The 67,293-nt window shown below is 33.4% G+C and overlaps 3 protein-coding genes and 1 pseudogene across 3 annotated transcripts; 2 read left to right on the plus strand and 2 right to left on the minus strand.

The window, feature by feature from the left end:
- Positions 1 to 20,103: 20,103 nt before the first annotated feature.
- LOC120256358 lies at positions 20,104 to 21,822 on the plus strand (annotated as a pseudogene).
- A 2,307-nt stretch (positions 21,823 to 24,129) lies between these two features.
- On the minus strand, positions 24,130 to 25,718 carry LOC120256355 (GDP-fucose transporter 1-like). The gene is given in 4 exon segments (XM_039264057.1): positions 24,130 to 24,828; positions 24,831 to 25,019; positions 25,021 to 25,277; positions 25,396 to 25,718. Coding segments are annotated over 3 exon segments (1,101 nt in total). The 5' UTR covers positions 25,234 to 25,277; positions 25,396 to 25,718.
- Positions 25,719 to 28,102: 2,384 nt separating this feature from the next.
- LOC120256356 lies at positions 28,103 to 29,029 on the minus strand. Its single transcript, XM_039264059.1, has one exon. It carries the CDS (start codon positions 29,027 to 29,029, stop codon positions 28,103 to 28,105), a length of 927 nt encoding a protein of 308 aa, XP_039119993.1.
- Positions 29,030 to 41,780: 12,751 nt separating this feature from the next.
- On the plus strand, positions 41,781 to 44,784 carry LOC120256357 (the record flags this gene model as incomplete). The annotated part of the gene is made up of 8 exons (XM_039264060.1): positions 41,781 to 42,197; positions 42,693 to 42,830; positions 42,928 to 42,996; positions 43,101 to 43,172; positions 43,645 to 43,727; positions 43,813 to 43,944; positions 44,138 to 44,351; positions 44,549 to 44,784. Coding segments are annotated over 8 exons (1,170 nt in total), but the record flags the coding sequence as incomplete, so codon positions are not given.
- Between the last annotated feature and the right edge of the window lie 22,509 nt (positions 44,785 to 67,293).

Raw genomic sequence — 67,293 nt, forward strand, 5'->3', positions numbered from 1 at the left:
AATACAAGAAACCTATCAAGATAAAAGCCATCAAAAAAAGTAGAGAACGCTAAAACAAACCTTTTGGAGTGATTAGAGGCGATCCCGCAAAGAAGGAGAAGGTCATGTCTGCGGTCCTATGAAGGAGAAGAAGGCCAGTAGCGAGAGGAGAAGGAGAAGGTGCTGGTTCGTTCGCTGTCCTTTTTCTGTTTTGCTTTTTCTTAAAAGTTAAAACAATTGGTATTATTTTTATATAAAAAATATATTATATTATATTATATCTTAAAATAATGGGTATTGGGTGATTAGAGATTTAATTAATGCTTATATATTTACATTATGAACCACCAAATGTCTTTATATATTTTTTTTTATTTTGTACAATTATTTAAATTTTAAAAAAAAAATAACTTTGTTGGCTAGTAGAAGTTCTATAATTTTTTTAATGGTGATTGATGATCATCTTTTATTATTTTTAAAAAATATTCTAAAAAAGTTTATTTTATTCGTGCAAGAAAGTTTGTTTTGATTTTGTTTTGATTTCATATTTTTGATTTGGTTGGATTGAAGATGATTATCAATCATCATTAAAATAATTATTTATATATGTTTTAAAAAAAATATTTTTAAATAATTTGTAGATAATGAATAAAAAATTATAGTTCATTTATATTAATTATTAGTGTTAAACTAATATTTAAATTATACATATTTTTAATATTTTTAATATTTTTAATATTTTAAATATTTTTAATATTTTTTATTAACATCTTTGATACATTATTAAAATATATATTTTATAATTAATTCTTATTTTAGGATAATCTCATCCATTGATAATGATTTGATGATTGTTAAAAACCCTAGCCTCCACCCATCCATTGGTAACGATTTGATGATTTTTAACATCTGTGTACACACCGTTTGTTTTTCTCATCCCATCCGTCATCGACTCATCACCAACTCAAAGCCGCCACCACCAAAACTCACCACCACTGGCATCTGCCTTCCTCCAGCCTCTGTAACCTCTCCGGTCTCCGCATCCTCTCTGATCGGCCTCCGCATCCTCCCCTTAGCCACTTTCTTTTTTTGTTTTTTCATGGGCGTACACCTCTTCCGCCTCATGGCAGAGCACCTCACTCTATTGAGGCATAAACTCCACCACCAGCCATGGGGACATACACCTCGAGGCAAACGGTCACCGCCTCGTCTTAAGGCGCGCCTCTAAGCTTACGCCTCGTTCGCCTTTTTAAACATTGGCAAGAACAATTGGGTGTTCAAGTTCCTTTAAAGGAGTAACATATGTAGAAATGCACATTTCATCTTCTTGATAAATGTCATCAACTAAATCAGCTGCACTTTCTTCATTAGTTTTGCTTGTAGAAACATGAAATATACTCCTTGCCTTTATTTTGAAAACTGCCCACCAATCACGGTGATCTCTCTTACTAGAGGAATAAGAAGTATAACCTTGTTTCCAACACCAAAAATATTCTAATTGGATAATATCCTCCAAGACACCATAAAAAAATCTCTATCATGATCATTATAATAACTCCCTTTCACGTAAACTCCACTATTTTTGTATTACGATTATTCCCATAGTCGGGGATGGAAACCCAGGAACTTCGATGATAGGAGGGGCTGAAACCTAAAGACAAAATATAAAAAAAATAAAAAAAATAATCCAACAAAATAATTATTTCAAATGAAGAATAATATGCTAACATAAAAATAATTAAACACATATTAAAATAACATAAAGTATAATTTAAAATTGTGTTATCTATAGCAAATATAAGAGATTTTCAATAATTCAATTAATAAGAATACATATCAAGTTTGTATTTTTTTAAAAAATATGGTAGAATCTATCCTTCTCACTACAAATATATATATATATATATATATATATATATATAATTTTTTAAACTTTTTTTAAATTACTAAAATTTTTATATAAATTTTATTTAAAAATTTTAGTTAAAATTTGAAACCATAATATTTTTAAAATAAAAAAATGGGATGTTAGTTTATATACGATTTTTTAAACTTTTTATTTAAATTACTAAAAATTTATATAAAAATTTGAAATCATAATATTTTTTAAAATAAAAAATGTACAAAATAATATATATAAGATTTTTAAAATAAAAAAATGGGATGTAAAACTAACGCATGCATCAAAGAGGATTTGAACCCTGGTGGATCAAAATCACAAATCTTATAAAGAAGCCCAGTAACCACTCAAGCACAAATCTATTCCTTGCTTTTAGGTGCCCAAATAATTTATTTTATATTAATTTAAGTATAAAAAAATCGAAAACAATAAACCTTATGTGGCATGAAAGATAGTCTCCCCGGCGCCGAGGGGGGGCTTCAGCCCCTGCTAGCCCCCCTTGGTTCCGCCCCTGCCCATAGTCTTGTGTGTGAAACTTAAAACATTTATAAAATAACCTTTGTAACATTGAGCAATTAATCCAGGACCATATGACATTTTGACAACATAAGTATCAAGTTCATCTTTATGTGTTGCCACCTAAAAAAGTGTAAGACATAGATCAATATTTTGTGTCACAAATATACGCATTTACTAGTAATACAACCATATTTTTATACATAACATAAAAATTGTCTAAACCATTGTGGAAATCTTGTATCTCGTAATTTCTATAATTCCTTGTCAAAGATATTCACACATTCTTTCTTCTCCAATTCATCGAACATCCTATATTTAAAAAAATAAAGTTCGTGATATTGATTAAGTTTAAATTTGTATTTTGTGCTATAAATACTAGTTACAAAATAATACTTACTCCACATGTGGATATATCTCTTTGCAATTCATAAGTACATATAGTTCTGCAGCATAATGTTCTTCGTCCTCAAGGAATCTAGCATTATTCATTAGCCCAAAAGGTTAATTAGGACGAGAGAAAATTGAAAGCCGTCCTAGAGATTCAACATCTCCACCATCATCATTGCGAGGTAGATGATTTAATCTTGTTTCCATAGTAGATTTAAAATACGTCGAACAAAATAATGAGATTTCTTCTATGATATATTCCTCACATATAGATCCTTCCACACATGCTTGATTTTTCACTTTTTTCTTTAAATGATGCAAAAATCTAAGCATCATAAAAGGAACTATAAGGTTTAAGTTATAATGTAAAATATTAGAATAGTCTTTTATTTGTAATTGGCTAAAGTGTATAGAAAATGAAAAGGAATGCTACCTTTCAAACAGGATACATCTAACGATATTGCCAAATGTTCCATTGAGTCAAAAAATCCGCACCGTATCACACATGACAATTGCCAATAAACGCTGCATGAAAAACCATCTAGAAGTTTTAATCGCTTCAACCATGTGCAAAACACATTTCTTATCTTCTTTACTCAAAATGTACGAGGCTTGTAGGGATGTAAACACGACCATTAGTTTCTACCAATTACAATTCTTTGCAGTGCAATACACTACCAGATCCTTACTAGCTTTTATGTTGTCTTTTGTTTTACCCTTTATATCCATCATCCTATTGAATACATTCTTAAAGGCATATCTTTCAATATGCATTGCATCTAAATTATGGTGCATAAGATTTGTGTGCCAGTAAGGTAACTCCCTAAATATACTTTTCTTCACCCAACTATGGTTTTCTCCAAACCCCATAAGCTTCTCTTCATTGCATTTAGTGCCACATGTAATATCTTGAAAGTAATTCAACTGTGTCAATATTTCTTCACCTGATAATCGAGGAATTGGATAGCCATGCTCAAGTCTTTTTGAAAAGTTATATTTTTACCTCCTGAAAGGATTATCTCTTCATAAAAATTGGTCGTGACAATAAAAAAAACATGGTTTCCTAACATGAACCAACCTGAAGGACATAATATGCCCCATGCAATAAGGGCATGATAAATTTTCGTGAGTACTCCAACTAGACAACATGCCATAAGCCAAAAAATCATTAACTGTCCAACTGTCCATAACAATGATGCTCTCATTGTGAAATTTTGTTTCTTAAAAGCATCATATGTTAGGATACCATTATCCCATAGTTGTTTCAACTCATCTATCAAAGGCCATGAAGAACACGTCAATTTTTTTGGCTCGGACTTTTTCCTTGGAATAACCATATTAAGAAATATGTATGGTTGCTTCATGTACATCCCAAGAGGCAAATTGTACACAACAATCATTACTAGCCAAAACATAATATGATTTTCTTTCGTGAGGTCCAAAAAGGATTAAAACCATCCACACATATGGTTCTTGAGTAAAAGATGGGTATGTTTCATTGAAGTGTTGACATGCTTCCCCATCAGCAGGGATGTCTAAGTACTCCATCAATGCTTTGATTAGTTGCATTCCATGTCATGTTTTCAGTAGTCTTTGCTAACATATAAAGCCTTTGAAGTCTCGGTATAAGTGGTAAATAACATAAAATTTTGGATGGAATCTCCTTTTGCTTCCCCTTTTTTTATTTCTCCATTTGTCTCATCTCATACCAAGGATGCCCACAAAGCAGAACAGTGGTTAAGTTCATCGGCTTCTTTATAAAACAACATGCAATTGTTTTGACAAACATGAATCTTCTCATAACCCATACCAAGATTTTTCATCTTCTGTTTTGTTCTATAAAGGTTGTCATGTAGGCATGCATCTTCTGGAAGCATATTTTTAATCATCACCACAAGACTATCAAAACATGCTTCGCTCATGTTAAACTCAAACTTTAAATTTATCAATTGTGATAAAGCTGATAACTTTATGTACTTGACACAACCTTGATATAATGGTTCATCCGCATCATGCAATAAAGAATAGAATGCAGTTGCCTTGGGATTTGGTTCTTCTTCCACAAAACTTGAGCTACTACTGTGATAAGGAGGAATATTAAAAGTTAGACCACCATTAAATCCATAATCATCTGAGTATATGGATTTTAGGATTCTAGTTGAGACATTGTGTCAACATGTTCATCTCCATATCTAGAAGATTGTCTAATTTCATATTCTCCATGAGAAGTCCAAGTTGTATAACCAAGCATAAATCCATTATAGTAAAGGTGTCTATGAACTGTATCAACAATCTAAAACATGCTATTTTCACACCAACAACAAGGACATATTATAGAATCCCCACTGACAATACCATTTTAAGAATATGCAAAGGCAATAAATTCCTCTACTCCCTTTATAAATTCATCATTGATGAATGATGCCTAATCCCTAGGGCAATACATCCAAGCCGATCTCTAACCATGTTTCAAGTCTAACAAGGAAAAAAAAACACAACATTGTATTAAAATTATTTGTACAATTAAAAAATATTTAAATAATCAAGTATTTGTACAATTAAATTAAGGTAGCTTTATTTCTCTTTATTAGTAAACTGGTATGGTCATACAAATATGAGTGAAATGTCGACATGCAATTGCATCAATAAACCATGCTTAAAAAGAACAAACTAGTATCAAAATTGAAATCATTTGATAATATTAGAATGGGATAAAATTAATATTTTTTACTTCAACATAACTCCAAATTGCAATTTATGACAAATTAAGAAGAGATTAAAAAAATGCATACCGTTAACAAGAGCGCAAAATTCAATTTGGGAAGCCTGTGAAGCCCAAAAACTACCAATCACCAAAGAATTTGAAATTTATGGTCCACCCGAATCTGCAATCACAAAATAATTGACTAAATATTAGTTATAAATTCTAAGCACATATAAATTTTACTATCTAATTTATATAATAAGGTTTTCATCAAAATTATAAACATAGTTTAAAATCCAAAATATATTTAATAAAATAAAATAAATCTGAAATAAATTTAAATTAATTTAAATAATATAATTGGATGAAATACCAAGTTTTCTTTTTTAATTAGAGGTGTGTTCTCCGTGTCATAGATTGATTTGCATAGCTTACAAAAATGAATTATAGAAGTTGTGGTTGAGAAGTCTAGAGAATGAGAAGTAATAATTTTTCATTAGATATCATTGAAGTAAGAAGGCCAAGATATTAGGAAGATTATTGTCTAGAATAATAACAAACGTAAGAGAACATCATCTTCATTTTAATGGCAAATTCTTGTATCAACTTTATTGATAAATGAAAATCAACTATACAGAAGAAATCAAGTTATCGTGAGTGTGGTGGTTACTCAGTTGATTTAGATGATGCACATTCCAAATATAATGTGTTTGCTGTCAAGATAATTTCATTCTCAACTCTAATTTTTTGTCCAAACATTTCATCATCTCAGCCTTAATAACATAAAGCACATGGATCTCAAAATCAACAGCTTCAAATATATTAATTACGAATAGTCAACTTATGATAACCTTTTAAGATTAAAAATATTAAATATATTATAAAAGGTTTATTGTTTATTATTTGGTATACAAAGAAAATTAAAAACAAGCTTCTTACTAAGCACTTAACTTTGATTTTATTAAGGTTTATCACAGAACCAGTAAAATGGTAAGAAGACAGCAAGACGTTGAAACAATAGCTAACAAAAGCTAGAAAACTCACACTAAAAACGTATGACATTACATAACAAGCAAAATAGTAAACAATTTTTAATAGATTGAGACTAGCAACAGTGTTGGGGCGTGTTAAAAAAGATCTAGTAGCAAGTCTCAAAGACCAAAAACAGTATGCAATACATCATCAAATTCTCATTTTAAAGAAGGGCAAACCAAAGAGAATCTCATCATAACATTTACTCCAATCAAGAACTCAACCCATCCCTATGGACTCATCATCGAATACTGGCAGTACAAGAAGTCCCATTTTCTTTTAAATTTAAAAAACAATAAACCAAAATGATGCCATTAGTGCTACAAGATTCTATAGAAAAACCCATATTTCTATTTTTGTAATCAAAATCCCTATTTTTTTCTCCAAGAAATAAATCTCAAAAACCTAATATCTATAAACCAAAAACAAAGCAATAAAGAAAGCAACCAAGTAAGAAAGTGCAAAAAAAGAATCCAAGAAACAAAGAAAGATAAAAGAAAAGGTTTCAATCTTAAAAAAGAAAAACACAAACAACAACCCATGCAGCATCTTCAAAACCACAACCCAAACAACAACCTCACACATTGCCTTGCTCCGCAAAGCAAAGCAAAGATACACAAAAACAAAGCAAAAGAAAAGCAAGACAAAAGAGAAAGGCTACAAAGCTACCAAGAACAAGAAGACATCTCACCATCAGTTGAGTTAATCAAGATACATGAAGGGGAAAAATATGTTCTGCTCGTACAAAGTCTTTGTAGATTCACACACCTTATTCACCTCGAAGCTAGTTGCTTTTCTAATTTCTTTTGCCTTTTGACTGTAGTGAATCACTAGTTGATTCAATGCACAATAAACTATGAGCCTTTGATAAATATATGCATGTCGGCCTTAAAAGAGAAGATAAAGCATATTAAAAAAAGTCTGAGTGATAAAGTACACTCAATAAACAATTAAAACAATGATTATGTGGGACCTGCAAAAGGCCTCTACCAAGATGCAATGTCCAACAACAATGTTCAACTGCTCTCGAAAATATATCCTGAGTAAATTATCACAAGAGATTGATTTCCAAATATCAAATAGCATGTAGAAATCTAGAAACAACACCAAAACTGGTCGAATTCAAGAACAAACTTACTTCCGATAGTGAGAATATCAATTTGATGCAAACAAACAGAATAACAAGCAGAATCCAAGCAATTGGCAAGGAATGAAACTATAATTGAAGTATCCTTTGCTCCTTTGCTCCTTTGCTCCGTTCCCTCTCGCGTATGTAGGGTTGGTTTTTGGACCTAATAGCCAAAATAAAACCATAGATCAAAGAAGAAATACAACAAGATTTGAATATTTGGCAAAAAAAAATTAAGAGCTCACCGGAATCGTAGAAAAACCTCTGGAAATCTAGGGTATGAAAGAGCAATGAAGAGAGCGACTTTGTTTATCTTTGGAAACCCTCATGCAATTGAGGATAAAGCCGTGTCGGATGCACTTACCAAGATGATTCAGGTATAAGTTATAGTGGCACCTTAAAATTAACGCATCAATAGTGATGATAATATAATTTCTAATACATACTAAATTTTTTGTTTTCCTTTTAATTTTCAGGATAAAAATATAATTTTTTATCTTTTTATAAAAAAAAATTTAAAATTGCTCCCTCTCAATCCAATAATATGGGGAATTTATAGCTTTGAGATGGGTTTGGGTTTCGTTGGTCTTCAAACACTTTGCTTTTGTTCAAGTTTTTGTTTTCTTGTGAAGATTTGAACTTTTCCTATGAATGATTTATTTGTAAATGGAGACTTAAGTTTAATTTTCTTTTTTTTTTAAATTTTATATACCCTTTTTTTTATATTATTCAAAAAAAAAATCTATACCTTTTTTTTCCTATACCCCAACTTGTCCTAAAAATCTCTATATATCATTCTATAACTTTTTTTAAATTTTATTTGAAAAAATATAGAAACAAAGAATTAAAACCTATTCTAGTTTTTATTATTACGTAGAAAAATTAACTCAATTTAAGACTTAAGTTTGTTTTTAATCTTTTAATTTATATATATATATATATATATATATTTTTAAAAATTGGAAAATCAAATATTTTTAAAAAGTGAAAATGTATAAGTGAAAAATATATAAATTATAAATATTAATAAATAATATTTTATTTATTTTTTAACGTTTGCCATAGCAATGGACTTATTCCGTTGCTAAGTTTCCGTTGCTATTCATCTAAATTCTGTTGCTATATTTTACAATTATATAGGTAATGTAATAAAAACAAGTTGAACTTATGAAATTTTATTCTGTCAATAATCGAGTAAAAATTTGGATACATCACCGTACTTTGCATGTTTCTCACTTTGGTGATTGACTTTCAATTTGTTTCTTTTTCAGTCACCAAAAACTAATTTTTACGGGAGGTACCCGTTCATTTACGTCGTTTTAAGATGAGCGTAGTCACCGGAGATATACGTGGTCGGCGACAAGGCTATGACTTATCCTCGTTGGACGTGACACGTCAGCCACATGCCAACTGGACACCCTCTCCGTGCCATGTCAAAAGGCCAACTCAGCCCTTTATCCACGTCTTCCCTAAGCCATTACTTTCCCTTATGTTGCTCTCTCGCCCGAGCGGTGGCTTCGAGAGGCGGGAGGGAAGAACCACCACGCAGCCCATGCTCGTCCCCTCCATCCGAGAGGTGCGGGGAGACAAGACTCGCGCCCTCCATCCCAGAGATGTAGGGAGACCAAGACTACAAAGTGCAGGACATTCCACGTGCGGAGAGCAGACAAGCATAGATTTCTCCATGGCATGCTGGAAGATCTGGGAGAGGGTAGAATGGCAGGTTGATAATTGGCTAGGTTTTTACAAAGTCCATTGATGTATTTGTTTGTTTGTTTTTTTTCCCTTTTATGAAATCCATTCCTCCAATGAAAATCCAGTTTAGTATGTAATGCTTAAAATGTGAGAAATTGTTGAAGTTAATGGAAATTCATCAAATTGAGTGGAAATTTGTGAATTTGTTGAAGTTTAAAAATCTTTAGTTGTTGTTGTTTTTCTGTCTATTTAGTCAGTCAGTCACTAATTTTAATTAGTAATGAACATGTTTAAAAATCTTTATATTTAATACATTGAACTATTTATAAGTTAGTCAATAATTATAATCAATAATGAACATGTTAATCAGTTATAAACACTAGTTGCTAGTTGTAACAACTGGGGAAAAAATAATTACAGGTAATGTAAACATTGTATATAGTCTGGTATACACATTTTAGAAAATATATTTTCATTACTAAGAACATAAATCATATCATGTTTGCAAATGATAACAAAGAAACTCCATAAGCAGACATCTGCAGATCAAATGTACATATTGAACTCGTTTGCATGACATGTACATTGAACTCTTTTGCAAAAATTAACAGTCCATACAAAGACAACAAGAATTAAATCCACAAAAATTGCAACAAATTGGGAATTTTTGCATCTCTAATTTGATGTACACATTCATGGCCTCCAAAAACTTTCTTCTTTTCTCGCAGCCTTTGCTCCTATCCTGGGTAATTTTCTCTATGGGATGTCTCACTGGGAAGTGCTTAATTTCTTGGCTTTTTAAAATTCCTATAGGGTTCTCTTGCATCCTAGAGGAACTTTCCATTGCAATCCTCTGCACATCCCCTTGATTTCTAGTACTTTCAATTGGTACATCAATGACCTGCAGCTGGCAAAGGTGTGTAAATCCTTAATTCATACAAACATTGAGTGCATGTTGATATAATACCTGGGATAGTTGTTCATGCTCTACAATTGGATTAGTAGCTGGCTCATTGGCACCTGCATCTTGGACATTGGCACATGCACCTTGGCCATTGATATCAGCTTCCCTCCTTAGTTGGTCAGCCTACTCATGGACAAAGTTACAAGTGTAAATTAAGAGACATGTGATATTTTTATTAAGTTGTAAGGGAAAAATACCTCCATAAAGTGCTCCTGTAGCACCTGATGGTCCACGGTATCCATAAGGTCTTGAACATTGGCATCATCCTACAAAAAAACACCATCAATTATTTAAATGGAGACAATTATGTTGTCAAACAATTTTAATTAGTAGCAGGGCATACGCCAATAGCATTAGCATTTTGCACTCCAGTTGGGTTGTTTTTCCCCTGTGAGTGATAAATCAAAAGTCGATACAACATAAAATTATCAATTAATTGACGAGCAACTAGTGTACAAGCCATTACCTACGAGTCCATGGAACCGCTTGTTGTATCCTCGCAGTCCCCACAAATGCTACATTTGATGGTGATGCCCTTCCTGCTAACTTTTCCCTTTGTGAAGCCAATAGTGGGCATCTCACCAGCCTCCTTCCTCCTAAGCATTGCCTTCTTTCCCCTGCTTTTTTGTTCGTAGGTCGTGGAGGTATCATTGGGGGTTGCTCACTCCTAGGCCAACAGTTGCTGTGTTGTGTTGGGTGCAAGATGTGGTCGTATATGGCCAGATATGTGCTTCTCTTATAACAGCTATCAAGGAAATCCTTAGGCTTATGCTTGTTGTAGTAGAGTGTAGAGATTGCATGGCAACAGGGGATGCCAGTCAGCTGCCATATCCTGCAGGTACAAGTTATGTCCTTCTGGTCAACTATAAGTGGCCCTCCTTATCTGCAACCTGGTATTGATCACCTCCAGACCAGGTTATTTTGCATCCCCAACTGATTTTTTTTGCCTTTTCTAATTTCTTAAGTATTTTTGGGCAGTACTCATAAATACACTCTCTCATAGAATCTCTTCTCCATTGGATCCTAATCATAAGCTGAGTCCTAATCATTTCATTTAGACCTATTATGCCCTTGGTCCTGGCTTGAAGAATCTGGCTATTAAAACACTCACACAAGTTGTTTAATAACATATCACATTTGAATTGGGGTTTGAAGTGTGATCTGGACCAGTGTTCAGGGCTAATATTAATCAAAAAAATCATGAGCTTCTGATGACATATCTTTCAACACATCCATTTGTAAGTTGAAGGCAGGGATGTAGCTAGATCTAGCACAGTTCCAAAGCTAATATTTAAGGGACTTACCTCTATGTTTTTTCTTAAAGTTTGTGTGTATGTGACGTACACAAAACCTATGTTCACTATATGGGAACAATTCTTGGACAGCCTTTTGAAGGCCCGATGAAATATGCATACCTTCTGTCTGTCACTCATGAAGGCCCAATGATGACTGTTGTTGATCTGCAGGTCTTCAGCAAGGAGCTCCAAAAACCACATCCAGTTCTCACAATTTTCTTTGTTCACAACAGCCCAAGCAATTGGATAGATGCCGTCATTTGCATCTATCCCAACTGCTGTTAGGAGCTGACCTCCATAAAGACCCTTGAGGAAGCACCCATCCACAGACACGAGGGGCCTGCACCCTGCTATAAAGGCTTGCCTAAGTGGGGACAAGCATACATACATGCTTTTCAAACACATCCCGATTGCATCTAAATTTGATTGTAGATCCAGTGGTGTGTTCTAAGCGATTCAAGTCTATAGTCATACACTTTTTGTCATTTGTGTATGCTCATCCCCATCAAGCATCCTTTAGTATGAAATCATTTTAAAAAAAAAAAAAGATACAAACAAGGAAATAGTCAGCTCATGTAACAATTAAATCTATAACATATATGCATGAAAGCAATACTATACTCATCTACCTGAGTGCAATGTTCTTTGCTCTCCAAGCTTTCAACCTACTGATCTCAACTTCCTGGTTGGTTTTAACTTCTTGGATGATGCCAGCAAGCTTCCAGGATGGATCTGATCTGAATTGTTCCAGGTAATTCTGTGCTATCCACTGGGCATTGACATGCCTAATGTTGTGATCCCTACAGCAGTCATGCTCCAAGTTCCCAGCCTTTATTTGGATTGTGTTCCTATCTTTGATCATTGGGGGGCCCATAGATAAAAAGGGCAACCTCTTCTACAATAGGCTTTATACCTCTTCTTACTGTTTGGCTTGAAATTCATAACATATCTTTTTTTCATACCATAACTTTTCACAGCATCTTTGAATTGCTTAAAGCTTCTTAATTTCATGCCAATTTTAAATATGGGGTCCTTCATGCCAATTTCTTCTGTGAATTCAGCATAATGAGGCTTGGCAGGATCCAAGTCATCCTCATCTGTCGATGAGCATGACTGCAGCTCATCAGACCCAGCATAATCAGATCTAATCTCCTCAGCATCATCAGCTCCATGGTCTATAGGTGCATCTTGTACATCTAGTTCAGGTTCTGGTATAATATTGGCATCCAATCCAACCCCATCAGCCTCAGTTTCACTATTCAAAACTATACTCAGAGTCATGCAATTCACTTCCTTCTTCAACTTCTTCTTGATCCACATTCTCTTCAACATGTTCTACAAAACCAGGATTCTCTTGTCCTACTCCCTCAACCTCATAGCTAGCATTCCTTATATAACTACGCATTCCATCAGCCAGTACATTGGTGACCTTTACATATAAAGTTTTTCACCCTACTGTCATCCACATCTAGGGCCATTGCTACGGCATCCAAATCATTTTTAATTTCTGACATCCCTTCCTTATCACCCTTTGTATCTTTAAAGCCACAAAGAACAACCATCTACTACCAGTTTGAGCTCCCTAGCCATTTCAAGAAGTTCTACCCTTGACATATAGTCAACTTCACAAAAATCTACAAATCCTGCAAATCTAAAGGCATGCCAACATTCTATATCACCAACCCCATAGTACACTTGTAATGTGAAATAATCAGCATTGGCCACTGTAAACAGAAATACAGATCCAAATACATATAAAATCAGTGCAAGTTATCCTAATTTTAACACTACTATGGTATGAAGAATCAATCACACTCACAAATACAGATATATAAAAACTAAGCACTCACAAATATAGTTAATTAACAAAACAGATCATTAAATTAGCAAAGCAAACAGTTAATAAACAAAGAAAATAGTTAATCAACAAAACAGATCATTAAATTAACAAAGCTTGTGAACTAAAGGAGGGGGACCTTGTGAACTTCTAACCCTTTTTAATATCATCTATGCCAGTCTGTGGGGAATCTTATTGGGACCACTACAACATCATCCAAATAACTAAACCTACATAAGACAAAGACACTTCACTCAATCTATATTAAACACATACAAAACCAGACCATACTCACTTCCGACAACAACAAACATCATTATTGAAGATGTTGTACTATTTCAAACTTCCTTTACATCCTTTTCAATATATACAATCTTTCTACCACTCAATTGGAGGTTTAAACCCTCACCAAACCCTAGCTTTATACCCTAGCTATATACAATCCTTTAATAATTACAATGCTTTCCAACCACACATGCAACAAAAGACAAGATACTATAAAATAAACTTACAGAAATTGGGGGTTTCATCATCGAACGACCGGATCCTCCAGCATGCCATGGGGAAATTTGTGCTTGTCTGCTCTCCGCAAGTGGACAATCGTGCACTCAGAGTCTTGGTCTACCTGCACCTCTCGAATGGAGGGATAGACGGACTGCCGTGGTGGTTCTCTCCTTCCTGATTCTCGAGAAGCCACTGTTGGGCGAGAGAGAAACATAAGGGAAAGTAATGGCTTAGGGCTGACGTAAATAAAGAGCTGAGTTGGCCTTTTGACATGGCGCAGAGAGGGTGTCCAGTTGGCATGTGCCTGACGTGTCACGTCCAACGCGGATAAGTCATAGCCTTGTCAGCAGCCACGTAATATCTCCGGTGACCACGCTCATCTTAAAAATGAACGGGTACCTCGGTAAAAACTTAGTTTTTTTGATGAGCGAAAAAGAAACAAATTGAAAGTCGATCACCAAAGTGAGAAACAGGGAAAAAGTACGGTGATGTATCCAAATTTTTTTACTCGTCAATAATCCGACGTTGAGTCCGTCACCAATGTTTACAAATAGCGATGAAACTTATCCGTAGCACTTTTATTAGCAACGAAATTCACGGGAAAAATTAAAGGCGCGTAAGCTCTAGTAACAGAATAGAAACGGACTTATTTAGTTGCTATTAATCAACATTTTGTTGCTATATTATACAATTCCATTGGTATGCAATAAAAACAAGTTGAACTTCGAAGTTTCATTCCGCTCGGTAATCCGATGCTAATTCCGTTACTAATGTGTACAAATAGCAACGGAACGAATCCAGTAGAGTATTTTCATTGCCTTTTTTCTATATTCCTTGTTGTGTGAGACAACTACAGAGTTGCTAACTTCCATATTCTGTCTTGATTCAAGAGACTCATTTTCTAGATTCCATCATTGTAGGCTACTGCCTTGCGAAATTTATTATGATGATTTTTTTCTATACAAGATCTTCAAGTCCTAAAAGCACAACTTCACACATACGCTCATGATGTTAGAAGAAGTTCGATTTAATTGAGTGTGATTATCTTGCAAGTCTTGCTGTGAAACTTGTTGAAAATAGGAAGCATTTGGTATTTCCATTGGTTCGCCTTATTGAATTAGCTTTGATCTTACGGATGGCAACAACATTAGTTGAAAGATCCTTCTCGGCCATGAATATCATCAAAACGGATTTACACAATAAGATAGGAGATAATGGTTGAATGATTTGATGATATGCTATATCGAATGACAAGTTTTTTAAACAATCGATGATGAAGGGATTTTGGTTCGATTTCAAAATAAGTAAAGTCGAAGGATTCAACTCCAACCTTAAAGTGGTAGTTGTTAGTGGTATGTGTATTTTTGAATTTTTTTAAAAAATTTAATTATTATAATCTTAAGTTTGGATTAATATATTTATTTTTTATATTTATTTTTTAGGTCAAACCTAGCATGGTAGCACCCCCTTGGTTTTGTTTCTAGTTCCGCCACTGGAATACACATTATTGAACAAGTTCTAGCTAATCAACAAGTACCTTATCGTGGGGGGGAAAATAGAAACAACACAGGAAATTATGTATACATGTTCATTCGATATGTAATTCACTTATGTGATGGAGGGATGGGAAGGTACAGCTAATGATTCTCGAGTTTTTCTTGAATGCATATCTAATCTAGAAAATCATTTTCATATACTTCCAATGGAAAACTTACATATGATCTTCTTAATATTTCAAACATTTAATTAATTTTCAATTTTTCATGCTGTAGGAAGATAAATGTTGACTCTGGATACACAAATATGCATGGCTTGTTATCTCCTTACCTTGGAGAGAGGTACCATATGGAGAGAGGTAGAGGATAACAATCAACTGGTCTAGAAGAGATTTTTAACAATAGACACTTATCTCTACGTGACTATATCGAGAGGTGTTTTGGATGTTTAAAAGCTCGATTCCCTATTTTAAAAGCTATACCACTATATAGCTTGTACATGCATAGTTATATTATCATTACTTACTGCACTATGAATAACTTTATTAAGATACATAAAATAAGAGATTTAATATCCGAAGGATTTGTAAAAGATGATTTTATAACTAATAATGAGAATGAAACCTTTGAAACATCAACATTGCAAAATCACATGGAAGTTAATGTTACACCAAATCCGCTACAACAAATAACTTGTGTTAGAAATGAAATTGCAATTCAGTTATGGGAAGATTATCAACATGTATAAATTTTCTAATTTCAAATGGTTCAATTTTTAAAATATTTTTTTTTACCTATACAGTACTAGTACCATGTTATTAATTTTTTTTAATAATATAACTAAGTAAACTATATGAAAATAAATTTTTATAAAAACATATAAAAATACAAATTTGAAAATAAAATTAAGAAAAGAGTCATAATAATTTTGTACTAAGTAAATGAATTTTGAGTTTTTAGTTTTTCATAATACACAACAATTAATGTATCCATATATATTTTTGTTTTAAACAAATTGATAACATAACAAAGCAAAATCAAAACAAAATGAAAAATAAAAACAATGCCAAACAAGCGGGCATGGTAATGTGCTAATCATGTACATCAATACATAAAGCATTTAGACATTATTAGCAAGTACCTACAACAATACATTAAGGGGCTGTTTAATTACCCGTAAGTAGGTGTGATGTAATTTGATTTACAGGTAAAATGCTAACATGGGTTGTTTGGCTTACTGTGAAAGCATATATGTGGTGATTTAATTTACACAAAAGGGTTATTTTCCTGCATTTGTTTTAAAATGTTTTTTTCTTAAAGTCACCCATCTTTCACAATCGGACATCCACAGCTTCTTCACTACTCCACAATCAGGCGTCCAGATCTACCTTTCTCCTTTACAGCCCCATTCTTCTCCTCTTTGGCTTCAATCACTGTTCTCTTCTTGGCTTCAATCACCACAGAGATGCCAACACTGTTGTTCTCCTTTTCGGCTTCAATCGCCGCAGAGACGCCATCGCCGTTCTTCTCCTCTTCGCCTTTAATCATCGCAGGTCATTGATTTCCCTTGATTTTGATCCTTTTCTTTCTTCGTCTGTTCTTGTTTGTAAAATTGATGATATGATGGATTTAATGTGGTTTATGGTTAAAAGCTTGTGATTTTGCCTCTGGATTGATAGGTTGTTAAGAGAACTAGCTTTTAATATGTGTTCTGATGATGTATCTGATTGTTTGCCATGAAAAATTATGATTTTAGGAATTGGTATTTCCTGCTACATTGATGTTCTGATGATAGTCATTTGATTACTTTTTCTACCACATCAGGAATTAAAGCTTCTCTTTTTTTGTTAGTTTCTAGCATCTTAAGGTTGCGTCTTCTTTGTGAAAGATGAATTTGTGATAGCTATATTGTCTCTCTGTTTGGTTGGTTGATAATTCACATTATGTGAAATTAATTGAATTTTCATTTGCTTTTTCCCCCTCTGCCGCAATTTATTAAATTATAAGTAAGAGTTTAGATTGAATATTTGCTTATCTTGTGTTAATTTAATATCCTCTTGCTCTGGCAACGATGCATGAAAGTGAGTAGCAAGGTTCTGATCCTCACATTAAAGACACATGGGTGGTCCAAGAGGATTCTTTTAGTTTCATTAACTACAGCAATGATATTTGGAATCAATTGACCTTTTTGTTATTAGACGTTAGCAAATATGCATCAAAGTGATTAACAATTATTTAATTATCATATAGAACAAGTCTTTAAATCTTGGTGGATGCTTTTTGTTTCTATTAACTTCAGTGATAATGTTTTAGGCCAATCAACATTTCATGTTATCATGCATCATCAATTATCAGGGATTCCTTGTATATAAGCCATTTGGTCCATGTGTCTATAATTTCTGATGACTGCAGATAGATCACACATAAATATATGCTTTCTTTGATTTCAATGATTATTAAGGACATATATTACAAATTAAGTTGAGTTGTATAAGGTCATGACTTTGATTGGCTACTACAATAAGTCTGGCCTTGATTTAGCATATGACCATTTGAATGCCCAAAATAATTTGGCAACTGCTTTTATAAACAAAGATCATGACCTTCGATGCTTTTGGATGGATGGTTTCCTTAGGCAGTTGGGGCGTGATGGTGGTGTCTGAGATCGTCTACTCTTATGATCTACTTATTTTGTGTGTTTTTAAGTTTATGGATATTTATTATTTTGCTTGTTGTTTTTGTTTGGAGTTGTTGAACTATGTTATGTTTTATGAACATGTTGACAATTTAATAGTATTGGTTGTTGAATTTAGTTTGTTAAGTCTCAAACTTGTTTGATGAACATGTTGAATTATTGAATATGATTTGCTAAGTTTATATCTTGTTTTATGAACATAAAGACTTATTGAATTTGAGTTTGTTGAATTTAGATGACTTTGGTGGAATACTTGAGGAAATTTATATTCAATTTCAAGTGAGTATGCTCAAGTGATAAGTACCAATTGATGGTTGTATTAGTAAGTTAAATTCAAGTATATTGAATAAGTAATTTAAAAAAATTAAATAAAATTTAAATAAATAAAATTCATTAACTTATATCTATTTAGATAAATAAAATACATTAACTTAAATAAATAAAACAGATTTCAAATAAAAATATTAAAAGAAATTATAAATTATAAAAAAATTTTGAAAAATAGGGGTAATCTCACCACTTACTTTTACATGGTAATTCTAACTTACAACTTACATCAAACCAAACACTTGAAAAAACACGAGATTTTCGATTACATGAGCAACCAAAACAACCATGATGTAAGTGAAAATACTGAAAATTTTTAATTACATGTAATTTGACTTACATCAGAATACAGTGTAACCAAACGACCCCTAAGCCTTTATATAAGTCTCGCAATGGCGACTATAACTATCAACTTCTGATGCTTACTTCATGGCTTGTTGCTTTCTCCACGGAACAATAGGTGCAAAACCTTCTCCAAAAGTCTTGTCTTACCTCCATTAAAAAAATACATTTAATATTCTACGTTAGGTTATATTTATGTTTAAAATACAAAATAAGAAAAATAACAACAAAATCTTCTCAATATCATATATATATATTCGAGATGAAGGGCTACACTACTAAAAAAAACATGAGCATGCACAATTTTTAACAGAGTAAAAGAAGGTAAAACCTGCACATATATAAACGCTAAGATCATCCGTATACAAGCACTACTCACACTCCTAAAAATATACTTTCACCTGCGGATCAAACGTTCGTCATTTGCGAAGTGTTTTTGAAAAGACTAGAATACCAATTGACCTCTCTCAATTTCAGGATATTCGTGAAGAAAAAGTAGATATTTGAGTTACTATGAGAAAAACGTAAAAGACCAAACATTGCAAAAGCTTTTTATATAATTATTATGTTACTAATGACCAAGTGGTATATTGAGTAGCTAGATCCTCATTACAACCCTTCAGAAATACTGACAGTTCGAATCACAAATGATAGCACATTTCTGTGAGTATAAATAATGATTATCTGTGAGTGATTCCAGCACCACATGCACAGACCCCGCCCCCACTTGCTTTGCCGAGATTTGTGCACACCTCTGTATTTTTTAAATGTCTAGAAACTCATCTTGAAAAAAAAAACAATTATTATGCCATCACCATTCAAGAAGACGACCTCCACTGTGTTCCACTCCAATGTCCTCATTTCATCAATCAATTATCAACCCCACATTCATCTTCCTCCTTGAAAAGTGCCATTCCATCAAGCAATTCAAACAGATCCACTCCCTAATCATCCTTTCTGGCCTCGCTCTCTCCCCCACCCACTGCCGCCACATGCTCTCGTTCTGCTGCTCTTTGCCAACCCCGACTTGGCCTACGCCCGTCTTCTGTTTGACGAAATGCCTGTACAAGATGTTTTCCTTTCCAACACCATGATTCGCGCTTACTCCGACCACAACGATCCATCGTCGGCGTTGGCACTCTACGTTGGAATGTTAGCTAAAAGGCTTGAGACCAAACAACCACACCTTCCTTTCTTGCTCAAAGCCTTTGATGGCGAGACCACCATTGCTCATGGGGGACGAGCTTCACGCGCATGTACTCAAGTTTGGTATTTGGTCCTAATATGTTCGTGCGGTGTCAACTGATTCATATGTACGCTCTTAGCGGCCAGTCTCGTACTGCCCGTCAGATATTTGAATTAAGTCCTGACCGAGATGTGGTTATCTGGAACTCTTTGATGTCAGGTTACAATAGAAGCAGACGATTCAAAGACTCTTGCAAGCTTTTTGAAGAGATGGAAGTGGAGAATGTGAAGCCTAACTCTGTCACTATTGTTTCGGTGTTATCAGCCTGTGCCAAGTTGAAAGATCTCAAGTTTGGGTCTCGGGTTCATCTCGTTGTCAAAGAAGATGAGCCGGTGCTTCGAACTCTCGCGGTGGATAATGCATTGGTTGATATGTATGCTGCCTGTGGGGATATGAGCACTGCCTGGAGTTTGTTTGAGAACATGAAGTCTAGAGATGTCATAACTTGGACTAGCATGGTGACTGGTTTCGCTAATTCTGGGAGGGCATTGATCGAGCTAGATTTCTCTTTGATCGAATGCCACAGAAGGATTTCGTCTCATGGACAGCAATGATTAATGGTTACATTCAGGCACGTAGTTTCAAGGAAGCTCTCGCAATATTCCATGAGATGCAAGACTCAAAGATCCACCCAGATGAGTACACCATGGTCAGCTTGCTGACTGCATGTGCTCAACTTGGAGCATTAGAAGTCGGTGAATGGATTAGACTATACATGGCACGCAACAAGATCAAGATTGACATTACTGTAGCCAATGCTTTCATAGATATGTACTCAAAGTGTGGGTGCATCGAGAGAGCGATCAAGATCTTCAAGATGATGACTAAAAGAGACAAGTTCACATGGACAGCTATGATCACAGGCCTGGCAGTGAATGGATCCGGAGAAGAAGCTTTTAGATATCTTCTACCAGATGCTGAAAAACATCTACAAGACCAGATGAGATAACCTACATTGGTGTCCTCTCTGCTTGCACACATGCAGGAATGGCAGAGAAGGGAAGAGAGCTCTTCTCACGTATGATCATTGATCATGGAATCATGCCCAATGTTGCGCATTATGGATGCCTAGTAGATCTTCTAGGTCGAACAGGGCATCTAACGGAGGCATTCCAGACGATAAAGAATATGCCGATGAGACCAAATGCAACAGTATGGGGAGCTCTATTAGGGGCCTGCCGAGTCTATAAGAATGTGGAAATGGCTGAACTTGCTGCCAAACAGCTTCTCGAGTTGCAGCCTGAGAACAGTGCTGTCTATGTCCTCTTGTCTAATATATATGCAAAGTGTAACAAATGGGACGAGGTGCACAAGATGAGGGAGTTGATAATGAATAAAGGAATCAAGAAAGTACCTGGTTGTAGCTTGATTGAGATAAAAGGAACAGTGCATGAGTTTGTAGCTGGAGATAAGTCTCACCCAATGACTGAAAAGATTTACACCAAGTTAGAAGACATGAGCAAGGAGCTTAAATGTGCTGGATATGTGCCAGATACTTCAGAGGCCTTCCTGAACATCAGTGAAGAGGCAAAGGAGAGTGCAGTTTTTCAGCATAGCGAGAAATTAGCTATTGCCTTTGGACTGCTAAATTCAGAGAATGGGGTTACCATCAGAATTGTGAAGAACTTGAGAATTTGTGTAGATTGTCACAATGCAATAAAGATTATTTCAAAAGTGTATGCAAGAGAAGTGGTTGTAAGGGATCGTACCCGTTTTCACCATTTTAGACATGGGTTTTGCTCTTGCAAGGACTATTGGTAAATAACAATTAAGCTTCCTCACAACATCTTGATGTGTTTAGGCCTTACAAGAAAATAGTGCTGGGGAGTAATCTAAAGGTAATCAAAGACTAAATTAAAAACATACAAATAATAACAACTTAATACATTTCAAAAGTTTCTTGCTGCTCCCCCACTGAAAAGAAGTTCAGAAATGTTACCAGTCATAAGATAACAGGCAATCAGCACTTGCTTCTTGTACTGTATTTCATTAAAGAAAGGGCACTTAGCTAGAAAGCTTAAAGTAAATACATCGGGTGGACACTGTCAATATATCACTTGATAGAATTAAAGTGGCATATGTCTAATGTAACAAAAGTTGGCGTAAGTGCTATGACATTCCAAAAAGTGTCATGAGGTTCAGCATAAGACCAATTCCCCAAACATCTTCATCAAAAAATCCACAAAACAAGTTAATCACAGATGTGCAAGTACCTGGAGTGCTTCAAGCAGGCATGGTTAAATGATAGAAGACGAGAAGAAATAAGTACTTGTAGCATGGAATGGAAGTCAGTAATGAAAGAGCATTTCTCCAAATTAAAAATCACTGATCATAACTCCAATTAGTTACAAAATTTAAGAATGTGACAGCCACAAAAAATAGATGGAAGTTGAAGAATACATGTAGTTAGTAATTCCTTCCACCATCCATCCTGACCTCGTCATACTATTTTAAGTTGTTCAAGCTTTTACTTTGAGCAAGCAGTCAGCCATCTGCAGAGAACTTGGGATTCTTATATAGACTAATTTATCCATTTAGAATTCTTAGGAAGTTTTATGCAATTAGTGAACCCTTTGAGTTGAATTTGCAACTAGTACACATTGCAAAATAGGAAGAAGACATTGGTTTTAAACCAAAGAATCTCAATATGTCAAACTCACCTTCTTGATCCAACAAAAATAACTAATTTATATTTTATTTTGCAGGAGTGAGACAAATAAATAAAAAAAAAAATGAACCACTGGTGGAATTTAGTTAGAACTAGACAGTTAATCACTAGAAGGGATTAACAATTAAGCACTTATTCTTAAGACAAAACATGACCATCTTGGCAGTGAGTCAAATCTTGATCATTGAGAAGTAGAAAAATAATAAAAATCCTATTCTGTAAAATGTGCTCTTGTGCAAAAATAATGGACCGGAGAAGCAACACCAGCAATTTTGGACATGTCAAGTCTTAAAATAAGTAGTTAATTATCCTACATCAACAATATTATTATTTGAGACTTTCAAGGATAATAAAAACCAACAATTGGCAACTGAGAGTGTTTGCACAAAAATCCTACCAACACACCTAAAATTCCAAAGTTTTCAAAGCTTCAACCATAATACCCATCGCAACACAAATTTCAAGTGCAACACAGTTCATACTTGCCAAATCAAATACATAAACCTAAACTTGCATCAGAATTAGTATAGAGAGAATCAAATATCATTGAAAGTATTTGTCATAGCAATAAAAGAGTTACACCAACAAACAGTTTACCCATTTTGATACATAAACAGATGTACACAAATACAAAAATAGATGTTGACTTGTTATGGCAAAAGAAGAGTGGTATGAGCAGCTGAGTGCACTAGTTTTCAGTTCTATGCAAATACCTTAAGCAGTCTACTTGGAATAGAATCCATCTCATCAATAAACCTTACAATTTTAATCTAATTAAAAGTTTTCTCATGGCTATGGGTGATTTTGTTAACTCAGATAAGCAAGCTAAAGCTATTTTCTTATCACTAAAGGAATTTTTAGGAGCCTGCCTCCAAGAGAGTAGGACTGCAATACGACTCTCCAATATCTTAAATTGTATTCACCAAAATAATCACCTTAAATTTAATTGGAGCATGAACTCATTTCTAGTCTGTAATTTTCTTCTTCCGAATAGAAGATGTTGGTTCTAATAGCTAATCAATTTGTTTAAAGATTGACTGAAACATAAACCCACTCATACAGGCATCACTTTTGTTTCCCAATAAAACTTTGCATTGAAGTAAATTAAATGTTATACTGAATGATTGAATATAACAGGCCATGTTTTATAGGTAATAACTATGAACTTCTAAACTTTATCGATATTAATTCTCATAAGAAATTTTGCAGTGGTGTCAAATGAAATGCGCAAACCCATCCATTACGATCAAAGCACTGATCAAATACAATGTCATGAGGAGTTCTCAAAGAGGAGAGATTCTCATTTAACCAAATCGCAAAAAGCTTGAATCAAGTCCATATAATTGTTAAATGAAAGGAAACTAACATAGACTAATAAGCACTGATGTAAAAGCTCAGCACCAAAAAAAATTAGGCTACAACATACTGCCACCTCCTATAGAAGAACAATGCCGTGAAGTTCAAACGCTGGAGTCCCTTGCCAGATATGCTCATACCTTGTTTATTGTCTTCAATATCACTGTTGTCCATATTGTTTCCCAGCTTAGAAGCTGCAGGATCATGCTGTGGAGGCGGCCCACCCATTACAGTGACCGATTGCTGATAAAGAACTCCACCCACAAGAGTAAAAAGTAAGCAAATCAAACCAAATGGGCTTGCATGCTTATCCCAGATCAGCACGTTGATAGCAACTGTAAGAAACTTGTTGACGACACCAGTTACTGTAAATGCCGTAGCTGAAATCGCCTTTCTTGCAGCAAATCCAAAGAAACTTATGGCAAGTCCAAAAATACAAGATAAACTAACCGCAACAAAAGTACCAAAGTCCAACCAATTCTCCGAACGGGATCCAAAAGCCATAAAAACATCAGCATACTCCCCTGTCAAAATCCAGAACACAGGTGCCATCATTAGCGACAAAAGATTGTTGTAGAACACAAAGCCCCACGTATTCAAACCCAGGTTTGTAACCATGTGCTTAATGTAAACCATCTCAGTGGTGATTGTAACCAAATAAGCCACAGCCCATGAATAGGCAGTGAGTGTGAAAGCCGAGTCAGTCATCACATACCCAACCGCGCCACCAAATATAACCACAAGTGCCAAAAAAATGTGAGCTTCGAAGGACAGGGCTGTTTTCTGAATGCAGTGTCAGAAATAGCAACCAATAACGGTGTCAACGATCGGAATACAATGAAGGTATCCACATTGGCATGGCGCAGTAGGTTAGTGTTTGTGAAAAATGGCAAGGTAAAAACGGTGGCTGCAGGCAAGAACTTCTTCGCAGTTTCGAATGTAAAAAGGATCATGTTTTAAAAATCCCAGTTTTCCAAGAACCCATACACCAAGGGCTGAGGTCAAGTACTGCAGAGCAGTTAAAAGTCCAGGGAAATTGAACTTCGTGATGGCAAATTTGTTGATGACAGCGAGCAAACTAGAACACATTGCGTATCCTAAGACAAGGCTACTGGTTGCATAGTATTGCTTGGAAGCATCAAGCTTAATCGAAGGCATGACTACCAGATCACCCGATTCTAAGTTCTCTATCTACCAATTTGCTGTAAATGAAAAAAAATCAATGGATTTGAAACCCTCTACACTTGAATAATGTCAAACAAACGAATCCAAACATCACAATAAACAAAAATTACAACAATAAAACAACGAAATCCATACCTTCGACAAAATGAGGCTTCTCCAGTGGGGAGAAATCTGTGAGGATTTGCTCCAAATACGAGAAAATCGATCTTAAAACCGATTCCAAGTGAGCAACCAAGAAATCGATTGTGGAGATTCAAGGATCTGGTTCTCCGATCAAAGAAACACTAAAAATCCCAAACGGGGACAACGAAAACCCTAATCGATGGATTCATGCAATCCTCGATGAGAATGACTCTTCCGCGCTGCGTCTTCAAAACCCGTTTTTAAATGCTCGCAGACTCGTTGGGGACGCCAAGAACTACTCGTACGCCGCATACGTGGCGGCTTCTAATTGGGCCACGTCTCGCTAGGTGATGATAAATCTGGCTTCAATGAAGAGATACCAACCATTGGATTCTCAGAGAATGGTAGAGATCACCCGATGATGGATGAACTCACGGCGTGAGATGCTCTTTAACGTGCAAGCGTCTCTTTGAGGAGTTATTATTCTCCCACATCCAGCGATCAGCTGCGCTTCTTCTTGTACAGACAAAGCTCCAGTCCTCATAACTGACAGACACGTGTTTTAGTAGTTTTTCTTTTTTTAGCCCCTGTGTTCAATGTTGATTGGAAGTTTGTGATGACGTTTTATAATGGAGGGCGCACGCAAAACCTTGTTAGTGTCGGTAGGTGATGAGCTCTGTAATTGACTGAGAGAAGTCGTGAGATGAATTGATAGCGGTTGGATCACTGGCGTATCTGAAAAGTAATACTGATTTGGTAGGGCTCATCTCCCATGTGTTGTTTTGATCAATGTTTTGAAAATCGGACCGGACCACGAACCGGTTTCATATTTGGGTCATGAGTTGATCGGTCCCGACCGGATGACCCATTCCGGTTGGATCGGATGCATATATATATATATATATATATATATATATATATATATATATATATTTAAAAATAATATAAATTATAAATATTTTTGTGTGACAATTAAATAACATAATCCTATATAAGTTAATTAGAGATCAAACAAAAAAAAAAATAATCCTACATAGTTTTTCAAATATATATATATGTATATATCCATACATAAATATAAAATCCAAAATAGCACAAAAATTTTTACAAGTTAACCCCAACATCCATACATAAATATAAAATCTACCAAATCAACACCTTAGCAAAAACTTAACAAGTTAACCACAAAATCCATACGTAAATATGAAAGTCTACAACACCATAGCAAAAACTTAACTAGTTAACCACAACATCCATACATAAATAATAAATATGAAAGTCTATCAAATCAACAACATAGCAAAAAACATTTTCATCTAATTTCTTAAAAGAGATGTAATCATGCAAGCCAATTTTCTTCATCAACTCATTGGTAGTCATTCCTTGGACACCAACTATTGTATTGTCATCATCCTCAATGACCACCATATCATCTTCATTGCCACCTAAAAATCATAAGAACATTAAACATCAACGACATTAACCATTGTAAAAGTAATAGTTCAAAAACTTAATAAGATTAACCTTTAGATAAGTTGGTTGATTCTTCATCCATTCTTGGTTGCTCTTCTAACATAGATTCCAATTCATCATAATCAAGTTCTCCTTCCGGTTCCTCTTCCACCACCCAAAATTCAGTCTTATCAATGCACTCATAATCAATTAGATCACAAGATTTATCTTTTGAAGCCAACCTATGAAAAAAAAATTAAATCAATGTCATATGAAGTATTTTATGAGAGTAAAAAAAAAACACAAATATTTGTACCTATGTTGCAAACATAGGTTATAATGAACATATACTAAGTCATTGAGTCTTTGGTGCTCCAATCTATTTCTTTTCTTGGTATGTATACGTTCAAATACACTCCAATTGCGTTTGCACCCAAAAGAAGAAACAGTTTGACTAAGAATCCTAATTGCCAACTTTTGCAAATTAGGAACATCACAACCAAAGAATTTCCACCATTCATCTACAAAAATATATAGCAATACTATGTTAATATATTGAACAATCATAAAAATTAAAAAAATCAATTATATGTCATGTAAGTTAAAATAAAGTGATTTCATTCTTACCAGGAGTAGTAGTCTTGCTAGTGTTTAAAGCAAGCGGGCGAGCAAAAGTCTTTTGCCTTTCCTTAAATATTTTCATCTCTTCCATGAGTTCAGTTGGTTTAAACATTGTTTGTTGCTCAATTACATCAAGTATGCCTCGTTGAACCTCCAATTTTTGGCACAAGTTATGCTCATCAAACTGAAATGCCGGATTCAACCAATATGCCAAAACATGAATTCCAGTGCGTAAAGTCCTATTCCACCGCTCCTTGATAATGGAAGTGTAAGGCTTGTACAAATGTTTCTTCTTTTTGAACAATTCTTTAATGCCTTTCCGAGCCCTATATATTCCATCATACACATATCCCATTGCCGGCTTTTCATCAGAATCACAAATCCGTAACAAACGAATCAATGGGCCCATTATCTTCACCACTATCAAGCAATTTCTCCAAAAATTTTCATCCAAAATAATTTGCTTTACTTCTCTCCCTTTTTGCATATTAAGAAATTTTTTGAAGTTTGAAGAAACAACCAAAGCTTGTAAGTAACTTTTATGGCCATGCAAACTCTTCAATGCAATAAAAGTAGTGGCAAAGCAAGTAACTCCTGGACGAATAATTTCTGTCCAATTTGGTTGGTTTCTCAACCAATTCAAAACTCATTTATGATTGTAGATGAAAACAATTATCTTTGAAGCAAGAATGGCCAAGCTATGAATAGTAGGCATTTTAGAAATATCTTTCATAATCAAATTTATAGAATGAGCGGCACATGGAGACCAATAAATATTAACATACTTCTCTGTAATCTTTCTTCCAGCAGCCTTGTAATTTGCTCCATTATCTGTCACCATATGAACTACATTTTTAGCACCAACTATTTCAATCATTTCAGAAAAGAGATTGCACAATGGCTCTGCACTTGTAATAAAGCCTGAAGCATCAACTGACTTAATAAATGATATCCCTTTAAGAGAATATACTAGAAAATTGATCAAAGGTCTTTGTCTAGAATCTGTCCATCCATCACCCATGATTGTGCATCCTATTTCAGCCCATGTTTTTTGAAAACTATCAATAGTCAACTTTACTTGTTGCTTGCAATCTATTAACAAGTTAACTCTTAATGCATGATAACTAGGACCAGTATAACCATGGCCCATACTTGCTATCTTGTTAATTGCAACTTGAAAAAAAGGAGAACTAATAGCATTTAGTGGAATGCATGCATGATAGAACCACATCGCAATTGACATATCAGTATCATGCCATTTCTCCTTACTTTGCAAAGAAGCTTTTATATTTGGTTGGGTAGGATCGGCAATTCCATGTGTAAAATATGATTCAATGCCAGAAGAAGCTTTTCTTTTACCTTTGGGATTTGCACTCACACAATTACTACTTTTGCCTACTTGACATGAAGTGTCTTCAACATCATTAACTTCAAGTTCATCAAAACATCCTTTCTTCTCTTTGGCCCTTTGAACATTTTCTTTCAATGATCCTTGTATCAAAAACCGAACATCTGAAGGTACTCGCTTGCATGAATCAACATTGCCTTTTGATCCAGCAAGATGTTGCTTCATTCTGTTAATCCCTCCTCCTGCATTTTGTTTATGACAAAAATTGCAAACCAACACTCTTTTTCCTTGATAATTTTGAGCCTCACTTATATATCTCCATGCAATGTCTTTTTTTTGTCGAATATTTACACTAGCAGATTGCACTTCATTCGATGGTGTCTATCCCGATTCATTAATATCCATTTTGTTCGAATCTATATAAGATTTTAAAAAAAAAAAACAAATATGTTATACAGGAACATGAATGGAATGATAAATTTAAAAAACATTATCTAGGTGCATGCATTTATAAGGCTTGATAATTATAATAGCATGCATGTATAATATATATATATATAATATATTAACATTATCATGGTATATATTTAATTATACATATACAATTATAATAGCATGCATGCATTATAATATATATTTAATTATATATATAATTAAATATATATTATATATATAAGGATGATAATCTCAATGTTAGTGAAAGCCAATCTCAAAGGCCATTGTTGTCTACAACTTCATGAACTTCATTGATGCTTGCTTGTTTATTTAATTTATTGTTAAGTTAATTTATGTGAGTTTGAGATTCACTTTCATGAATTAATTGAGATTCACTTTCAACAAAACACAAACAATTGGAGCTATCAGTGAACTTTGTTATCATGCCATGTTCATATTTTATCTATCGGACATAAGGAAATAAGGAAGATATTGAAAAGCTCTACTTGAATATTAAGAATTAGAAAATTAGTATACAGATTTTGATACTCTCAAACTATGGAGATATTCAAAAATAAATAAATTATTTTAAATGGCAATCGTTATCCAAGATAAGGGAGAATACAATTATGTAAATAAATTATTTTAAGTGGCAATGGTTATCCAGGATAAGGGAGAACACAATTATGTAAATAAATTATTTTAAATGGCAATGGTTATCCAAGATAAGCGAGAACACAATTATGTAAACGGAAGTTAGACTGAGAAAATCAGTCATCTCAAGCATCATAATAAAAGAAGTGCAGCATCAACCTCATCAAGAGTGTCGTAGATGTCAAACCATAAAAGAAAATTGGTGCATAATTGTTGATTAATCCAAGCACCGGAACTCGTAGAATGGTGATGGGGAACTGTGGGACTCGCCAATGTATTACACATGTTTAACTTACAAGGATGGTAACTAGCAGAAAAATTCATGGCTAGATCCTCATTGTCAACATACTCAACTCCCGTGAACTTTATCTAGAAGTTCTTAAACAAGGTGAAGGTAATGACAAGCACATAAGCCTATTTTTTCCAGCACACTTGAATTTGTTAGGTCTCACTATATTTTATACACGTGTATATAAAATAATTATTACGTTGGTGACTGGCCCGATTTTGTCCTAATGATCTTTTTTGGCCACAAGATCTATAATAGTAACAACCATGAAAGATGACCATCATCATCATGCTTTAAGGTGCTTAGTATTTTCCTTGGAAAATAGTATATAGTTAGAATGGCATAAGAAGCAATCTTTTTTTCATTCCATCATCCAAGTAAGCAACAAAGGGACATCAATACCATCTAATGCGCAGTAAACATCAACCATCCAATGCAACTCCATCAACATCAACAATTAGCAAAAGCACATCAACAAATTCGATTGAACATTTTCAAAAATGCAAAAACTAAACATCAACCATCCAATGCAACTCCACCAAATTAATATTCAGAACCAAAAAAGATTAATTATTTCCATAAATAAAATATAAACTAAAAAAACACAAAAAAACATACCAATCTTTCAGATCTTTAACCCCCTTCCTCAGATCCACCAAATTCTTCTATCTAAAATGAAAAATCCATAACAAAAATTAGAAACAACACAAAGAAAATTGAAAAACAACCATTAAAAAAATTATAAAATAAAAAATCAAGCTTAGAATTCAGAACATTGAGAAGATAATAAGATCATGGGAAAAATGAATGAGAACACTTAACTGGAAGTTTAGAAAAACGAATGAATGAGGATGAGGGCACTCAGGGCATGAGGTTGTCGGCTACTTTGTTGTGAGTTTGGAGTCTTTGGACTCTCTTGAGTCTTGACCAAGACTAAGAGAAAAGCAGCATTCCAATTTCCAAAACAAAAAAAAAAAACAAAAAACAAATGATTCAAACAAACCTAATTCAAAAACCGGGTTTTGCCCGGTTCCGGTCCAACCGGCCGGTTCACCGGTTTTATCCGGGTTTGACTGGTTCCAAGGTTGGTCAAATATTGGCATTAAATCGGACCGGACTGTGGTCCGGTTCCCGGTTTTTTCGGTCGGACCGCCGGTCCGGTCCGTTTTCAAAACATTGGTTTTGATCCAGTGAATTGACCAATGAACGAGGCCATTGTGAAGCGTGGATGACCACCACTCGGAGATGAACCTCCTATGAATACTCACCAGGCCATATCGCTGACATGAAGGCAACTATACTTAATGATCTTGTCCTGATGAAAAATAGAATGAAAATCTAAAATCAAAATTTTATGGAATGTTGTTTAACATGGTGGTTAAACATTAGCATGTCATGTCATTAGTTTAATTTTTGGGCAAAAAGCACGCCTGCCGATTTTTAGAGGACTCAAAGCAACACGACTATGTCCTTGTACCCAATGGGCCCCAAATGTCCCGATTGTTGTGGACTGAACAATGAATGTGACGCCAGTTTTTTCATTGACGCTACTAGCATACAATCAAAAAGGTAAGATTTTTGTAATTACGGATAATATTGGTAATAAAATTGTTTTTTATAACTTGTATTTTGAAAAATGTATTATTATAAAGTGTGGATTGCTTCTAATTCTATTTTTTTATTTAATATTCTAAATTTACAACTGTTAGGTTAAGCCCCATTTAAGGGACTCATGAATAAGTATAGGTTCCACCTTACACAATTAACCACAAAAAATATATATGTATATGTATATATATATATATCAACATTGAAGTTGTTGTTGAAGTTGTGGAGTGTGAGGCGGGATCGAAATGAGAGAAACCAAAAAAAGAAAAGAAGAAAAAGTTAGGGTTTGAGTCATCGTAAGGTGATCGAGTCAGAATGGTGTCGATTTCTCCCAAATTCCAGGTGGTGAAATCTTATGAGTAGCTATCTTGATCTATTAGGTTTGATCTATTTTTGAAGACATTTGTTATCCATCATTATGTTAATGATTTTTGCTTTTTCAAGATGAGAGGCTAGGCTATTAAAAAAGGCAAGAGCGTACATAAGCCTCGGTGGAGCATGTGGGGGTGGGGTTTGTACATACATAGGCATTGGAACCACTCACACACAACCACTACTCACACTCCCAAAAAATGTGCCCTCGCCCATGATTTGAACTCTCATCGCTTGTGAAGGGTTCTAATGGGGACCTAGCTATTAATAGACAACTTAGTTGTTAGTAATGATGTATGTGTTGTTAAGAGCATATTGTTGATGTATTGATGCCCATATGGTTGTTATCCTATCTAGAGAGAACTCTTGTTAGCCCATTGTTGGCAGAGTAAAAACATTTTAAGTGGTCTTAGGGTCCCGTAATTTTTTCACCTCTTGATCTAAGAGGCTTTCCATGCTAAACCTTTCTTGCATTTATGTGTTTGATCGACTTTTTAATAGCATTTGCTTAAGATCCCTGCTTTTGTACACAAAAGTGGTAGATTTGAGTTCCAAGGAAAAACCTCGATTTTTAGGATGGTTGCTACAATAACACAAAGAGATGTGTTGATCACGAGTCGAAGTTTCTTGATTTTAGCATGATTGTTATAGTACTGCGCAAAAGGCTCATTGATTATAGATTGAAGTTCTTGATTTTAGCTACGCTTGCTACAAGACTATATAGAATTGCTACAATGCCATATTGTGCGCTACAATAACTTCATCAAAAATGCTTGTTTTCAAGATTGTTCTATTTTCCTCAAGGTTTCTTGTGTGCTAACATGGAAGGAGAAAGCTCATGTAAAATGGTTATATTGACTTCCTTAAATTACTCTATTTGGAAGCCAAAAGTACAAGGCTTTGTTGAATATTAAAGATTTGTTCTTGCTTATTATAGGAAAAATCAAAGTCAAAGAAGATGATTGATGATGAATGGGAAATACTACATCTACAAGCGGTTGCAACAGTTAGGCAAGGGGTGGATGTAAATATTTTTCATCATATTTTTGAAGAAGTAAAAACCAATAAATAAGCTTTGGAGGAAGCTAGAGGCCATGTATGAGAAGAATACCTTCAGAGATAAAGCCATGACCATTAGAAGGTTGTAAATTTAAAGTACAAAGATGGTAAGAGTGTGATAAAGCACACTAGTGATTTCCAAGGTTTGTAAACCAATTGGGTACAATGAAGATGCCTCTTGAAGATGAATTGCAAGCAATGTCACTTCTCGGCCTCCCCGCCTAATAGCTAGGAAACGCTAGTGGTGCCCTTATGCATTTTTAACACCCTAGAGGAAAGTTGATAATGATGGTGAAAAGAAAGCCTACTAAGTGAAAAAGCTAGAAGGAAGGAAAAACATGAACCTTCCTCTAAGGCACTAGTATTCAAGGGTATGAAAGGTATGGAAGAAGTAAAAAGTATGCATCCCCAAGGTCATGACAATAGATATACATCCAAAAGACAAGTTAAAGAATGGGAAGAACATTAAATGCTTTCATTATAAACGAATGGATCACATGAAGAAGGAATGGAGATTTTTGAAAAGTGAACATAATCAAGGAAGTAAGGATGAAAAAGTCACTAATAAAGTGGGCACTGATGATGAGATTACCATTGTTTGTGATGATAGCTATGTTAGTCTTGTCGCAAAAGAAGTTGACTTGGTAATAGATTCTGGTGCATCATTCCATGTTACTTCTTATAGTGATTTGTTCACTTCCTACTCGAGAGGGGACTATTGTAACATTAAAATGAGAAACCGTGGTGCCTTTTAAGATTGTAACATTGGAGATATTTGGTTGGAGACTAATCTTGGAAGCAAATTATTGCTCAAAGATGTTAGGTATATTTCATATATGCTCCTAAACATAATCTCCATAAGTAAACTTGATGATGATAATTTCACTAGCTGGTTTGGCAAAAGTAAATGGAAGCTCACCAAAGGCTCTTTAGTGGTTGCAAAAGAAATGAAGAAGAAGACACTCTATGCCCTGTAAGTTAAGCTTCACAAAGGAGAGATTAATGAAGTTAAAAAGGTGCAAAATATTGATCTATGGCATAATTGGCTTGGCATATCAACGGAATGGGCTACAACTTATTGCCGTAAAGTAACGCTCACCCAACCTACAAGGTATAACTCTTAAAACTTGTGTTGATTGCATAGCTAAAAAAACAACATGGAGTTACTTTTTATTCACACCCTCCATTTAGAAAAATCAAGTATTTTTTTATTTGATTCATAATGATGTCTCTTGTATGCAAGAAAAACCATTGGAAGAAAGCACTTTGTTTATGACCTTTATCAATGATCACTCAAGAAATGTTTGGCCTACTCATCGTGAAGACTAAAGATAAGATGTGTGATGCTTTTCAAAGTTTCCATGTTAAGGTTGAAAGTGAAACATGAAAATAATTGAAAGCAATTAAAGGCGTATAATGATGGTGAGTATAGGGCCATTTGAGAACTACTATAAACCCCATAGAATCATGTTTGAGAAGGCACCCGCTAAAAACACCTCTACTTAATAGTGTAGTTAAAAAAGAATAGTGGTGATCCCACGGACTCGGTTCCATGGGACTCCTGTGGAACCGAGATGTGGGATCACCACAACCACATGATTTGTAAAATTATTAAAACTTTATTTATATAAAATATACTTAAGGGCAATTAGGTAAATTGATTCCTATTTATTTTCCCCTTCTTCTTCATGAACATCTTCTCATTTGTCTTTTCTTTCCCTTTTTTCTTCATCCGAACACCTCTCTCCAAAGTAGTCGAGAAACGGAAGGCCAGGGAAGAGACTGAGGAGTTGGAAGAGGAGAACTAAGGTTTTCTTTTCCCCTTCTTCTTCATGAGCATCTTCTCATCCTGCCTTTTTGTTTCCCTTTTTCTTCATTTGAACACCTCTCCAAAGCACCCTGAGAAACGAAAAGGCCGTGGAAGAGGCTGAGGAGTTGGAAGAGGAGAACTGAGGTTTTCTTTTTCCTTTCTTCTTCGTGAGAATCTTCTCATCCATCTTTTGTTTCCCTTTTTTTCTCATCCGAACACCTCTCCCAATTGTCAGTTGAAGCAGCCGAGAAACGGAAAGCCAAGGAATAGGTTGAGGAGTTTGAATAGGAGAATTGAGGTGGATCCTTCAAGCTGATGAGATTATAGGCAAGCAAATTGCTTCTGAATTAAGAGTAATTTCTTCAGCTTTGGCTTCAAATCTCACCTCAAGGTATGTGTGTTCATTAGTGATGCTTAATTAGAAGAAATTAATGAATGCTTTTGCAAATAAAGAACACTCACTTTTTTATGCAATCCAACTAAATGTGGATGAAAAATTGACAAGCATATTTTGGAGTGATGCAAGGTGTCGAATGGATTATAGCTACTTTGGAGATGTAGTCTGCTTGGATCCAACTTATGGAACAAATAAATATGGAATGCCATTTATTCCAATTGTAGGTGTTAATCATCATCTACAAACTGTATTATTTGGGTGCGCACTGGTTTTAAATGAAACAGAATATTCGTTTTTTTTTTTTAAAAAAAGAACCATAAAGGCTATTTTATTGAAATGGAATGAAAGAAACAAAAGAACATGAAAACATTGCACTAAAGAGAAAGCAAAAACAATTAGAACTGAAACCCAGAGTTAGAGAAGGACAACATTATCCAACGGGGGAGATCGCGCCCAAAAAGGAAGAGATTAATATCGTAAGAGTTGACACCATGAGTAGCAAGGTTGACAGTAGGGAGCATCCAGGATTTGGGAATACAATGAATGGTGGGAGAATCCAGTTCGTCAAGGAGTGATCGAATGTGAGCAACTCGAGAGCCGAAACCTCCACAAGCGTGATCGGATCGGGATGGTCGAGTATGTTTAGAGTTTCATATGTGTGACGAAGATATGCTTGATAGTGAGTTGGTTATCCATGACCGATTGAGCGCCGACAAAGAAGTCGCAGAGATCTCGCCCAAGACCGAATCCGATTTGACAATAGAACAAAGAACTCGCAAAGTTAACAACATAGTTAGAGTTTGAAAGAAAAAAATCTTGCGTAATCTCATCAAGATCCCTGAATGGAGCTGGAATGGGAGAATAAAAAGCTCATCGTCAGGAGAAGTTGTGCAGGATAAGCTTATGTCCGGCCAAGCACTGAAACCAATGAAGGGATGTCATCCGAAAGTTATTCTCACTGATCAAGATTCATCTATCACCGGTGCAATTGCGCAAGTCTTACCATGAACTATTCATCAATATTGTTTATGGCATATTTTTCAAAATGCTAAAAGGCACTTAAGTAGACTATTCAAAAGGGGATCCAAGTTTGGCAAAGATCTATCTTATTGTGTTAGGTTTCCTGAAACCATTGAAGATTTTGAAATAAAAAGTGGAATGATTTACTTGCTTAATATGATTTGAAAGAAAATGATTAGATGTTGAGAATGTATAGGAAGCGCCAACAGTGGGTTCCTGTATACTTGTGTGATTTTTTTTGTGCATATATGTCTACCACTCAACGAAGTGAAAGCATAAACAAATTTTCAAGGGGTTTTTGGATAGAAAAATGATGTTAATGAATTTTGTTCAAGGTGTTGAGAAGGCACTAATCAGACATCGAGAGAAAGAAATTGAAGCTGACTTCAAAATGAATAATGTGCACCCATCTTTAATGCTTCATATGCCCATTGAAGAAGAAGCAAGTAAATTATATACACCAGCCATGTTTGCAAAATTTTAAGAAGAATTATATACACCAGCCATCTTCGTTACAAGTGTGAAAAAATTGATGAGAATAAAGGTATAGCTGTATATAAATGTTGGATACTAGAAAGAGATGTTAGACTTGTTAAAATTTGCTTTGCATCAAGTCTTCTTGTGAGTTGTACTTGTTATAAGTTTGAGTTTACAGAGCTATTATGTCGTCACATACTTAAGGTATTCATTGTGGCTAATGTGGATAATATTCCAAGAGAATACATGTTAAAGCATTGGACAAGAGATGCAAAATATTGGATGGTTTTTGATGAAAATGGCCAATATATAGAAGAAGACCGTCAAGCTAATTTAACACTTAGATACAATAGTCTTTCGCATGAAGCATCAAACATTGCAACCAAGGGTTCTTGCTCTATTGAAGTTTATAAAGTGGCTATGCATTGGTTGAGGAGGACAAGGGAAGAGATTGAGAAGGCTATTAAAATGCAAAACATTGAAATTTCAAATAGCAACAATGGAGAGGGATCATCACAACAAACAATTACATCAACTGAATTAATAATCCAGGACCCTCCACTAGCGAAATGTAAAGAAAATGGCAAAAGGAAAAAAAGCATTTTGGGGGAAAAATTACAAGAAGAGGAAGTCCAAAGTTGTTGTTGATGGACTTAAGGTTAGTTAATGATGGACATAAATTACTTACATTGAAATGTTTCTTAATGTTCTATCATGTTTCCTCCTTTGAAACTATGTTATGTGAAATAACACATTTTACTTGTGTTGTTGATCTAGGGACTTAAATTGAATGGTCAAGAATTGTTGGGGCATGCCATGAGACTAGATATTGCCAATGAAAGTGTTTCTTATCCACCAACCAATGGGTGAATTCTCTTTTATCTTCTTTGACATTGATAATGTAACATCTTATTTGGCAGTTCTTATATTTTTGTTGTTGTATTTTTTTCCATGTAGGTAATAAGATTAACTATTATTGAAAGCTTCTAATGGGGCAATGAGACGACATGAGATGGAGTTGCATTGGGTAATCACTGTGTCTAAAAATCCTTCAGTGGTTATTTTACTTCCATGCTTGAATTTTTATACCATACTAATCTTTGTTGTTGTTGTTTTACATCCATGCTTGCAGTTTTATACAACAGTAATCTAAATGTTGTTATGTTTTTACACTTGGTAGATCTCATTATCTTTCATCCTTTGGTGTGTGGTATTAGGAACTTGAAAATAAACCATTGCTCGATAAAAGCCGAGTAGCTTGAGTTAAGCTAACATGGGTTGGTGGAATACTATCGTGACTTCCTATATGTGCTTTCCAAACCTATCAGGAACTTGTTAAACTGCAATTTTTGTTTGGGTGGTAGAAGAACAACTCTGTGTCGACGTGAATATTGTTCTTAGGGCTGATTGGTGCTTGATCTAAAATTGCTCTTTATGTGAATGATTGCAAAGTCTATATCATTCTCTAGTTTGAAAAATTTTTATTAGGAAATAAATGAATTGGATGGCCTATGTTGACAAAATGCTGACATCTAGGAATCCATACAACGATAGCCTTATTGTTGAAATTCAATATGTTTCATCTCTGCTTTTAGGATCAAGGAATACAAAAATTGAAGTGAATCAATAGAATGCCAAGGCATAGCTAGGCTTATGTTTCTACATTTACCATTCAAGTGACATTAACAAGGTCTTCCTTGTGTATCATTAGTTATGTGTTACTAGAATAATAGAAAGGTATGATCTTTCATCCTCATCTTCATAATTTTAAGATTTCAATAATGTTGCATGATGTAATATAAATCCATGACTTCACATACTAATGTAATTTATTTCACTATAATCATGTTGCATGTCACAGTCCAGCGCATTCTTATTATTGATCAAAGTAATATTTATTGGAGGTGCCTAAACAAGTAATGAGAATCACTGGTGGCTCGACTAGCTCACTGAAATTCAGCAAAGTAGCTCAATTTTTCTGTTTAAGCATATATTTAATATAATGTATTAATTTTACTTTTGTAAGGCAACTCCAACGTGTCGTCTCAATACAATTCACTTTGTTTTCTTTATTATTGAAAGTTCTTGAAAAAAAAAATTAAATCACTTTGTGTTCTTTGTTCATTCTTTATTATTGAAAAAAAGATCAGTGTTGATTGAAAATGAAGTTCTTGAAAGATAAAGTTGTACTGGAAATTCAAAAGAAGAGTTTTGTGAAACTGTTCTATTGATTATATTGAATATTTGCTCACAATTGACAACTAAACTGGTAAAAAACCAAATTACTGAATTAAAAGTAATCAAGAGTTTTTACATAAGCAAAAACAGAAAAGTGAAAAAGCTGAAAAGTATGACAACTTTCATATAGAAAGAAAGTTTGATTTATTGTAAAAATGCAGTTACATTTCCTCAAAAAGCAAAACAAAAGGACTTAAGAGAGGCATGAATATGCAAGAGCCTTCTCCTCAGAAAGTTCCTCAGCAGTAGCATCTAATTTCTTTCTGGAAAATTCATCGATGCAAAGACCTGAAAAGTTACAAAAACATAAATCCAAGAAAATTAGAGAAAATATGGAGAAATAATTGAATTAAAAAAATACATGAAAATAAGAAACAATAAAACATCCAATCTAAACAACATTTAAAGAAACATAAAAATAAACTAAACATTTCATTAATTAGTCTCAAAGTGAAAACTGAAAACAAATCTTATTACCAATCTTAATTCTTTGATAAGATAGTTATTTCATTTCATATCCACATCTTCTCATCAAACTTCAAAATCAAACGAAAAAAGAAAAACAAACATCTTTAAACGCAAAAACATTCATTAATTTCTTCTAATTAAGCCTCTTCCCTAGCTTTCTGTTTCTCGGCTGCTTTGGAGAGAGGTGTTTGGATGAAAAGAAAAAGGAAACAAAAGACAGATGAGAAGATGCTCACGAAGAAGAAGGGGAAAAGAAATAGGAAGCAATTTACTTAATTGCCCTTAAGTATATTTTAAAATATAAATGAAGGATTTAATGCTTTTACAAATCATGTGGTTGTGGTGATCCCACGTCTCGGTTCCACCGAGAATCCCACAGAATCGAGTCCGTGGGATCACCACTCGTTGAAAGAATGAACAAAACATTTGAAGAAAGAATTGATGCCAAGCATTTTAATGTCAAGTATTATTGGATTCAGGATGTCTTGGAATCTAAAAAGTTATACTTGGAGAAGGTACATATTAGTGAGAATGAGTCAGATATGCTGAGGAAGATTTTGCCTAAGGAGAAGCTTGAAGCTTGTAAGTGAAAAACATGCTCGATTGATCCCGTAAAAATGTGGTGATGGGGAGAATTTTGGGTCAACCTCATTTTTTGGGTGGGGGGACCCATGAATAAGTGTCGGTTCCATCTCCGCACAATTAACTATAAAAAGAAACAAAGAAAAAAAGAAAGCTATGTTAACATATGAGTTGTAGTAGTTGTTGTTGTTAAAGTTGTGGAGTGCAAGGCAGATGGAGTGAGAGAAACCAAGAAGGAAAAGAAGAAGAAGAGAAAAATGAGGTTAGGGCTTGAGCCATCAGAACACGATCGGACTGTAAGATAGTGCCGAATTTCTCCCAAATTCTTAGAAGTGAAACCTTGCGAGTAGCTCTCCTAATCTATTGGGTTTGATTTTTTTGTCTAATATCTTTTTAAAGACATTTGTTATTCATCTTTGTGTTAATGATATATGTGTTGTTGAGAGCATTCTGTATATGACGTAATTAAATTTTTATTATAATACACCAAAACATATTGTATATTTGTATAAAATTTCAAATTAGGTTTTCTTTTTCAGATTCAAACATATGTATGATTGAAATGTAAAATAAATAATTTTTAATACAATTAGATCATCAATTTAGCTTGCTAACCATCAATACACAATATAAATGGGCACTAAACTAGTTCAAGAGGAGGTATCAGGAACATATACAAAAATAAATTGGTATAATCACCAAAATAATCCTTGTACTTTTCTCTCTCTTCTTTTTTGATCCCTCTTCTCAAAAAAATGCTTCCCGACTAGTTTCTTTACTTTTGAAAATGTGCTCACTTAATTAGAAATGCTCCAAACTAGTCCCTCTACTTTTAAAAATATGTCCACTTAGTCCCTCTAATTGGGTCATTTTTAAAAGTAGAGGACTAATGAGAGCATTCTAACCAGTCGAGCACATTTTCAAAAGAGAGTGACTACCAAGAGCATTTTTGAGAGAGGACCAAAAAGAGAAGAGAAAGAAAAGTAGAGGGACCAATTAGGGTATTATACCAAAATGAATTATACTAGGTGTTTTTTATTTGATATAATCCCCGATTTGGTCCCTCTATTTTTCTCTCTCTTCTCTTTTGGTGCCTCTACCGAACGCTCCCACGTAGTCTCTTTACTCTTAAAAATGGTTTCACTTAGTCCTTTTTACTCTAAAATATGTCAATTATTGGCTGTATCTTTTAAGAGTAGAGAGACTAGATGGAAAAAGATTAAGGGTAGAAAGACTAAATTAGGTCATTTTCAAGAGTAGATGGATTAAAGGAGCGCAATTCTGAATAGAGGGACCAAAAGAGAAGAGAGAGAAAAATAGATGGACCAATTCGGGTATTATACCTTTTTATTTTCAATGTACATACAAGTTTCAATTGGAAATCATTTAAATTAAAAATTATTTAATTAAGCAAATCAAGTTTCTACCATTTGGATCAACCTCTCTATAGGTATTACTCTCAATTGGATCCGAATTTAAACCAAGTTGAGCTCAACCAGAAGAGCACACAGACCATGATAAGTTGGCAATGACCAGCACAAAAACCATCAACCCCAAAATCTAATCCAAAGCATGGCACCGCCCTTCTCCTGCGCCGCCACTTTGTTCCGACCAACCACCACCCACCGTCTCTTGCGCGGGCTCGCCGGCTCGTCCCAAAATCCACAGCAAGCCAAGCGTGACGGTCACCAACCGTCGGATCCTCAAAAGCTGGCCACTCAGGAGCAGCCTCGCTCAGCAGAACCCTCCAAAACAAGAACAAGAAGAAGAAGCCACCATTGATGTCAATCCCTTTGTGGACTTTTTGTATGATGATCTTCCCCACCTCTTTGATGACCAAGGGATCGATCGTACCATGTATGACAAGCTTGTCAAGTTCAGGGATCCCATTACTAAGCATGACACCATTGATGGTTATCTCTTCAACATTCGTCTCTTGAAGCTGCTCTTTAATCCAGATTTCCAGCTCCACAATGTCAGGCAGGTGATTGGCTCTCACTCTCTTGCAGTACCTTTTGTTGGATTTGAATCTAGTGTGGTCTTGTTCTTCTTTGATGAATTAAATCACCAATTTTTGATGGAACAAAGCTGAATATTGGGGTTTTGTTACGAGTCCTCTGATTCTAGTTTGTTTGAATGCTTATATAGGTGTTATACTTCATCATCTCAATTGCAACAGGAATACAAGTAGATTTCCTAGTGTAGTTTGGATTTTGGATAAATTTTACTATTAATAGTTGTACTTCTGATTGTATTATTGGCATTAGATGATATGAATGTTCTATTTTTCTAGGATATTCTACAAATTCTTCTGTTTGTGAGTTCCATGAGTATTGACTTAGAGAAGATTGTCAGTAAATTATGCTTGTTGAATATTTTGTTACTTTATATATATGTGTATCTCAGGTTAAACGTTTTCTGTGCATAATCATTTATATGTTGCATGATGACTGCTTTAATGTGTTTGTTTACTTTATAGACAGGACCATATGAGATAACCACAAGATGGACCATGGTAATGAGGTTTGTCCTTCTTCCATGGAAACCAGAACTGGTTTTCACAGGATGTTCCATCATGGGCATCAACCCTCAAACTCAAAAATTCTGCAGCCATGTGGTTAGATCTAGTTTAATTAAGCTCAGTTATCTTTGAAATTTTTTTACTTAGTAAATATTGGTGTGAATGTGCTAAGCTTCTTTATTTTGACTTACAGGACATATGGGACTCCATTAAAAACAATGAGTACTTCTCTTTTGAAGGTCTTTTGGATGTTTTAAAACAGGTACCAACCCATGCTAATTTGACTCATTAGAGTCTGTTTGTTTCATCAGTTTTGATAAATAAAATTTTGCAAACACTCTTATGTTAGCATGTCATTCTTCATAGCTGCGTATCTACAAAACACCGGACTTGGAAACTCCAAAGTACCAAATATTGAAAAGAACTGCTAATTACGAGGTGAGGTTTACGAATTTGTATATAGTAATATGGCAAATAATTGTAGCTCTAGTGATTTAACAACATTCTAACAGGTGAAATAATGGGCTGTTGATCAGCTTCTTTTCACTTGAATTTTCATCCTTGACCTGGCTCACTCTTGACTATGTGTCCTTTGAAACCAAACCCACCTTCATCAAGCATTTGTTCATTTTACATCTTAAACAATGCCTCAATCTGGTATCCACATTATCTGCACATGCTTGCGCCAAATTTAGCCATTGTCATTCCCATTGAGAGTTCAGTTGAACCTAATATTTTTGTTGATCTCCTTCCATTGTTCATTGAATGTATCAAAACTTCTGGATCATTCTTGGTTGAAATCATTGCAATTAATTCCTAGTTGATTTGTATTGGGGCAACCATATAAACTTTCCTTCTGGATTAATATTGGATGTTACCCAAAAATGAATGTCTCTTTATGTTGGGACAGGTACGAAAATATGATTCATTCTTAGTGGTAGAGACCAAAGAGGACAAGCTCTCAGGTTCATCAGGTTTCAATAAAGTTACTGGGTTGGTATCACTCCCTTCAGTTAATTATATCTTTTGAATCTATGTATTAGTTTGTAGAGACTGTTCATTGTTCTCATATCCCCAGGTATATATTTGGCAAGAATTCCTCAACTGAAAAGATACCAATGACCACCCCTGTCTTCACTCAGGCCATTGATGACAAATTATCTGACGTATCCATCCAGATAGTTCTTCCAATGGATAAAGAATTGACAAAGTAAGCATGATGCCATTGAATTACTGCAATTAACTAGATTGTCTTCTGAGATATGATTAGTCACAAAACATTAAGAAAGTACTAGCTAATATGAAACAATTTGAATAATGATGTAATTTAACAAAATATTTTATTGATTTACGTGGGTCATCCTTGCGTTTATTTGCCTTTTGATTAAGCTTATATCAAACAGTTTACCTGCTCCAACTGTTGAGGGGGTGAGTTTGAGAAAGGTAAAAGGTGATATAGCTGCAGTAACCAAGTTTAGCGGTAAGCCTACTGAGGAAGTTGTCAAGGTCAAAGAAAAAGGTTTACGGGCTGCTGTCCTCAATGATGGTCTCAAGCCTCAAGAAGGTTGCTTGCTTGGCCGTTACAATGACCCTGGAAGAACATGGAGCTTTATAATGGTATCATAATTTGTTTAACTACTTGGACAGCATTAATGATTACCACAATGATCTCTTCATTTAGAACATATACTTTGTTTATCTTGATAGTGTTGCTAGATTGATTTCATCATGTATGAAATTTGTAGACAAATCTGTGATGTTTGCTTCCTTTTACGTTACTGAGTATTGTTTTTTATCTTCTCCATTCTTTGAAGAGAAATGAGGTGCTGATTTGGCTTGATGAGTTCATATTGGAATAGTGGAAACCAATCAATGCAATCCCTGAGGCAACAAGGTACACACTTTATATACAAACTTCAGCTCTGTATATAGCTGTAATTGTTTAAATGAATGTAGCTTGGGAGCTGTTCATTGTCTTGATGCATATTGAAATTTGTATTATTAACGTGCAAAAGTATGGAAACTATTTAGTCTTATTTTCTTTTATTAATTTTTTAGTTTAGTGTTGAGGAAACTATTAGGGTAAATATCTTGAGCGGGTATTGTACTATTTTTATTTTGAGGATCGAACTTCAATTTGCATCATTTTGATCATTCAATTTTAATTTGTATTTAAAAAGAGGGTACCAAGGAGATTATGTGGAGAATTTTATAACATGTACATCGAATTTACCACGCCAACATTAGTTCGCTATGTCTCTGCATACGTGACACGTTATCAAAAGAGCAATGTTGCCACTCTTATTGATGTATGCAAGTATGTGGCAAATGTGGCTCTCTTTGATGATGTGGCATGTTCGGGTATGCAAGTACATGGCAAATTGATGATGTGATAATCTGGCGTACATGTCATTGAATCCTCTCCGGAATTTTTTTTAGTATCTTTCCAATGAACACAATAAAGTTGGACGATCAAAATGATGCAAATTGAAATTTAATATTCAAAATGAATATGAGCATAGTACAGTATCCACTCAAAAAATTTATCCAAACTATTATTTTTGTAATGTCAACTATGATCAAGGGCTTTTGATCAAAGTTAGGGATAATTACTAGAAAGTCCTGAAAAGGTGCCAAATAGATCCTTATGATTTTTTTCTTTATTTTGAAATCCATTTTTTTCAAAACATTTATTTTTTAAAGATTGACAGGTGTTTTGGCTGAATTATAAGCTCACCTTACCTTATTATACAAATATTTATTATTGATTTTTTTTTCCAAAAACACTAATATGATGGTTTTGAAAAACATTAGAGAATTTATTTATTTTTTCTTTTAAAGAGAAAAGACCTCAAGGTCTCCCACACATTTTTGGATGATCAATGTGTCCCTAATTTTTTTTTAAATAGGTTATTTTATAATGAGGTTCTTTCCTGGTCCCTTTTTTATAATAATCAATTACTTTTTTTTTTTAATGGAAATCTAATTTTGCCTTGGGTTATTTTTCTTCTTTCTCGCATGCATTCTTGTAGACTATTTCTAAAAAGGCTGGCTTTTTTTATTCGTCGACAAAACAACTGTGGAAGATAATAGATTTTCACTTTGGGTAAGGAAAGAAAAAAATATAATGTCGTGAATAGTACTTGATTATAGATAGAATGTTTTTTTTTGTGCCTTTATTATTTTTTTGGCTATGGGAGGTATGTTTATTATTCGTTTTGGAAAAAAATTAGTCACTCCCCTAACACTTGGCAGGCTTTCAATTTGGGTAGTTGCCGTGGTATTAAATACTATTAAAATAACCAGTTTCGACTTGATAGGGACTTAAAAGGGATTCCTATCACAGATAACTTCTATTTGAATCCTATGGCCAGAATCATCTTGATAGCCAGTTTTGTAACCTGGTGGGATTGAGTCGATAATTAAATTGACAAATGATCCTTAGCGAAGATTTTTAAATACTTTATTCATGGGATGACACAGTCGTGATTGTTCTCTTAGGAACGTCAGTTGGTTTTCCTTGGTGATGATGAGCCTGGAAAGGTAACCATATCTGAACACTTATGCTAATGAGATAGGAGTCATATTAACTGGTTGGTTCTTTTAGATCTACCCTTAATAACGCATGTAAGTTAATACTTTTATATTCGAAATAATAGCTCTAGTACTAGGAATGAGGGGAGCGCTCTTCAAGTTGCAATTGATGCGTTCTCTAAGGATATACTCTAGTACCCAAATAATAGATTTAAATTTTTGGGATCTTAAGGACATAGAAAAGACTCTCAAAGAAAAATACGCCATATTATCGCAATCATCAAAATCAAGCTTTGAAATACTAGAAGGTTGAGGAGAGCATGTCAAACGTTGTCTTATTTGAGACACAATTTGCTTTAATACTCTTGTATGTTTAATTCAACATTTGTATTCACTTTTCCCATGAAGCGGATCTTACATGTGTTTTGGAATAATCCTTTCCAAATTCAAAGCTGTTTTGAGTAAAAGTTAAGGGAGAAGTGTTTGTTCAATCCCACACAAACATCATATATTCAGCAGTAGATAGCCTGAAGACTATAGAGGATGTTTTAAACTAAATTAATCTCACTTTCAATCTGTCTTTCATCTGACACAAACATGATATCATAGATTTGTGTGAATGATCCAACAACTAACTTCTGAGTTGTTGTAAAAGATTTTTTGTATGATTTATAGGAACATAATCAGTCAAAGTTTGATAACGGTCAGCATCACTCAATCTTTCCCTTTCAAATAATGCAAATTAAGAGTTACATTTTTGATATTGAATATAGTAATCACCTTTATGAATTTTCATCTTAACACAATGCAGACAGATAATTTTGAATTAGATTAGCTGTTCTGGATTGTGTTAAGAAGAAAGTTCATAAAGGTGATTATTATATTCAATATCGAAAGTGTTGCTCTTCATTTGCATTATTTGAAGGGAAAGATGGAGCGATGCTGACTCTTATCAAACTTCGATTGATTATGTTCCCGTGAGTCATAGAAAAGATATTTTACAACTCAGGAGTTGGTTGTTGGATCTTTCAGGCATGTCTATGATGTTTTGTTTGTGTCAGATAAAAGACAAAGATTGAAAGTGAGATTAATTTAGTTTAAAACATTTTCTATAGTCTTCAGCTACCTATTGATGAATATGAGATGTTTGTGTGATGGAACAAACACTCTTCTCTTAATTTCTACTCAAAAAGTTTTGAATTTAGAAAGAATTATTGCAAAATACATGTAAGATCCGCTTTATGAGAAAAGTGGATACAAATATTGAATTAAATATACAAGTGTATGAAAAGCGAATTGTCTTAAATACGACAATGTTTGAAATGCTCTCCTTAACCTTCTAGTATTTCAAAGCTTGATTTTGAGAATTATGATGATGTGGCGTATTTTTCTTTAATAGATTTTCTTCTATGCTCATAGAGATCTGAAAGATTTAAATCTATTATTCAAGTACTAGAGCGTATCCTTGGAGAACACATCAATTGCAACTTGAAGAACATCTAATTCCTATTACTAGAGCTATTGTTTTGAAATATAAAGGTGTCAACTTACTTATATGTGTTATTAGAAGTATATCCTTAATGAGACCCCTCCTGGTATATTCAATTATGATGATATTTTAATTTTCTTTTTGTTATTCTTTGTTTGATAAGTTATGACTTTTTAATATAGCTATCTTGATGAGTTTTATGCTTAGATCTGAATATCTTGAGAGTAGTTTGTGTTTAATAGCAATCCTAGGGATTTTACCTTATTACAATTTAAGGCAATAAAATTAGAACATAATGAAATAAATTTGAATGGATAACTATCCCCAAGATTTTATCTTGTTATTACAATTAGGGAACCCGATTCCCCATCCCGTTAGGACCCGGACAAAAGGAATAGCCTCTCCCTCTCTGCCCAACCACGATGGGGAACCCAATTCCTAACCCGAAGGGACCGGGGCTAAAGAATACCCTTTTAGCCCCGGCTCGGCCCACTCTTGAAATATTTAATTTAAATCTTATATATATATATACGTGTTATTTTTTATGTTACACATATTTACTTATAAAACCACTTATAAATCATGGGCAAAAAACAATGAACGCCCCTTGTTTTACTGACTAGCATGACAAGACTTCAACAATTTTAGACTTTTAGATTACTAAATGTCATTAGCAATGGATTTTGATTTAGCTACCGTTAACTTAGGTAGATTGTGCTCCACTATTGAGTCAACTCCATTCAAAGATTCTTCGTCATCAATATTCTGTTAACCATGTGGCAGATAAGCTATAAGCTGGTCCTCGAACATATACCGTCTTGATCTTGTATTGATAGCTTCGAAGTGATGAATTATTATCGGCATGTGAGATGTATTTTTGAAGGGGATGTTGATCGGTGGCAGTTCTTTTGCCATGAATACCTTTATGCTTATTTACTTGAATACGAGAGGATTTAGTAGTCCAAGAGTTGGTTTGTAGGAGAGCGCAAAGACCCTCCAAATCATTATATGCTCTTGGGTAGTTCCAGAAAGCGTGATTTGTGAGAATTCTTTTGCTCTTACACGGACTTGATAGGGCTTGCTATCACGAACAACTTCTATTTGAATCCCATGGCGAGAATCATCTAGATAACCAGTTTTGTAGCTTGGTGGGATTGAGTCAATAATTAAATTGACAAATGATCCTTGCCGAAAGAGTTTTAAATACTTTATCCAAGAGATGACACAATCGCGATTGTTCTCTTATGAACAAATGATGATTCTCCTTGGTGATGATGAGTCTAGAAAGGTAACCATTTCTGAGCATTTGTGCTATTGTGTTAGGATTTTATTAATTTGTTGGTCCTTCTAGATCGACAGGGCGAATGAGGTTCTAATGACCATAAAGCCTTTATCAGAGAAACAATCTTGATGTTTATAAAGGGGTTTATAATAACCTTCCCCTGAAAGATCTAAGCTTAGGGAATGAGTAAATAATCTCTCGCCATTTGTCTGAGAAGAAATTGCTTTGCAATAAAATCATTATAAGTTTCTTTCATGAGTTTTTGCAAAATTCTTTCTTTTACTTCTGATAATTTTTTTGGAAAGATTTCGAACCCTTTTTCTCTCTCTTTTTGTCCTTTTTCAATAAATATTTGTTGCATTTTGATTCTTAATTATTTTTCTTCTTTAATCCACGATTCTAATTCATATTCAAGAGTTTTGATTTCCCTTTTTTGTTGAATAAAATGGTCAATTGCTTATGGCTTGAGTTGGATGGGTGTTGGGTATTAATATGATGGAGAGGGGTTAACACCAAAGGCATGCTTATTTGTTTTAAGTGGCTATCGAGGGTCACATGACATGTAGAAAGTGAGTAGGATTATTTTTTCAAGACTTAGAGGTTGTCAAGAAGATCATGTTGCCGTATATTAAGATGGTGAGGTGTTCAGAATCTTAGGTTGAAGTTGGCAGTATCCATTGGGAGTTTAAGTGTAGGTTCTAATAGAAGGCTGGTGCAACCATCCTCCATTTGTTAAAATAAACTACTTGTTATGATGTATTTGTTCTAATGCTATATGTCTACATTTATATCATGATATTACTACATGTACTATGTCTACATGTTTATTGTATCTTTACTTACTATCCCATTTCTTATAACCAATTTGTAGCTTTTTTGAAATCATTCTATTTAACTTACTCCCTTGATATGTTTCATATTCACATGAAATCCATGTCCTACGATGTAGTCTACAAATGCTAACTATCTGTTTGTTAATAATTTATTTTTTGACTTTTTTTTTTAGTAAAACGATATAATTGCTAGAAAGTTGGTTTGTAAAGAAAATTCTTTTGAAGAAATAGCAGATAATTAATTTTTTTAATACTTTAATAGCTACTAATATTTCCACATCAGTACTTGAAATATGTGTAGTGTAAGTTCCACTATCATATCTGTTAATTTTATCATCTTTTAGTGGAGCTTCTTTATATGATTTAAATTTTAACATTGCTCCCCATCCTCCTATTCTTCCATCGGATTCAATAATTAAATAAGCATTTGGAGGTGGTAATTCTAGGGGTTTAATTTTTCTGACTATATAATTAATTTTTTGGACTAACTTAATATTTTTTTTATTAAATTTTCTTTCTCCAGTTTGTTTAGTCTTATATTATATAAAGGTTATGCTAGTTGACTAAGATTAGGGATAAAATTCTAGCATTATTTAGTTTTCCAAGAAATGATTGTGTATGTTTAAGTCTTTCTAATTTATCAGATATTTCTAAAATACTCGTAGCAATATGCTTTTGTAACTTTATTTGCTTCCTTATTATTACTCCAAAAAATGGTATTTTTCTATAGCCTATTTTTATTTTCTTTTCTAACAGCACTATTCCATTTTTGTTGGCATTTATTAAGTCATTAAAGGTGTGACATGCTCTGTAATTGATTTACTAAACACAAGAATATCATCAATGTATGTGACTATAAAATCATCATTTCGAAAGATGTTATCCATCTTTTGCTGGAATATTTGTAGGGTTTTTTTTCAGTCCAAGAGGTATTGTCTTCCATTCATAATGTCCATTATTGGCGATAAATGCCATCTATTTTCTGCTTTGTTCTGCCGATTCGACTTGCAGAAATTCATCTTTTAAGTCAATTTACTATTTATATATATATATGTTTGTATGTATGCATGTATGTATGTATTTTTGATCTTATTTATTAAAACTTTTTTATTTGAAAGAGTACCTGCATTCTTCTGTGTTATCGATAATTTTATAGTTAAAAACTATTCTCTTTCCTCACTAATTTCAGTATGTTTATTGACAATAAATGCTCTAGTTGTATGAGGGCTATGTGTTTTTCTATAATCCCTAGTTGTTTTAGTTCACTGATAAATTTATCGATTTGTCTGTTCATATGGGGTTGTCTTAATAACTAGACTTGTTAGTATAAGGTCTGGATTGAAAATTTCTAGTACATATTTTCCTTGGTTTGATGTATGTTTTTCATTATATTTTCTCCTATTGTACCATGTTGCAGTTTTTCTAAGATTAGTTCAAGTTTGTATTTTAATGGTTGGGTTGTTTTATTTCTTTGTTTAGTTGTCGTTAATGTTGCTGTAATGCTTGTGGGGTTCTTTGTAGTTGATGTTGTTCTTGTTGGAGTAATGTCTTTGCACTCAGTATTCATTAATAATTCATCTAAATTAATTTCATATAGTTGTCTTAAAATATCTTCGTATTCTTTTTCTTTATTAGTCGTATGTAGTTCCTCTATGCGATATTCTTGTTCTAAACTTTCAAGTTTCTTGATTTTTCGTGTTTTCCTATTGATTTGGTAGAATAATCAGGATATTAGTCACATCATCTATGAAATTGGTCAATCTTTAAACTACTCTTCCATAATTACATACATGGTGTTTTATTTGTTTTAGTAAAATAAGTTTTTCTTCTTTATGTAAAAGGGTTAAGTTCCATTCTTTGTTACTAGTTCTGAATCCTGTAATATTTAGTTGTTGCATTGATTCCTTGCCTCCATGGCACGCTATTATGGCTTAACGTGACATTGATGCCATATGTCTAGTGTTTTACTAAGCTCAGTTAGCATCTTTGTTCCTAATCCATTTTTGTGCATCTCGTATTATTCTCATAATAATAACCTTGAAGTGTACAACTGCATATCCCTGATTGTACAATAGTGTAGGATTATTTTGTTATTAAACATTAGACTACTTAGGTATCATCACTCGCACTACAATACACTTTATACTTCGTGACAATGCCCACCTATATCGTAATCTTAAGAAAATAAAACACCATGGTTATATAAATGTTCCACGTGCCACTAATTGGACATTCTTATTCCTAATTTGTTGTGTTTGCTTTTCTAGACGGGCAGCATTTCTACCTCTTCTAATATGCTTTGCTGGTGTTCTACAAGGAAAATCTCCACTTTTATTATATCTGTTTTGGATAATTTGTCTGATAGCCATTAAACATAACATAATTCTATTGATTCAGGCTCATCTTCTAATTTCATTCTAGCAGACTCCTGAAGTAGTCTGATAGCAGACTTTCCATCCATTCTAATATTCTTTTCCTTGAATATTGTCTTTATTTTGTTTCAATACATTCTTTGACCGACTTTTCCTAGCTTAAACTTCTAGCCTATTCTCATCCAAAATTTCTAATTTATGTTTTTCAGTATTGTTATATCGTAATTACAGCAATCATCTAATATTCTATCTAAAGTGTTTAAACCATGCACAAATCCTCGTATTGTTTCATCTTGGGTAAACTAGAACTTTTGAATTCTAGTTTATATTCTGCATGGTTCTTCTCTTCTTTTGGTTCAGTGCATAGGGAGAAAGCGTTTCAGAATTTCGTGTTATGTTCCCAATAGTTAGATTTTTCACATGTTTACAAAGTTCAGTTATATCTACTAGATCATTTCATTTGTGCTTTTGTTTGTTCTTTAAATATTCTGAGCTATATTGAGTTTAGTTTGTTAAAATCGTTTCTATCTTTGTTTGGTCCTTACCCTCAAGAGTTGAATCGTATGTTTACAAAAGTATGGTTATATCACTCGCCATTTCTATCGTGTTTTGTTTTTAGTTTTGAGTGCTCTATGTTCTGTATGATTTAGTTTGCTAAAATGGTATCTATCTTTTTTGGTGGTTTTCTATTTACTTTGTTCTGGTTTTTATTATATTGTTATTTTTTAAGATTATTGAATAATTTAAAATTATATAATCGCTAATATGGTATATTGTAATTTTAATAATTATATTGGTTGGAGTCTTATTTGATGAATATCATATCTTAAATGGCTTTAAATATTTCAAATGCCGTGATCGGGTCAGCCGGCCCTCAGTCTGTCTGGGAGATTACAGTCGGTCTCAAACGTCAGCTTCTTCCGTCGGTGATCCGTCGACACTCGATGATTAACCCAGTGTTGGCATTCCATTGGTGACCTCGGTATAAACGAATTCCTTTGATCGCTGGTTGGTAACACAGGTTGACGCCCATTGTATAATTTCATTTCTTTATTTGACAAATCCTTTAAATATTAGTTCAGGTGAATGATCCCAGCTAATCTGGTCATTTTGTGTTTTTATTTATTTTATTATGGGAAAATAAAATATATATGTAATTATATATTAAACTTGCAATTTTTATTAATTAATATATATTTTCTATTTTATAGAAACAGGCCCTGGCTAAACAAATCCTTTGTGTATTTCTTTGCCTTGGTTTCTCTCTGATGGATATGGAGTCCTTCCTTTCTCATTTGATTTGGAAAACCCGTATTCTTCTGAATGAATTTCGTGTGTTCGGTCACTGTTTGAAGCACTTCATTCTGAACAAAACTTTTACTAAAGCCAGATAGTGATTTGCATGAGGTTGTCATATGAAACATTGAGCTGCAGATGACAGAACTGCTAAGATATTTCAGTCTTCATTCAAGTCATCAGCCATTAAATTAGTACAACAGTAAACAAAATATAACTAAAATGAGGGTTAAAATATCATCATGGGGGTGAAGCCAAAGTTAATAGTTTTTATATTTGAGGCAATAGGCTACTAGTACTAGGAATGGGGATGTGCTGACTGTTTTGGTTGTAAATTGTTGCATTCTCTGTGGCTGTGTGCTACAGTAGTTATCTTGCCCACATGTGTACTAAGATGAGTTCGCGCATGTGATTATTATGAACTTCCGTGTCAGAAAGTGTTATTCTTCATTTGGATTATTTGATGAAAGAAAGGTGTGGTGATGTTGGTCTTACATAGTCTTTGACTGATTATGTTCGTAGGAGTCTGGAAAAGGTTTCTGTTCAACTTCAAAGAGCTGGTTGTTTGTAATCATCACGTACATCTATGGTGTCTTGTTTGTGTTGGATGAAAGACATATATATTGAAATTGAGATTGGTTTGAGTTTATAAGGTTCTCCATGGTCTTAGCTATCTATCGATGAATGGATGATGTTTGTGTGGATTGGAACATGCACCATTCTATTGACTTTTACTCTAAAAAGTTTGGAATTTGGAAAGGATTATTGCAAAACATCTAGAAGATCCGTTTTGTAGAAGTTAATGCAAGTGTTAAATTAAATATACAAGAGTATAAAAAGCAAATATATTCTCAAATGTGACAACGTTTAACATGTTCTCAATCTTTTAGTATTTCAACTCTTAATAGGTTTTTATAAATCTGTAAAAACCAAAATCACATGTTGTGGATTATTCTATCAGAATCGTATTTTTGGTGGAAAACGCAAATTTTTCCGTTTTTCAATCAATATTTTTAAATATAGAGAGAGAAAAGCTCTCCCTGTTTTCTATAATTAAAAAATAAGAATCTCCAGTTTTTCATTTTTATTTATTTTAATGATGAAAATGAGGGATAATTTTTGTTTTATATATAATTTCTTAATAGATGTTGCATGGTTGTCATTAAGAGTTAACTATTATTTTCTAATAGTTAAGTTGTATATATTTTTTTACGTTTTATTTTAAAAACTACATATCCCAAAAATATTAGAAAATAAGGCGGTCAATTTTAACTAGTTAAAAATTATTACTGAGCACTTAGTAGGAATGTCAATAGACTACGGCCCTGGTGGGAAACCCAATATCCTGCCCATTTCAGAGTTGGGGTTGGGAAATTTTTTCGGGGTCGGGGCTTGAAGCCGATGTTGGGAGAAAAATTCCTTCTTGATCGATTCGGGTGGGGAATATCCTTCCGCCTCTCGCATACGACCCTAAAATAGTAAATATTTAATTTAAATATTATATATATATGGGGTTGCGTTATGCAGGAACGTCAGTGATTTGAAATCTACTAGCGTTCAGTATCAACTGCGTTCGATTTTAATCGAACGAGTTCAAAGACTATTAAATTACATAGTATTTACGCACTATTTATAAGCCCGTATGAAAGAGTGGGATGTCATGGTATTTTAATCTAAAACCACATAATCAATCTCAGAGCGAGTGCGTTGAAACTAATCTCAACCGTTGTCTGTGTACTATTTATAAGCACAGTAAAAAGTGGGATGCACAATATTTTAATCTAAACCAAAACTAAACCCAAATTAAACTAATCAACCCATCCCTAAACCAAAATTTACAGCCTCACAGTGGCTCAAATTAAAGTTCTCAGTGCTCACTGCGGACGTTCTACGAACGTCCCAGATAATGTTTACCCTATATATATATATATGTTACAAATATGAAATATCTAAATAAAAATAATTATTAAAAAAAACCTAAAATTCTAACCTCGGCATCTGGGTTAGAATTCCCTTATTAAACAAAAATTTAAATTCTAATCTCGGCATCTGTGTTAGAAAATTTAGAATTCCCTTATTAAAAAAACTTAAAATTTTAACCCCGGCCTCAGGGTTGGAATTCCATTATTAAAGATCTATTAAATAATAATATTTTAATTTATTATGAGTGAAATAACTGGTACCCATTGTGCTATGGTTGACGAGGAATATGTGCCTCGTCGCGTTCTTCCTGAGAACTCTGCCGATAACATCTTCATACAGGAGGACTCAGTGGAGACACGTTTACAACTGCAATTGGAAACACTATGAGTGACATTGGAAGAGTGTTCCCTCTCGTACGAGGATCCAAAAGGTCCTAATCAATCAATAAAATAGGTATGGTGTTAGTGGTATACCATTCATAATATTCCGTCGACATTGTGTTTTCGCGAGGGAACATGAAGGGTGAGGCAACATGAGCTTTTATCTCTTAGAGTATCCAATCCATCTCATGTGTATCAATGTTGGACTGATATCGATTACGCCACGAAAATCATGATCGTAGGTTGGTCGATGCAAGCGGAGCAAGCGGAACACCTTCGGTGAAGGCAAATTGTCTTGTTACTGATCGGTTTAGTGCCACTTAACAACTTTAAAAAGCAAATCAATCTCTGTAAGCGCATTCCACAAAGGTCTAATGCACAAAGCGGAGCAAGTAGATGAACCACTGTTCAGGACATGTCTCGGCATGAGGGGCCGATCGATAAGCCTTAGGATATAGGTACATGCATAACATCTCTCTCGTTGACTTACAGATGTATGACAACAAGCGAGATGTTTCCTTAAGTCACGTTAATGTTATACACTAACCTTTCCTTTGATTCATTGGTGGGACCACTCGAGCAGCTACTGCACGAGACAACACTTTCTAAATCGAGTGCACTGATGACTTTATGACCGTTAATGAGTGAGCCCAGTAATAGAGCCACATCTTTTAACGTGACTGTTGTTTCACCGTATGTAAGATGGTTAGTGTGCTTTTAGTCCGCCATCTCTCCACTAATGCGCTTACAAGAACGACATCAATTCGGAAATTAAGAATGTGAGCCGCATCATAGAATCCACCTTCTCTTAAAAGACCTATGATTTCAAAAGGAGGCTTTATAATAGACACATGTCTGTGCCTTAGAACCTGATCAGGTTGTAGAAGTTACAAGTAATCGATTTTATAATAAATAACACAAAGCAGGAAAAATAAAAATAGGTTGACTACGAAAAATTTAAGGCATGAAATAAATCATAAATCTAAACATATATCATCAAAAAATTAAATATGATTGCACACTAAACCATAAACATTCGTGTGTTATTTATATAATAAATTATTTATCTAACCTAATAATATAATTATTAATGTATGACATAATATAATTGTTAATATAAACTAATGACTTAATACAATTATTAATAAAAAATTAACCTAATAATTTACTAGGTTATCTAAATAAACATGCTTCGGCGCTAATATAATAATTATTAATATAAATAATTATGACTTAATACGATTATTTATAAAAACTAATGACATAATAAAATTATTAATAAAAATTAAGGTATAATACCCTAATTAATTCCTCTACTTTCCTCTCTCTTCCCTTTTGGTCCCTCTACTCAAAAATGCTCCAAGCTAGTCCCTCTACTTTTGAAAAGTGTACCTATTTGAGTTAAAAATACTCTATCCCCTAGTCCTCTACTTTTAAAAATGACCCAATTAGACGGACTAAGTGGGTGCATTTTTAAAAATAGAGGACCAGATGAGATATTCGACTAAGTGGGAATATTTTTAAAAGTAAAAAGGACTAATCGGGAGCAGTTTTCGATAAAGGGGACCAAAAGAGGAGAGATCTGAGACTATTTCGTGGGTGACTTATACAACAACTAACAACCAAATTGGAGAAAATTTGATGAGCTCCACAATAGAAGAAGTTGACTTATCAACACAACAAAGCATGACAAGTGATATGCTTATAAAAGACCCTCAGCCTTGAAAGTAGGAACTAGGCAGACTGTATGATGTTTTTCTTTTTTCTTTTTTTCAAAATGTGTATGCTTGTTTGAGATAGAACTATATAATACTTGATGACTTCTAATGTTTTGTTCATTAACTATGATATTGGAAGATATTCACTCTTAATACAACTTTAATTGTTGTTATTATTTTGACTTTACTTTCTTAAATTTTAATATAAGTTTAATTGTTGTTATTCATTAACTGTTGTTAACTCAATGCAAACATGCTTGAAGCTTAATAGAATAACCTTTACATTAACATAATTTTCATTGTCCTTTATTCTTACAACATTGTTGAAAATAAAAACAGGACACAAGACTTAGATTTGATATGTGATGATAGCAAAGGGATCCGAATCCTCATTATATCATTAATATTTTTACATTTTTGGGCTTTTTTTAGTAAATAATTTTAATGTTAATGTTGCCATATCGTGCTAGAAAACACAAACCAATGTCCGTTAAATAGATGGACCAAAAGGGTGGAAATGTCAAATACTAGGAGACCAAAGGGCAGATTTTATATTAGAGGAATTAAAAGAGCTGAAAAAGCAAAATACAGGGATCAATTTGATATTTTGACCTACAATTAATCTAAAATAATGACTTAATACAATTATTAATAAAAAATTAACTTAATAATATACTAGGTTATCTAAATAAGCATAGCTTCGATGCTAATATAACAATTATTAATATAATAATTAATTATGACATAATAAAATTATTCATAAAAACTAATGACATATTGTAATTATTAATAAAAAATTAGCCTAAAAATATAGTGGGTTATCTAATTAAACATGCTTGTAGCACTAATAAGACAATTATTGTCTGATTAATAATTATGACATAATACAATTATTAAAATAAAACTAATGATCGAATACAATTATTAATAAAAAAATTAACCTAATAATATACTAGGTTATCTAAATAAACATGCTTCAACCATAGTGTAATAATTATTAATACAATAATTAATTATGACATAAATCAATTATTCATAAAAACTAATGTCATAATATAATTATTAATAAAAACTTAGCCTAAAAATATAGTGGGTTATCTAATTAAACATGTTTGGGGTGCTAACAAGACAATTATTAATACAATTGATAATTATGACATAATACAATTATTAATATAAACTAATGACTTAATACAATTATTAATAAAAAATTAACCTAATAATATATTAGGTTAATAAACAAATCTAAATAAACATGCTTGGACACTAAAATAACAATTATTAATACAATAATTAATTATGACATAATAAAATTATTTATAAAAACTAATGACAATACAATTAGTAGTAAAAAATTAGTCTAAAAACATAGTGGGTTATCTAATTAAATATGTTTGGGCCGCTAATAAGACAATTATTAATACAATTAATAATTACGACATAATACAATTACTAATATAAGCTAATGACTATATATAATTATTAATAAAAAATTCACATAATAATATACTTGGTAATCTAAAAAACATGCTTTGGCGCTAATATAACAATTATTAATACAATAATTAATTATGATATAATACAATTATTCATAAAAACTAATCTTATAATATAATCATAAAAAAATATCCTAAAAAGCGTAGTGGGCTATCTAATTAAACATGCTTAGGGGCGCTAATAAAATAATTATTAATACAATTAATAATTATGATATAATACTAATTATTAATAGAAACTAATGATATTAATAAATAATTAACCTAAAGGTTATTTAAGTATAAAAAATTACATTTTAAGGCAAAATGGATGAAATGTGATCACTCTATAATCTTAAGAACACCATCGAAAATTATCAACAAAAATCCTGTATACGCGTAAGTATATAACATCGGACAATTAGAAGTTAAAATAAGATTAGAAGGGGAGAAAATGAGAATGGAGGAGAGATAGTATGAAGTAGGAAGTGGGGATTATATAAGAAAAAATAATGATAAAAAAATGCAATGATAAAATTTTTTTTATAGCCGTTAGAAAGGAAGGCCACTTATTATGACCAATCGACTAATACGGATATTATATATATATATATATAATATTTTTTAAAACAAAAAGTGGAAAACGGGAGATTTTTCCACTTTTCATTTATTTATGTTTTTAAAAGGAAAATGGGAGAAAGAAAGAAAATGGGAAAAATTTTTCTCTTTTTCCCCCAAAAATACATTTCGGTAAATAATCCGGAACATGCATATTTAGGTAATATTTTTACAATAATTAAAAAGCCTGATTTTCTGGATTAGTGATAATGTGGTGTACTTTTTCTTTGAGATAATCTCTTCTACGTCCTAAAAGACCCCCAAAGATTTAAATATATTATTCGAGTACTAGGGCATATTTTTTTGTAGAACACATGAATTGCAACTTAGCGATCACTCCCCTCATTCATAGTACTAGAGCTATTGTTTCAAATCTAAAAAGTATTAACTTACTTATATCGTTATTAGGGTAGACCCTTAATGGGGCCTCTCTGAGTAGAACATGATCATTCTAAACCAAAATAATGGAACCAAACCAAAACCGGACCGGGAAAAAATTGACTCAGAACTAGCAAAACCGTAATTGTCTTGAAACCGGAACCTAAATCTTCATACAAGGTTTAGTTTAGGTTCAGAATTCCAAAATTGTTGAACCGGCGGTTCAACCGTTTAAAGAACCAAAGGCTGCCACATTTAAAAGCTGCATTTGGCAACGGTCCAAAATTTGGCCCATTGCCAAGCGACAACAAGCCCATATGCAAAAATGGCCATTTTTGTGATTGTTTGTTTGCCTGCTTATTTATTTATTTTTTAAATTATATATATATATATATATATTTACTATAAATAGCTCACTTCAGTCTCTAAGTTCCTCACACTAAATTTCTCTTAATATCTAATTCTCTCTTGCAACCTTATTTTCTAAATTCTCATATACTCAATATTTTCTATACTATTAATTCATTTCTACAATTTTATTTCCTCGTAACCTTTTCATTTTTTCTCCACACCAATTTCCTTCCAATTTCTCACCAATACTTTCTTTCTCTTTAATTTACTAGTCATTTATAATTTTTGCTTTAAAAATGGCAAGCTCGGAAGTGGTTTTGGTGGGGCACAGCTGTTTTGATCTTGAGCGTGATATGCTAATAGAACATCCAACCCAAGGAAGTAAAAGCAATCCGGCACCATCATATCAACGGAGGCAAGTAGGAGGGATTCAAATTGCGACATCTTCAAAATGCATTTTAAAAATACGAAAGGAGATGCAGGAGTTCGAGTTTTCTTGCAATTATTGCAATAATTGCAATAAAGTTTCTAAATTTTCAAAGAAGGTGGCTATTGAACTTTTTATCAAACATTTGCAAACAAAGCATCCACTTAAGATTGGATTGAGCAAAGGACAATCTCAAATGATTGTGTTTGCTTGCCCATCTAACTCTACTCAATTATTTCGTTATAATGAAATTGAATATAGAATTGGGTAAGCTTAGATGGTTGTTATTGATCATTTATCTTCTAATTTTGGTGAAAATTGGGTTTTAACAATTTTTGTTTAAATTATGTAAATCCTAGTTTTAAAAAGGTTCCTAGAAATACTTTGAAAGACATTTTTTGAAATTATATAAACAACGTAAAAGTGAATTAATACAATATTTTTCAAAACAATGATTTTTATTGTTTTCTTTTGTAGTGATATTTGGAGTGATCATTGGTGTGAACATTCTTATATGAGATTAACTTGCCATTGGGTTGATGAAAATAATGTTTTACAAAAAAAGGTTACTTGCATATAGATATTTTGATGATAGGCTTACACTGCAAAAATATATGTAAAAATGATTTTTAGATAATTTGCAATAATATAGATTGGTTAATATAGTTTTTCAATTTTTGATAATGCATCATCTAATATTGCTTTCATTTTCGAGTTAAAAGAACTTGTCAGCGAATTTTTGTTGGAAAAATTTTTTTCATATACGTTGTGTATGTCATATTTTAAATTTATGTGTACAAAATGCTCTGGCTAATAAACTCAATCAACATATATCTCCAATAAGAAAAGTAATTTCATAGATTTGGATGCATCCACAAATTAAGAAAGAACGGGGAAAGTTTTGTGAAGGTTTTGTAAACAAAATTGAATGAAACTAAAACATTTTTCAAATGATGTTTCTACTTGTTAGAATTCAACATTTAAATTACTTGATCAATCTTATTTATTGTGTTCTTTTGCATCTACTTATATTGCACAACATACTCTTTTGCCAACCCAATAAGAAATATGTTATATTATTTTAGATATTTTTTGTGTTTTTAATGATGCTACTTGTAGATTTAGTAGTATATACAAACCAACTTCTCATAAATTTTTAATTGAATCAATAAATATTAGTGGTGCTTTACTAGAGGGACTTAAACATCCTCCCATCTATAGTACGGTTTATGGTATGAGAGAAAAATGGTTGAGTTATTATAAAACTATTCATGATATTTATCTTACAATTATGGTTTTTGATCCTAGATGTAAATTTGAAGGTTTAATAGAGATGTTGCACATTTATTATTGTGATTTGTTGGGGTTTATTGCCGAAGATATTGATGTAACGTTAATAGTTACTAGAATTAAAACTTTGTGTAATGAGATATGTGAAGTACTTGCTTCACCTTCTACTCATGATGAAGCGGAGACTTCTCTACTTTCACCCTCCTCTTTAAATTCACTGAATGGGGTGATAAAATTTTAGAAAGGAGGAAGAAGGCAAAAGCATCGTGCTTCTATTCAGAGCTCGAAGTATATCTAACAACAGTTTTTTAGTTTGGTGATAATGCAGGACCAAATGTTCCAATTTTGGAATGGTGGAGTAAACACAAACTTTTCCTACTTTAGCTAAGATTGTTAAACAACTCCTTGTAGTTCATATTTCAATTGTATGCATTGAACAAACATTTAGTAATGGAGGCAAGATTTTTGAATGAAAGATAATCAAAGTTGGGTCCAGAATCATTGGAAGTGCAAACTTGCCTCGATGATTAGGAAAAAACTAGGCTACAAAGTCAAGATGGCCTTATACATTCATCATCATCGCGAGACAAGTGGGTAAATAATTGCTTTGATACGACAATGGCGACTTCCAATTCCAACTCCTCAATGATGAAGTAGGCAATTAGCCAATTCGGGAAATATGGGGAAATGTGTATAGTAAAAAAGAAAATAATTACGATGGGCTTTGAGTTCTTCTATACCTCAGAAAATACATAGGTAACTTAAAATAAATAAGTTCAAGCCCTTTATTTATTTATTTTCATTTTTCATATCGTGCTGTATCAAATTATTATTTTGAATTAATACTTTTATTTTTGTATAAAAATCTTTTGTATTGAATTAATTCTTGCATTTTGAAAAATATTGTAGCATTTTTTTGAAAAATATTATATTATTTTTTCTCTGCTTATGGCATGATGTGTGTTCAATTTTAATTTGAAATATTGGATTATTTGGTTTTTACCATACGAACCGTCGAGCCCGGAATCATTGAACTAAATCGCCGGAATCAAAACCAAACTACTAAGACCCTTACCTAGGTGTTTAGGTTTAGGTTCAAGATTTCTTTGAATTAGAACCGTGGTTGACTAAACACGTGTGCCAAGTCTATCTCTTTGTATATTTAGTTATGATGATATTTTAATTTCTTTTTCTAGTTATTCTTTTGTTTGATAAAGGTATGACTCTTTTTAATATACCAACCTTGATAAGTTTAATACTCATATTTGAAATATGTTGAGGAGGCAGTGCAGTTTCATAGCTATCTAGGGGATTTTACCTTATTACAATGTATGGCTATAAAATTAGAACATAATAATGAAATAAAATTGAATGCAGTAGCTATTATGGAGATTTTTATCTCGAGTAATGATATTTTTACGAATAGATTTCTGAATAAGTTTTTCAAATGATATGGATGTGAGTTTAGCATCTAGTATCGGCATTCACATCATTCTTTCTTTTATCTTTTTCTATAATTTCTCTTTATTATTTAAATCCTAATTTTAACATCGCAAAAGATAAATTTGTGAATGATAAACCGAAAACTCTCTCTCTACACCCTAAAATAGAAATCACAAAAAGGGTTTATGATTTTCTAGTTTAGGGTTTAGGAACTCTTAGTATTTATTATTTAGGGTTTAAGTTTTTTTAGATTTTTGGGTATAGATTTTTGTAGTATTTGTGTTTAAAATTTTAGATATAGTTTTATAATAGAATTTTTAAGAAGTTAGGGTCGTGTTTGATTGCCTCCCTGGAAAAATTTTTACGGGTCATTTTCATCTAAATTGGCTACTTTTGACCCTATTTTTCTACTCAAATAAGTGGAGAAATTTTTCTGCCTCCATCTTGGAAAAAGTTTTCCGAGGGAAAACATAGAGGCTATGTGAAAAATAATATACGAGGCAAATCAAATTTGGGAAAAGGGATTAACTTCAATGTTTTTCCTTTTTTTTTAAAAATTTTAAAAAAAAGATAAATTATATAACTTGATAATATTTTAAATAAATTTATCTAGATGGGTGAACAAATCCAGAGTGTTTTGATGGTAAGATTCAATTCCATGTATTTGTTTATAAATATAAAAATGTTTTTAATTTTTAAACAATTTTTAATAAAATTTTTTTACTTTTTCGATTGAAAAATGTGACTTTTTCTAGGGAAAATTGATTGATCGAAAGCAATGAGATGAGGGTTTTTAATAGAAAATGTTACATTTCGATTGGAAAATAAAACGATCAAACAACAAAATCTGAATTTTTCATAGAAAATTTTTATTTTTCTCACTAGAAAATAATACCAAATCAAACTACTATTTTTCATTTTCATAGAAAAATATTATATGGAAAAAATTTTTGTTTTCGACTATTTTTCATGTTGTCGGTCGAAACACGGTCTTACAGGTTTTTATGGTTTAAATTTGAAGTTTATATATATAATGTGGATGACGGTTGGCATCACCTCGTTCGGGAAACTTTTATTCGGTAAAAAGTAGCATCACTCTTTTATCTTATTGTACAATTAGTTGTTAATGTGCTGCGGAATCAACGAAAAACCCGATTCCCCACCACTGTTGGGGGCGGGGCCGGGGAATACAATCTTGATCTCGACGAGAGAACCGGATTCGCCATGCCCCTTGAGTGAGGGTTGATGAATACCTTATTCACCCGGTCTAGCCCTACCACAGAAATATTTAATTTAAATATTAAAAAAATATGTTTATATTTATGTTATAAATATTGAAAAATAAAAATGTTAACAAATGCCCATATATTTATTTAATTATCAAATTACTAACAATTAGATGAGATTAAATAAAAATGTATTAGATGTTGGGCTTTTAACATATACACCCTATATGGATTGTGTGTATTAGTGTTGGGCCTTTAACATATCCAATACTTACATTTCTAAATGTGTTTCTTCATTCAATTATCAAATATTTGATAATTGAAAAAGATTATTCAGGTTAAGGGATGGGCTTATAAATTTGACCAATGGTGGACCAGAAATCAAACATGGGGGAGTAGACTATAAATCTAATGAAAAATATCACGCTTAATCTCTCATCATATAAAAGTTCAAGTAAATTAGAAAAAGGTCATAAATAAAATTTGAACCAAATTTATCAATATCTCTAACCCAATATTTTTATTGCCATGAAAAATAGCTTGTCAATCCTAATTCCTAAGATATCTTTAATTCTATCATACTTTGCTAAAAGTAGAATAATGTTTTTGCCATATAATGATTGATGACCTATACACCTGAAAGGCGTTTGGTTCACTAAAATTGATATATTACCATGGTAATAAGATTACTATAGTAATGAGGGTTGGGAATGTTATATGCCCAAAAATATTGTGATAATTTATGATAATTATGTTTGGTTGGAAACTCATATTACTGGTAAATTTTTGTTACTATGTTTGGTTGACTGTAGTAATTAACTTGATAATGCTACTAAATTTCCCAAAACACCTTATTAGCTAAAAATCTTTGTTTCAACAATTGAAAGATTGGTTATGCATAAAAACTTATATTTCTTATCAAATATCATTGGTATACAAGATATATTTATAGTTTACAATTCCTTGTACACATAGAAAATCTCATCCCTTGTCTTTAGCTAACCAATGTGATATAACATTATTTTCTCCAACAAATTTGATCTCTTCAACAAACTTGGTCTTATCCAACACCCCACATCTTTGGAAGTGATGATTAATTACTCCGGCTTAAAGCAGAAGAATGAAAAGCAGAGTGCTAGGTAAAATCTTCATGAAGGAATTTGCCAATTGGTGAGTTGTTGAAAGCTGGTAATAGCATAACGACTCCTTCATGCAACTTGTAGACGAACAAAATGACAATCAATTTCCAAATGTTTGGTTCATTCATGAAAAATTGGATTACGAGCTATATGAATAGCGGCGGAAATTATACGCAAAAAGATATTTACCGGTTTTGTATGGGAACAACCCAAATCACAAAAGCACATAAAGCAACCATTGTACCTCACTAGTGGCGGTTGAAAAAGCCGCGATACTACGCCTCGGGCGAGAATGGGACACCATCATTTGCTTCTTGGATTTCCAGTTAATAAGAGAGTCACCTAAGAAAACACAAAAACCCGATGACGGGCGCTTGAGGTTTTTGGGACAAGTGGCAATCGAGAATCTACAAATCTTGCTAGCTCAATCTTAGCGATATGAGGAAAAAAATAAAAATTTGCGCTAGAAGATTTGACATAAGCGTAGAGACACGGTGAACTTCTTGAAGATGAAGCTTAGTTGGAGAATTTACAAATTGAGAAAGTTGTTGGATTGCAAAACTAATGTCGGGACGAGTATTACGCGGGTAGAGCAATCTCGATGAGCGGCAGTACTCCTCGGCGTCGTGTAACTTTGGAATAGTACTATATGAGATCAGTGCACCGTGTAGCCACGGTGATAACTTGAGGTTTGCTAAGCGAGGAAAATAGCGTCTTTTAGAATATCAAGAGTAAACTTTCTTTGAGAGAGATGGATGCCATTTTGAGTACTGTTGCTACCTCAAAACCAAAGGAAATAACGAGCGAGTTCAAGGTCCTTAATTGAGATTCTCTATCTAGAAAACCTTTAATTATTTGCAACCTCTTCATGAGCATCGCCGACAATGAGATTGCATCGTCAACATAAACAATAAAATGATAATGCTTGAACACACGGTGTTTTAACAAAACGAAGAAATTGGAGAGTGCTATGATATAGAAAGGACCACGAACAGAGCAGTAGAGGTTCTCATTACCATTTTGCAATGGCTTGTTTAACCCGTAGAGTGATTTCCGGATCACTTGAGACATGGTGACTAGAGGAGCATCAAATCCATCGGCAGCGCGCTTTTACACCTCCCTCGCAGAAGATCCACGATGTGAAGAAAAGCGTTATTAATATCTAATTGGTACAAAAACCAACCCGCGTGCATTTCCGAGCTAACAAGTTGACGATGGTGATTTTGCCATAGGAGAAGGTGTCAAAATAATCTACTCCGGGGTTGTTGGGTAAACCCTTTGCCTCAAAGCGAGCCGTGCAGCGCTTAATAGTTCCATCGGATGTAAACTTAATCCACAGCAAACCCATTTGCACCCAATAGCGGTTTCTGGCAATACGTAACTGA

Source organism: Dioscorea cayenensis, unplaced genomic scaffold (assembly GCF_009730915.1).
Source record: "Dioscorea cayenensis subsp. rotundata cultivar TDr96_F1 unplaced genomic scaffold, TDr96_F1_v2_PseudoChromosome.rev07_lg8_w22 25.fasta BLBR01001404.1, whole genome shotgun sequence".
NCBI classification, from domain to species: Eukaryota; Viridiplantae; Streptophyta; class Magnoliopsida; order Dioscoreales; family Dioscoreaceae; genus Dioscorea; species Dioscorea cayenensis.

Coding starts and splice junctions, on each gene's coding strand:
- LOC120256356 (XM_039264059.1), bottom strand. CDS start 29,029: ATGAAGCAACATCTTGCTGGATCAAAAGGCAATGTTGATTCATGCAAG.